We start from the raw sequence: 72089 nt of genomic DNA on the forward strand, positions 1-72089 counted from the left end.
ATCATTTAGACACATGGAAATCTTTTTGGAGGCAATATTGACTTTGTTAAAGGAAACTCTAATGTATGCCTCTTCATTATTGAGCAAGTCAAACATTTTGCTTTCATAGCTAATATCATCCATTAAAACAACCCCTCCATCCTTGTCAGGTTTCATGGTTCTAAGGTTTTTGTTTTTCTTAAAATCATATAGAATATTCTTTTCCTCAGTAGATACATTTAGGGCACATTTCCCTTAATTCTTTTCCACCACCTGTTCAAAATTTCTAAGCTGTGGGTGCAGTGGAGGGGGGGTGGGGTTGAAAGTGCTATTCTTCACTAGTCAGCGTTAATGTTATTTGTGGATGTGTGTTCCTTTTGTTGTGTTTGACCATTAAATCACTTGTGTGTTGGAACTGCTGGTCTCTGGTGCATAATTTTGGATTACTAGTTATGTTTTGGGCACTTTTATCACATCTTTGCTGTTTAAAAGTTCGGTATGAATGACTGATTAAGGCTAAGATTAGCTGAGCATTTAACACCAGTAGATGCAGCTCTCTAGGTGCAGCCTGTGCATGTTCACTCATACTGAAGTGATACTTACAGTGGAGTTGTGTTGGGGGGAAAGAGGTACGTCAAAGGGGGGCATCTTCTCCAGAGCCCCAGGATGACAATAAAACAGGGATGGTAAGAAAGGCAAATGTTAGATGTAAAGGGAGTTTTAGAGGGCAGTGAGGTCAATCTTCCTTTTCAGGGGGGCTGGCAACTGGCAATGACACTCCCTATTAAGAATGAATTTTTAGAAGTTTGCTTGTAGGATTAGCCCAATAAAAAAGTTGCAAACAAGTTGATAAGTGGGTCCCTGAGGGTGATTTCTACTAAATCATCAGTACAAGGTTTTGATCAGGTTTTTAAAACCTAAAGTCAATAAATGATACAGAGGTTATTATGCAGGTGCTGTTAGATAAAGAGGTTCAGGCAGGTAGGGTTTTTGGGCCATTGTTTTTTTCCTTCATTTTAAGAATACAGAATTTTGCCTTTAGGGTTAGTCCCTCAGAAGAAGCCATGTGAATATCAGCTGATACATCACCTCTCATTTCTGTAAGATCTCTCAGTGAATGATCATATCAACAAAGGTGAGGTAAGGGTACAGTATGCATACCTTGATGATGAGGTTAAGGTTATTTGCATCTTCCAAAATCCTTGGTTGGAAAAGTTAGATAATGAATCAAACTTTCTCTTGTTGCCTATAAAGGATGAGGATTGACCAATGTTGGGCATGTATCTGAGAAGTAGTTTTTATTTAGACAAGTCTATGCACATGATTGTTCTGTAGTTTATGCAGCCTTTGAGACGTTCAGTTTGGCTTTGCAGTGCATTTGAAAGCAGGGAGTCTCTGGTTAAAGGCAGTACATCATTTAGCTGATTCCCTCTTGGCTGGAAAGGGTAAGGAAGGAAGGAATGATTGAGGACATTTAGAGATTTTTAAAATGATATAAGGCATTGAGGAATGGTGACACTGTCAAAGAAAAAGCAAGAGGCTTATATGTGGATGTGTTGTCAGGCCTTTTGGGGGCCAGAGGACAAGTTGCAAAAATGATGTAAGAGAATTGGGGTAAAGTTGAGCAAGTTCAAAGCTAGGATAAAGGAGGTGATGACATTTCTTGGTATATTGAATTTACCATGTAGAGCAATAGAGACAGGTAGGGCCTTTGCAGATCTTTGGCAAAACTTTTGAGGGGTGACAAGAATAAGCTAGTGCAGGGTGAGGGTCTCTAAAAGAGTTAGGAAGAACTTGTTAATATGGAGTGGTTGTAATACATTTTAGTGTTGTGTACATGTGGCAAGAGGATTTGGTTTCATTGGATGATTTGCAACTCTATACTGATACAGTAGGGGTTTTAGGCATGGGGACTTTTATAAGGGTAAGTAGTTTTCCTGTCTGTGGACCTATGAGTGGTCAGATACAAGGCAAAACAATATTACCTTTTTCGGAGATTATGCCAATTAAGGCAACAATGGTAATTTGAAGGAAAAGTTGCAGAATAAGAGGGTATTTTTTCATTCAGATAATGAGGTAGTAGTAGTAGTTCAATTAATAGTAAAATGTCTGCAAATGCTAACATTGTTCATTTACTTTTGAAGACGTTGTCTTACACCCTCTTAATGTCAATGTTTATTTTTCTGCTACGTGTGTTTCAGAGAAATGAAATATCACTGCCGAAACTGCTTCCTGTTTTCAGTTCTGTAGGTTTCAGGTTTTAGCTGTGAAGGCAGAGGAACTTCCAGCAGCAGTTCTGGGGAAGGGCTGATAGAATGGAAAATTGTTATAGTGTGGTTAATTTGACAATCTTGATTGGTTTCTTCCAAAAAAATGTAAACTGCTGCATTGTTTCTTTTTCATTGTGGCAAGATGCCTATTGAAAAGGAGTTACTAACGTTTTTTTTAAGGTATACATGTAGTGTCAGCAACTGCTAAAGCGTATATGTTGTGGGCTTTTTGTTGGTTTATTTTTATCAGGGTGCCATCAAATTACCGAGCTCCTGTGGAGATTTGCAGAGTCTAACGTGTTTTACTAGATAATTCAGTTTTAGTCTGGCTGACAAACTCTAAAACAGATCAGGATGGTAGAGGTCAACAGTGGGTTTTGGAGAGGAATCGTGAGGCCTTGCTATGTCCACTCAGATGGCCTGACTCTCTAGAAAGGATAACTGTGGATTGGATGTCAGATTTTGTTTTCATTTTCTAGATGGAAGGCCTGTTCTGCTGAATTAGTTCAATGTGGTTTTGATGAGACCTTTAAGTAGCAAAAGTTTTTTTTTGTAGGGAAATATTCACCTCAATCTTTTTGCATACACAAAGCTTTGTATTTGGTTCTGAAGAATAAGTCTACTGATTTTAGTGCAAAAAAAGGAAGGTGGGCAGCTTGATGAGCAGTTTATGATTATAACTGTGTTTTCTTTCCTTTTCCCTTGTCAGTGTCACTTTAAAAATCAGTGGTGCAGGAGGTTGCACCTCCTTGGGAATTCCTGCTGTGTTGGTATGAGTCTTTAACGAGACTGTTAAGGGTGAGCAGTCTTTTGAAAATTGCTGATACATATTTTGGTGTTTTTCTGTTTATGCAATGTTTACATTTTATTTTGAAATTCAAATAAAAATTGTGATCTGTTTGTTGTGGTCTGACAAAGACACTTGTTGGTCACATGTCAATCTGTTGCGGTCAGTGTGTTTTGGGCAGGGGATCTTTGACTGTAAGAGTTTGCCAGGCAGATATTTTTGTCCATGAACACCTGCCTAGTAACTTTGTGTTAAGTACAAATGTGTAGGAAATCAGTTTTTCAGCAGAAGATTAATCAGGGCTAAGGAACAAAAGAAAACAAAGTAAGTGAAGTGGTATATGATGTCTCTTAGGTAGGGGAAGGGGATTAATATTTAAAGTCAGGACAGGAGAGTAACTTCTCTTTCACTTTGGAGGGTCTGTCTGTATGTACTCTCATGCGCTTTCTATGTTATATGTCACTGTAGTTGTGTGATAGAGGGATAGCTTATGATTATACATTTGTTTCCCAATTTTTCCCCGGTATGTATAATCCGATATTTTGTAAATAAGCAGTCTGGATGGATGTTTCTTGGGTAGTTCCTGCTGTGTCAGTTGGAAACGGAGCAATTTTAATGCAAATCTCAAGCTGCTATTTTACTGTGATGGAGAGCAGTCTTTAAAGCAACACTCAGGGTTTTAACAGTCTTTTGAATGTTGACATTACATGTTTCAGTGATTTCCTATTAATATGCTTTTTACATTTTACTTTGAAATTCAAATAAAAATCTATGACATAGTTGTTTTGGTCAAGGAAACAAACATGTAGGTCACGTGTCAGTCTGGTGCGGTTATTGTGTTTGGAGCATGGGTTTATTTATTCTCTGCTTGTCTGGGTACCAAGACAGTCTTCAGGTGTTCATTATATGAATTGAATGGCATAGCTCATTTTTTTAAAATTCAGCAGTACTGGTTATGGGCACAGTATTAATTTTCTGGGTTTGACTGTTAGTTTTGATGAATAATATAAATTTAAACTGTATATTTTCAGGAAACCTACGTTGCAAAATATGTATTTGCTCAACAAAAATTACCATCTTGGCTTTGTATAACAGAAGATAACAGAAAGCCATGATAATAATGATTTTTGCAAGGAAACTAGACTTTTGAAAAATATGTTTCTGGCTTGAGGTTATGCAGAAACTAGACTTAACAACGATTTATAAGATATAATGAATAATACATTAAGTAAATAAACATTTATTATTTCCTTTGGACAAGGTTATGTTGATATAAAAAGGAGCATGCACACCAAGTACTGACTTGAATTTTCAAACACAATTCACAACAGATTCCTTTGACATTAGGAAATTTATCAGACAGATAGAAAATATCCGAATGTAACAATGGAATTTTAAAAACTAGGTATGGATCCAATGTTTATTTATAAGAATGGTGTTAATGTAAAGTCTCTTTTAGAATACATACACACACTATCAGTAATACACATTCTAATAAACCTCAGGAGATATTGACACATGAATTTTTTCACCATTGGACGTACACACTTGGAGGACCAAATATAGCTCTGTACACTATGAAATAGGTCAAGCCAGTGAAGGTTCAGTGTAACATTAATATCATGTTCATTGTATATACAAACATGTGCTCAGGTTGTGACAGATTTTATGTGAAAGGGTTTAGGCTGACTGATTTTGCAGATGATTGCAAGCTAGGAGCAGTTATCAAATCTCTAAATGACAGCCATCCTGCAGAAAGCTTTGTTTCAAATAAATGACTGGTGCCAAAATCATGGTCTGAAACAAAGTGAAAAAAAGGCATTATTGTATCCTTTGGGAAATAATCCCCAGGGAACTACCCCATTGAAAATATTCCCCTAAGAGTTGACACAGTTGTTCAGGATTCAGAACGTCTCTAGAAAGTGACCTAACTTTTGATCAACATAAGTCTATTGTTGTAAGAAAGTCCTTCTGTATTGCACAGTATATAAAGAAACGGATTGTATCTAGATCTAAGGATGTCATTTCCCCCCTTTACTCAGCCCTCATTATGCCAATTATTGAATATAATGCTCCCTTTGTCATGTATCTGTCCAGACACACGCAACAATTGAAACGCCCACACAGATACATTACTAAACAGATACAAGGTCTAAAAAACTTGTCCTACATGGACTGACTCAAAGCCCTGTCACTATAAGCTGTATCTTACAGACTAAGAAATGGCCTGTGTCTGGCATACAAGGCATCCTCCAAAATTACTGATGGATTTACTGCACATCAGCAAGTCAAATGTCATCAGAAATTCTCAGTCTAGGGATATAAACCACATTTGCAACATCAAAAGTAAGATTTGGGGGGACAGGTATATCTCATTGAGGAGGCCACATCTCCCTATACACATAAATCAAAGTTCATCCCTGTCCATTTTCATGTACAACTAAGCTTTATGGAAGGAAAACTAAAAATTTACTCCAGGATTGTGTCCTGTACTATTAATGAACAGGGTCAGTTCCTAAATGCTTTTTCCCATGTATGTGTCCCCTGAAATGATCTATTGTATGATCCCAATTATTCTCGTTAGGTAATATATAATTACTAATCTTGTGATGGGGAAGGCCAGTCTATAACCAATGAGATAGGTTATTTTGAGGACAAAAAGAAAAACTGGCTAGGCTTAAAATGGCCCACAAGGACAGATAGCCAAGTACTTACCTATGAACCTATGAATAACGCCGCTCATAAGTCATCAAAATGTATATACAAGCATTATTATTCCAACAACAGAAAGGTGAAAACAATGCGTTGTGCAGATCCTCCAAAATATGTCTGAATGACAAATCGCTTATGTTCAGTGTAGTTGAAAATGTGATGTCTGGAAAGTAGTCATTGACACTAGTGGTAGAGAATATAATGATGTACTGGACAAGGAAGAGCTTCATTGGCATCTCGGATTATAAAAGTATCACCCACTATCTCTGAAGTCCACACTAATTTGAAGTACATTCTTAAACTGAGTTGACTCTCAGTCTTCTAATATGTGAACTTATGGGACATTTTATCTCCTTTACTAATTTGAGCATTAGAAATCTTAACCCCAGACCCTCATCAATTTTACTTTGTCAGAAAGATCCACACTCTTTAACCTAATTTATTTATTTGGAAAAAATTAACTGAAGTGGTAAGTGGAAGATTTTGCAGTACATACAGCATCCCAGAATCTGTCTGAGACCTTTGATACCATTCCCTGTGCATTTTTACTCTCTGACTTGTACATCTGAATATAGATCCTTATGTTTTATGGCGGATAACTATCTGTTGTTTAATAGAATACATGCAGTCAGAGTCACAGGTACCACTTCTGAAAGCAAATAAATTACCAGTGGTATAACACATGACTCAGTGGTGGGCCCGATCCTATTTGTATCTATTTACCAGAACTTCAGGCCACCACTCCTGGCTTATGGTTATCTAAATTTGCAAACTACAGTAAATTGGGTGTTGTTATTCAGTCTTCCACTCACTTACAATTTCTCCAACATGGGGTAAACCATGTTAGCAACTGATGCAAGGAAAATTGTCCATAAGGGCACAATCACTGATAATTCCTTATCACTTAACCATTTCATCTCCAATGAAGTTCAGAAAGCCATCTGCCTAGCTCATCTAATTTCCAAAGGTATTGCCAATGGATCAAAGAAGTCTTAGCTCCCATTTTCCTGAACACAATGCACCTTTTGTCAAGTATTTGTATAAACATATCACACAACTTGAAAGAAGCTTTGAGATTTACAACTAAAAAGATCGGTGACCATAAAAATCTTAGTTATCAGGACATATTGGCAGCCCTCTCACTGTATTCAGTCTCGTATAGAGTCCTCCATGGAGATCTGTGTCTGTTAAAGCTGGTCAACTTCTTTGAGACAGTCACCAAAGCCATAGACAAGGGGAAGATGGTGCACACCACCTACCTTGACCTGGCCAAAGCCTTCAACACTATTCCCCACTTGGGAGTAGCAGAGAAACTCCATCAACTAGGCATCAATCTAGTTGTTACCAGATGGGTAGCAAACCAGCTCACTGATAGAACCCACCTAATCAAACTAGGGGAAGCCACCTCAAGCAGTAAACCTGTAATGAGCAGCATACCTCAAGGATCAATCTTGGGGCTTCTGTTATGCGGGATATACTTCTTTGAGCTGCAGGCCAAAACAAGTGGACTATGGCTGACCAAGTTTGCATATCACAGCAAGCTGGGTGCAGTCATCAATTCTCCAAGTGATGTAGACATCCTCCAAGAGGGTCTCACCCAAACAAATGACAGGTTCCAGAAACATAGCCTCAAGCTGAATGCCAAAAAATGCATCATCATCTCCTTTGGGGAGAGTGATATCCCCACATATTATCATATTAATAACAATGTCCTAAGTACACAATCAGTAGTGTGGGATTTGGGCACCCAGGTTGATAGCAACCGGACTTTCGACCAGCATGTTGCTTCCATTGTACTGAAAGCTTTCTACACGGCCCACCTCATAAGTAAGGGCATCTCATCCAAGGGCAAAGAGGTCATACCATCCCTGTATTCCTCCCTTATAAGGCCAATTATTGAGTACAACACCCACTTCAACATGTACCTCACAAAGCACATGCAGCAGCTGGAGAGGCCACAGAGGTTCCTCACCAGGAGAATCCAGGGCCTCAAATATCTACCCTACACAGATAGGCTAAAAGCCATATTCCTCTACTCAGTTTCACACAGACTCTTTAGAGGTGACCTCTGTCTGGCATACAATGCAATCTCAGACCCCTCCTTGATGGGACTGCTGCATATCCACAAATCAAGTTGCACTCAAGTAACCCATACGCCCGATCTCAACCTGGTCTGTGTTATCAACAGGACTTGTTGGCGGGACAGATGTGTGTCCCAAAGACACCCCAATCTGTTGAATAGACTTCCTCTCCACATCAAGCAGAGTACCTCATTATCTCCTTTTTAGCACAATCTGGATAACTGGATGGGAATCAGACAGTACGTCCCTGGGATTCTGTCTGTGTCCCTGCTGGACAGGGGCTTTGGGTGCTGACTTGTCTAAACATGGGTTAAATTCTTGGCTAGGCTTATAAGGGCCTCAGGACCAATAGCCTAGTAACCTCCTATGATCCTATAATCCTATGATCCTACACATATATATATATATATATATATATATATATATATAAAAAACACTTTTATAATCTAAATTTATAAATGAAAACATCTTTTTTGTTTACCACATTTTGCTCAGCTAAGCAGATGGTCAAAAGGTGTGTGAGATCAAAAATAGCTAGGATTGGGGAATATGCCTCTACCCCATGGATTTTGTAATCTTCTAGTATGCATATATAATTAGAAGTGGATGTGGGGGCACAGTTCCCCATATGGGGTATAGAGGGACTTGGACCACTGCAAAAAACAGTAGTTTTGTTTTGCATGGTCCAAAGTTATGCCTCAGGGCATACGCATTACAGCTACTGGAGTTTAGACTAACTTCACTAGACCTATATATATATATATATATATATATATATATATATATATATATATATATATATATATATATATATATATATATATCATATGCAAACAGCTATTCTGACCTTTACCACATTGTTTTTTTTATCTGTATGTTGCACTTTGTTGTATTTTATTTTATTTCTTATACATTTCTACTTATCATCAATTTAAGGTGATTTATCATTCCTCAGGCTGTGTTTTAATTTTTCTGTCTTTAACTGTTTCACACCCTCAGCCATAGGTGTTATTTCCAAGATAAATTTTAATTCAAGTATATGAGAAATTTGGATTACCTGCTTGCTTACAAGAATTGAGCTGAGATCAATGATTTCATAAATGTTTAACTGACCTAACAATATGCTCATAAAGCATAAAGAAGAGCATATTAGCACCTTTAGAAATGGTCATTTTCATGAGGTTTTGCCCTTATCCATTCTTTTGACACTTCAAGTCCCTTCTAGGCAAATAGCTTTGGAATTGTAATTTATTGTTGATTGAATTGCTTCAGGAGTAACAATTCTTTAATTGATTTATAAATAAATTGTCACCAAAAACAGGCATTGATAATTAGTCTTTTCATTATAATAATCTGTTTAAGATGAAATACATAAACAAATGGTTAATATGTATATTTTGCACTGTTTGTGATGTTCAGAGGGCTTAAACATGTACCATCTAAAGCTTATTCTGTACTACATTAAGGAAAAAATGCAACCTTTAAGTATTTCCACATAGTCAAATATATATTTAATAATCTCCTGATTTAATACTGGCAGCAGCATATAATGCAGAGAACTGTCAGACAATAGTGAGCTGAATAGTCAAGCTCTCAGCTTTTCTGCAATTTCTGCAAAATATTTCCAGATTTTTTTTGCAAAATGTCTTCACAATTTTCTTGTGGTTGTGGTCATGAATTATCAAGGCTTAAATATTCATGTTTCTTACATCTGTCTCCATCCATCCTTTTAGGAACAGATCCATAAGGTCAGTAACCTATCACTATTCACATTGGAAAGTGTGGACATGTGCAGTCAATGTGACATGGTTCAAAGCCAAGGAAAGCACCTCGGCCATGCCAGGCTACAACACCTTCCATACAGGCAGACCACAAACTGACCGGGAAAGAACCAAAGCAGGAGGTATATCCTTCTTCATTAATGATAATTACACCTACAGACTAGTCAAATAGCATGACTCTCTTTGTTGACCTACTCCAAGTCCAATTAACCAAAGGCAAAATTTCCTACCACATCCTTGCTAGCTATAGTTCCCCACAATGAATCAGGAAAAGCATACCATGTACCTGGACTTAGAGTCACTTAACATGCAGCCCAGCACCCTACTCCTGGGTGATTTTAATTATCCTATCATCAACGGGGGAAAATACTTGACCTTAAATGTGCTCGTTGAGAGGTTCTTGGACTTTGTCAATGCAAACTCCCTGGGACAGCTACTTGAACCCATCAGGGATGCAAGTATCCTGGACATAGTGCTCACTAACATGAGGGAGCATTACACCACTCTATGTGATCTCTTATTGATGAAATCGAACCATAAAGCAGTCATCAAGATCAAAAATGCTTCAGAATTTTCCAAGACAAATTATCACCTACTAAGTAATGCCATAAGAAACAGTATGGATAACACAAACACCTATGCAGAAGAGTACATCAAAGCCCTGTATAGCCACTTAACCAGTTGTATAGAATTGACGGAATCGAACCAAACTAAAACCAGGTTTTGCCAGAAAAACAAGCCACCCTGCTGGACCCTCAGTTTAAACAGGCTATACAATAAAATAAAGAAACTAATGTCCAAACACAAGAGAGAACTGACTCAGCAGAAAGAAATCCATCACTGGTCTAAACAAACAAATTAGAGATCTGGTCAAGTCTTCCAAAGCTAACTATCAAAGAAAAATATCATATCTAGCTAAGGAAAATCATAAGGCATTTTTTAACTATGTCCAAAATCTTAAGGGGAACACTCAGCTATATGCAGAGCTGGTTGTCACTTGCACTACCCATACTCATTCTGTGGAAATAGCCAACCTCGACAAACCAAGGAAATGTAGACACACTGTAAAAGAGATGAGATGCACGAAACTCCTCCGCCCCTCGAGAACACCAAAATAAAACTCCAAGTCGCCAAAATGTAAAACGATCGAAATTTATTAGGTTTAAGCTTCTCCCAAGATTTTCGTCGGTTACAATACACCAACTTCCTCAGAAAACTCCTGGTATAGTGCTGTAGTCCTTTGTCAGAAGAAGTTCACTGGTAGTGTAGTAAACAAATATCAGTATGTCTTCATGAATAAGATGTTAGACATATAAACAGTTCTTACTCACGGCTAAATCTTTGTGCAAAGATGTTAATACTTTTAACCAAAAGTTAGGTATTGCATCTGGGCCTGGGGTTTTCCAGTTAGAGGCTTTTGTTTCAATCTCTCTGGCTGTTACTTCATCTCATTTCATATTCTGTATCTTTAAACTTCTTATTCTTTCTTTGACTTCTTCTATCCATGTAGCATCTTTGTTATGTTCCACATGATCATCATAGATACTTCTCCAAAATATATATACTTCCTCTTTTTTTGGTGGTCTTTCAGTTCCTTTTACCTTTTTTCCCAGTTCTCTATAAAATGTTTTTGGGTCATCAATAAATTGCTTATTTTGTACTTTTCCCTTATATTTATCTGTGTATCTTCTAAGTTTTTCCACCTGTGCTGCAAATTTTCTCCCATTTGTCCCTGGTGCTTATATTTAAGATAATCAAACGAGAGATGTAAGTGCTTCAGGAGATAAACCAGCCTGGTAACAAAATGTTTCAGATCTTCTCCATAAATACTGCTGTCTTTATCCTTTGTATTCATGCTAGTTGACATGTCTTTACATAAACTTATTTAGTTAGTTGAAGTTTTCCTTCCTGCAGTTTCATTATGATTTTCATGTGCCCTGCTTTGAGGTATATATATCTTTATTTTCTTTTTCTGTATTAAAGTTAAATGTAGCCTTGCATTTAGTAGTGCCATCTATCTTGTTGTTCCCTCTTACGATCTTCTGACGTTCTGTGTCATTCTTACACTATACAGTTTAGCTATAACAGATTATTATAAGTTTACTATTTAGTCTGTGTTTTTACTGGAGTCTAGTTTCAAATTAACATGACTTTTTATTCTTTTTAATATGCTTTATCTTTCTCCTTTTCAAAATTATCATAGGCATGAATTCTAATTTTAATGCAAAGGCATGAGCTGGATACTGGATAGGTTGGGACTTGAAATCATATATTAGCATGCATATGTTGAAAATAGATCTATTGCCACCTGTATCATGATGTTCTATAACAATATAATAGCAGCTATGAATGAAAAATTGTGCTGTGATGTGATTTATATAGATTTAACTTCAGAATTTGACAGGGTCATACACAAAACACTGATCAATAAATTAGTACAACTAGGTATTGATGTACTCTTGATAAGATGGATAGCTGCATGGCTTACATATAGGACATGCCAAGTATCACACACCAACTGGACAGGTGAAATCCTTTGTTACAGTCAAGGTGTCCCACAGGGCTCTGTCCTAGGCTCTTACTTGTTTAGATTATATCTTTCAGACCTTACTTTTTCAGCTGAGGTGTTCTACAGTCTATATGCTGACGACCTGAAATTGGGTAAACTGATTACAAGTGTTACAGATAAGGCATATCTGCAAAATAATTTGACTAAATTGACCATTTGGGCACAGGAGAATAGTATGTTGATAAATATGTCAAAAACTAAACATGAGATTTGGGAGACATAAACTGAAAGGTGAATATTTAATACTGCACACAGTGATTGAAACTGTAGACTCATTTAAGGACCTGGGTATATGGGTAGATTCAGCTATGAGTTTTTCTAATCATATCAACCAATTGGCTAATGATAGTTATAGAACTATAGGTTGTATAAAAAGATTTATAAAGTCTAGGAAATCAAACATAATGAAGTCATTGTTTGTTAGTTACATTAGACCCAAACTTGAGTATGGAATAACAATATGGAAACCCTATAAGAAAACAAGCATGAATAAACTGGAAAGAGTACAGCGGAAATATACCAAGGGCATCCATGGAAGTGAAAATCTAAGTTATTATGACAGACTAAAATATCTAAACTTGTAAAATGTCTCTTACAGATAGTTAAGAGGAGATCTTATTCATGTATATAGGGCATTTAGGGACAACTACCTCTGGGAATGTTTGGGGTTATCAAAAAGTACTAGAGAATCATCAGATTACCTATGTAGAAGATTCTATAGGAATGTGAAGTGTACTAATTGATTCTCTGACAGAGTAGCTGATGCTTGGAACGGACTAACAAATTACATTAAAGCAAGTACTAGTTTAGATATTTTTAAGAACAGCCTGGACATTTATTATGGGAATAAGTGTTTTGGTATATTGGCAAAATAGAAGGGCATTAATGCCCGTGCTTGAAACATTTGTATGTATGTTTGTATGTATGTATGAGCTGTGACATAAAGAGCTTGTTTTATCATTTCCCATATGCTTTTAATATGTAATGTAACATGTAAGTAACTCAAGAGGTCTATATAGCAAGCTGTGTATAACTTTGAGTAAGGTATGTTGTCCTAGCACAGCTACTGAATGCTTAGTTCAGCATATATATTTGAGAATTATGGTTTACTATCATTACTGCGAAAGGCAAAACATTCGCTCTTCGTAATAACAAAAATAAACACCAAAATTGAAGTCTTCACTCCTACACAATGTCGACCCAAATGATCGACACATTTGAGTCGACATTGTCACCGAAAACATCACGTGATTCCCATATAGGAGCTGATGTAAATCAAACTTCTATATGACATATCACATTTTTGCAGGGGGAAAAGCCCCCCACACCCCTTGCTACTAATATATTCCAACTCTGAGATCGCACTACAGTGGGGATATGGATGAATTTCTAATCCCCACGGTACCACGATCTCCATACATATAGTCCAACACACTTATGCGAATGTACTACTCCATTCACATAAGTGTCTTTGACAATCCCATACACTTTTCATTTTGTGCATGACATTCTGATTTTCAACAGCATATGTGCCAACAGAATGTAGTGCGCACAAATGATAGTAAACCGAGAATTATACAACCATGTGTGAAAGATGATGGTCAGGGGTGGTATTCATAATCCTGCCCTTTGTTGGTGGCATTACATGAATAGCAGCACTACAGGGATAAGTAAATATAGGCAGCACATCTGAACCACTGACAGAAACACTGAGGTGTCTTGGTAAACACGTCTTCTTATGCCAAAAGTGTGACATGCTTAAGGCATGCTCATGAGTGGAAGAGTTACTACAAGGACTAAGCAGGCACCTTACACATTGATGTATTACTCTGATGTATAGAGATAAAGATAACAGGACCTCAATTGCATAAAAAGCATGTAAAGGACTATAAAGTTATGTGAGTAATCTGTGTCATAACCAGTAATGAGTAGATTTATGCAGAGCTAAAATGAGGTGAAAATACTTACATTTATTGTTATTTGAGTGCCTTTGCATACATTGTCAAATTACTGAAGGGGTCGCTGGGTGGAAATGTCTCTGTTCATGTCACTGAAGTGCTTGTGCATATTGGTTAAACTATAAAAGGGGTTGTTAGGGGAAAAGTATTCACTTTGGTGTCAGTGAAGCACTTGTGCATACATGCAGAAAGTACTGAAAGGGTCACTGGGGGGAATGGTTAATTTTGGTGTCATCTGATTGCTTGTCTATACATGGACAAACTACTGCAGGCATCAGCAGGGGAAATTATTAATTTTGGTGTAACTGAAGTGCTTGTGCATACATGGACAAACTCCCGAAAGGTTCGCTGGTTGAAATTTAAGTGTCATTGAAGTGATTGTGCATACATGAACAAACTAGTGAAGGTATAATTGGGGAATTAATTTATTTTAGTGTCATTTGAGTGCCTGTGCATACATGGTCAAACTACTGAAGGGATTGTAGAGTGAAATTATTCATTGTGGTGTCACTGAAGTGCTTAAATGGACAAAGTACTGAAGGGATCATTGGGGAAAACATCTATTTTGGTGCCATTTGAGTGCTTGTGCATACATGGAAAAACTACTGAAGGGATTCGTGGGGGAAGTTATTTATTTTGGTGTCACTGAAGTGCTTGTGCATACATGGTCAATCTACTGAAGGGATTGCTGAAATAAATTATTCATTTTAGTGTCAGTGAAGAACTTATGCATAATTGGATGAACAATTGAGAGGATTGATGTGGAAATAATGTAATTTTAGTGCTTGTGTATATGTGGTTAATCTACTGGATGGATCAGTGGGGAAACTGTGCCATTTAAGTGCTTGTACATACATGATCAAACCACTAAAGTTGTCTCTGGGGAAATGTCACTGTAGTGCTTGGACATACTTTGTCAAACTACCAAAAATACCAAAAGGGAACAGTGAGAAAATGGCATAATTTAGGCACTTGTACATACATGGTTAAACTACTGAAGAGATCGATGGGGAAATGGTGCCATTTAAGTGCTTGTGCATACATGGTTAAATTACTGAAGGCATACATAGTTAAATTACTGAAGGGATTCATGGGGAACTGGTGGCATTATAGAGCTTGTGCATACATGGTTACATTACTGAAGGGAATGATAGGGAACTGATGGCATTTTACTACTTGTGCATACGTGGCTGAACTACTGAAAGGATCAATGGGGAAAATGCTGTCATATAGTACTTGTGCATGCATGGTTAAACAAATAACAAGAACACTGGGGCAATGGTGTCATTTTAGTGCTTCTGATTACTTGGACAAACTATTATCAAGGGATAACTGAGACAAGTTCATGGATTGCAAAGTAGATATCAGAGGTGAAACAATGCCTTTAACAATGGATGTGTGTAATCACAAGACTTCATTAGCATACGCTGCTTTACACAATTTCTTATTTACATTCACATCTCATTATACTTAAGGCACCTCTACAAATCTTGCCTCAGCTACGCTCATTCATAAATATTGCGGATACATCTACTGCATTTCTGCAAATGACTATAAATACTGGCCTCAAATTTAGTAAAATTAAAAATTACCAGCAATTCTACTATTGCTGGTAACATATGACTCATTTTCATAACTGGAGAGTGAAGTCAGGAATAACAACATAATTAAATAAATACTTTGCATTAAACATCATCTGTATTTAAAACATTATTGATTGATTGATTCATTGATCGGCGTTTGTTTACCAGGGTGGTCCACTGGACCAAACAGAGCCCATTTTCAGTGGAGACCAGGGGAGAAAAGCTCCAGAAAAACATGATTAGAATATAATACATACAAAGACTAAACTGATTTCAGACTTGTACAATTGGATATACGCAGCTGACATAATATGTTAGATACAAAGAAATACAATACAGTGGTCAAGTACAATAGCTGCAATTATAGCAAATATATTTCAGATATAATGGTAGGATAGATAGAGAATTCAGATGCTAGGAGCTCCAAGGTTGTAAGAGTAATGGAGATACGAAGGAACAAGTAGATCTTGTAAGAGTGAGTAAGTGATGGAATATGCAAAGAGTATAGCTGGTGCACACCTCTCAATTGTACATATTTTCACAGAATGTCCAAGTTTTGCCTCATATTTTTGGTGTGTTCTTCTTAAAATCTGTACTTTTCTGGCAAATAGATGAGGATTGAAGTCATTAAATTATGATAAATATTTGAGTTTAAGACTCCACATCCTTCAGAAAATTTATGTTAATGCAAAACATATTATTCTATCAACTTTCTAAGTTTCTAAGAGCAGTATTTAAAATCTGTCCCTATTTGCCCCCCCCCCCATCATTTTAGGTTTTATCCAGATTTTTTGCTCTAAGAGGTTGAGTGGTATGAGTTGTAGCAAAATTAGTGTAGGATTTAGTAATGAAAAAGCTAGGTTACAGGAGGAGGAGGCTGTGTATAATTGCAGGTCCTGGTAGAGTGGAGGTGATTATGAAGAGCTGTTTTGAAAGTGACAGTGCTTTGAGTGGTGCAAATATTTAGGGAAGGCTGTTCCAAGTTTTAGCTATAACCCAGGAATATAGGAGTTAGCCAGCAGGTAGCTTGGGTTTATGAACTTGTGAAAGGTGTTGGTTTTCTGATCTCAAGGGCTTGCTGGGATTGTACTGGGAAAATATGGACTTTAGAGTAGGGTACTCTTCAGATGTGGTCAGAATTTTATGTGTGACAGTGAGCTAGAGGTAGGTGACGTACTGGGGATGTTCCAGCCAGTGTAAATTTTTTTAGGGGTGTGCATTGATGTGTGGAAAGAATTCTTTGTTGCAAATTTTGCTGTTTTGTTGTAGCATATTTCTAATTTATTTCTGAGTGAGAATTGGAGGCTGATTAGCAATGGGGCACCATAGAGAAGAGAAGGTAAGAGTATGGTGGAGTCAAGTACTTGTTTAGTAGGTAAAAAAAGAAATAGTTTATGTCAGTAAAGGAGGCTTCATTTTTGTGTATTTTACTCTTGCTGTTTTGAAAGTGTAAGTCAGATTTTACGTTTTTCTCAATTATGACTCCCAACAGTTTTATATGAGAGACTACTTCAATTTTTGTTTGGTTCATGGAGAGTATATTTAATTCAGATTTGTTGATGGGGGTGTTTTTCTTTGGAATGAATATTATGAGCTTAGTTTTATTTGGGTTTAGATACAAGTGATTAGTGTAGAGCTATTTCTATATGGGAGAGAATGCTGCTTGGGTAATGTATTGAAGCTGTGTAGGGTGTTTCGCAGAGCAGATGACATTGGAGTCATCTGTGTACTGAACAAGAGACCCTTGGTTAAATGAGGCATGGAGGAAGTTAATGAAAATGTTGAGCAGTGGACATCCTAATATAGAGCCTTATGGAGCACCAGTGGGGTTGTGGATATATGGGGATGTGGAGTGTTTCCATTTAATGGCATATTGTCTGTTGGATTAAGTAAGTTTTTAACCAGTTGATGGTTGGGGTAGATAGTCCGATGTTGGATAATTGGTAGAAAAGGAGTGAGAGAGAGCTGGTTTCAAAAGCATTAGATAAATCAAGAAATAGAGTGGAGACTAATTTACCAGCATCAATGGCTTTATTGATTGTGTCCATAAAGGAGATTAGGGCAGTAGAGGTACTATGGCATGGTCTAAAACCATGTTGGGTTTGAGAAAGGATTTGATTGTTGATAAAGTATTGCAGTAGTTGGGAATATATATAAATATTTCAAGGAGTTTAGAGATGGGGGTCAGAATATCTATAGGGTGGAAGTTGAAAATGTCAGTTGAGGTACCCAATTTGTGTAGGAGAAGTATGTACACTTTATTCCAGAGGTTTGGAACACAGAATTCTTGGATAGATCTGTTGATGATAATATGACAGAGTATTCATTACTTTCAGCTGTGATTTTTAGATACTCTGCGGGCAGATCATCTGCTGCACTGGAGCTGAGTTTTAGCTTTAGGAGTAGTTTTATTATGACTGATGCAGGGATAGTCTTGAGAGCAAATTCAGGGGAGGGATTGGTAGTAGGAAAGTTAAAGTGTGTGCTGGGGGGGGGCTGAGACTGTTTTTTGGGAGATTGGTTTTACTTGGTGAGTTAGTAGTGGAGAGTGGAGATTGTGGATAAGTATGCTGAGAGAGGGTAAAGTGGCTAGAGGTGTTTGAAGAGTGGATTTGTTTTGAGAAATTGGCAGTAATATTGGCTACAGTGTCTATGAAATAAGAGTTGAAGAGACTTGCTATCTAGTCTGGAGTTTTGTCCAGGTGAAGGCAGTAGTTGCTTTTTGTACCCGGGTTTAGGAAAGTGTCAATACAGGTTCAGAATTGTTTGGGGTTGTGTTTATTTTTATTATATAGCTTTAAGTAGTGTTCTTTCTTGTCTTTAGATGCAAGTTCTTTCACCTGGTTGAGTAGGTGTTTATACTTTAATAGATCAGAGTTGCTATTATGTTTATTCCATAGATTGCAGGTTTTGTCCCTAGTTATCATCAGCTTTTTAGTTGTTTTGGTTAGCCAAGGGGCATGATTTGAGTTTAGTCTTTTTATTCTAGAGGGTGCTAGGCTGTCTAGTATTTTTAAGGAGGTAGCGTTACAATATTGTAGGGCATCATCTAGGGGTATAGTTTTTAGATTGCTTCAGTTGATGTTTTTCAGGATGTGCTTGATGTATGTGGGTTGAATTTGGATAGGTTTTTCACTTGCTTAGAGTGATGGAGTTTAGTGAGAGTGGGACAGACATGGGTAACAAAGGGAGGTGATCACTTAGTGAATTTGAGTGGTTGCCAACTGATGTTATTTTAGTTGGGTTAGAGACTAGGATCCAGTTTAAAATCGAACCTTCCTTAATTCTGCTGTTATATCTGGTGGGGGTGGAGATGATTTGGGTGAAGTTGTATAGGTTAATATTAGAGGATGGAGCTTTGGTACTAATGTTAGACTAGTTGATGTTAACATCGCAGAGTATGATTGTTTCACTGCTTATGGTATGTGAGGCTCAAGATAGTATTTCTTCAAGAACTGGTATATTATTAACTGGGGGAATGTAGAGGACGATGATGCAGAGGTTTTTAGAGTTGTTCATTTTTAGGACGACAGGGATTTCTGCATTGGAGAATTGAGGCATGTGACCAGAAAACGAGAATTTATTAAAAGTGTCAGGCAATAGGATGGCAATGCCCCCTCCTTTTTTTTTTTGGTCTATTTGCTCTTATTACTGAGTAGTCTGGGGGTAGAAATTCAGAGTTACTTATATTTGGTTTTAAACAGCTCTCTGTTATGGCAAGAATATCTGTTTGCTTTGGGCTAGCCAGGTATGCAGGTTAGCTGATTCAGTTGCAGATGCTTTGAAAGTTTATGGTAGCTAATTTTATTGATTTGTAACTATTTATAGGGTTGTTTCCTGCAAGGGGAATGATGGGGGTAGGTCCAGGATTTGGATGGATGTCACCACATTTTTTTAAAGTCAGGAAAAGTGAAGATATGTGTTGTTTGTGAGCTGGTTGCTTGCTGGTAATCATGGGTAGTAGAATGGAGTGGGTATAACTTGAGTGGAGAGTAATATAATTTGTGAGGAGTGATTTCCAGCTTTGTGATAGGGCATCCTGAAGATTTTTTTTAATGGAAAAATATCCATGAGTACTCCAAAAATCTTAAGAAATGAACTGCTCAGACTATTCAGAGCTTCTCAGTGAAAGAGTTGTATATAACTGTAGTTAATATTACTATAGCATTGTCATTGGATTATATTAATAATGACTCACGCAATGAATGGAAATGGGTCTTACTTTGACACATTGAAATAAACATATGACCACTAAGTCCCAATGAGTGAATTTTTGTTATCTTAGCCTTGAGTTAAGAGTTATTGATTTGCCAGCTAAATGCCCAGAATAAGGTGAACTCTTTTATGTATTGTTAGGTTTATCACTGGTACCTGTTCATAAGTGGCTACAGTGGAAATGGTTTGCACATTTAATGATTCCAGTTAATTCTGTGAATTCTTTTAGTGGGAAACAGCTGATAATGCAATAATTTACCATACCATAGCTAATATTTTCCAGTTCATGTTTTCATGAACTGACATGCCTGCTGCCATAGCAAAATGACTTAATTTATTGTTATCACTCTAAAGAAAAGATTCAAACAAAATATTCAAAATTTAATTTGTGAAATTCGCTTGTGAGGTAAAGTGGTACTGTAGGTGTAAACCAGTTAATATTAAACAGTTTAAAAATATACCTCTTCTCTTAAACTGCAAGTTTAAATAGGTCTAAGTAAAATACTTAATAAGCAGTTGACAAACACCATAATAAAATGTGTGAAGTGTAATCCAGTGTAATTGCTCTGACAGCATTATTATATGTTTTATTGTCTTGAAGAGTACCTGCCTTTCTTGGGAGAAATCATGCATGAAAAAAGATGTAATGTTCTAGTGCTGTGATGAAAAGGAAGTGACAAGTCTTTTATAATTCATTATAATTTTATCAAAAACTATAATCTGGTTTCATTTCTAAAATATGCCATGTAAAAATCGGCACTAAGCCTGAAAATGCAACACTTGGATACTAAAATATATAAAAGAAGACAAGCAGAGTGTTTGAAAACCATTGGGTTAAATCAGCATTAAAGATCCTATAAGTCCTATCTATTATATATTCTAACCTATGTAGAATATTCTATAGGAATGAGAAGTGTACTAATTGGTTCTCTGAGAGAGCAGCTGATGCATGCAACAGAATACCAAATTACATTAAACCAAGAACTAGTTTACTTATGTTTAAGAGCAGCCTGGACACTTATTATGAAAACAAGTGTTTTGGTATTTTGGTAGGCTGAAAGGGCATTAATGACCATGCTTGAAATATTTGTATGTGCATGTATGCATGCATACTCTACTATTAACTATCAACTGTACAAAGTGAATGCATGCATTTATATATTCCATGCACACGAACACAAGCACAGACACAGACACAGTTTGAAACACACACACACACACACGCACACACGCACACACGCACACACACACACACACACACACACACACACACACACACACACACACACACACATATGCATACATGCACACACCACACACACACACACACACACACACACACACACACACACACACACACACACACGAGACATAGACACAGTTTGAAACACATGCGCGCACACACACACACACACACACACACACACACACACACACACACACACTCACACACACACACACACGCACACACACACACACACACACACACACACACACACACACACACACACACACACACACACACACACACGCATGCATGCATGCATATATATGCTCACACAAGCACGACATGCAACCACACATATTCACACAACCTATAATACCTACAGGTGTTTTTTGTTTAATAATTATTACCTTCATTAAAACAAACATAAAAAGCCCAGTATTGACTAACTTAAACCTTGGCTGCAGGTGTCTTGCAAATTCTCTGCAGAGTGCTGAAAGTATTTTAAGAAAGAAAGTATTTTCCTTTCACACTTCTTTTGGTAGATGATTTCCTTCTGCTGTTCTGTTACTTGACAATATTTGAATTGACTTTCAGTATTGTGTGATTTGTATGTGCATCTAGAATGTATCAATCAACTTTTTCTGCTTTCTAAAGTAAATTCAATGCTTTATGGAATTACTAAATTTAGGGAGGAATTCAATAAAGCCTATACATTTTTTTTTCGTGTAGGCATCGCAGCACACAAGCATTTTTAAATTCAGTAAGCACTGCTTAGGGATGAGCACACAAATGCAAACACAGAAACTTCCATGGCATGCAAATGGCCTTGTAAGCAGGTAAATATCATGCAAATGAGGCAGGTAGAATGATTCAACATGCAGAAAGGCATCTGTTCAGACCCCGTGTCAGTGTCCACAATTTATGCGGAAAAATTCCACGTACAGAAGTCTAGACAGAAAAAAAGGGGGTGTAAAAGTGTAGAAATGTGGACATACACCCCCTGAAAATGTAAGACCACATATACATATGAGCAAAACTATTAGTCTGTATGTCAGAAAGATTAAAGGGAATAGGTTAAATTAATATTTTTTTTAATAATCTCGGCTTGTTTGCACTAAGCACTGCAGTGTGCAAACAAGCTTAACAGAAATAAAATAGGAAAAAAGAAGTTTATAGTGTGTGACAGAAATGTATTATAGGAGCTTTCTTGGGCTACTACAGTGGTCCATTGCTGCTGTTGCTAAGATGATAGGGGTATGAAGCATGTAGTTTCTAGGCTGTCAGCATGGATAAGTATGCAAATGAGGTGGGGTTACTACATAGCAGAAAGGAGTAATTGTGTTCGCATATCCCCTTCATGTAGGGTCTTACATTATGTTAATGTTACCACAAGATTTGGGTGACATCAGGGGCAGCCCATGCTATTGGACTGCTGGACTGCAGCCCCCTCAACTTTAAAATAAAAAAATAAAAAGAAATAAATAGAAAAAAAAAATTTAAAAATCGCGGACTTCGCGCATGCGCACTAGACGGACTGCTGCTGAGACAGTCTGGAGCATGCGCAGATTGTCTCAGCAGGAGTCCTGACTGAGAAACATGGAGAACAGAGCTCCCAGAAGTCTATGCAGTTTTAAACTGCATAGACTGTCCTGGGAACTCGCTGGAGAAATGCGTCGGGGTCGGACTGCAACGTCAGCAGTCAGGAATTTAGGATCTCGCGATGGGCAGGGTCTGGATTGGAGTTTGCTGCAGTCTTGTCGGGGGAAGATCTTGCGACGGGCAGGGTGGTTTACAGGCAGGATTTATTTTGCGGTGGTGTACTTTGGAGTTATGGACTACAGGTGTGTGTGTGTGTCTGTGTGTGTGTGAAAATGCCCCAGGTGCAATATACTGGTGGTTAGACTCATGGTGGTGTGGTAGGGAATACCTCAGGCTTGAACCCTGTACCTTGTATGCAGGTGTTAAAGACCTGAATTCCCTACCCACCACCATTTGTAAAAAAATTGCAGATAGTTGCCTCATATTTGATCTGATCTATTCCTCATAATATCTGTGGTTTGTAAATATTGCAATGCTTGATATTTGATGGTGCAGTGGTAGCATTGTTGCCTCACAGCTAAAGGTTCTTGGGTTTAATTCATGGCTGGGGTGCCTTCTTTGTGGGGGGTCTGTATCTTCTCCCTGTGTTTGTGTGGGTTTGCTTTTGTGTCCTCCCATGTTACAAAGACATGTCTGCATTATTTCTTCCTGGGCCTCTGCTGAAATTTTTTTTTTGTTCCAAGTCAGACTGTCCTGATTAACAAATATTAAATAAAATTGACAGGCATTTGAATTTCAGACTTCAGGTTTCTGAATGTTTACTTCCTTACATATTTGATGGTGCACTGGCAGTATTGTTGCCTCACAGCTATAGGTTTTCTGGTTTGATTCTTGGCTGGGGTGCCTTCTGTGTGGAGTCTGCATTTTATCCCTGTGTTTGTGTGGATTTGTTCTGGTGTCCTGCCATTTTACAAAGACATGTGTCTGCAGTATTTCTCTCTGGGCCTCTGCTGAAAATTGTTTTTGTTCCGTCAGAAGTAAAATTGACAGACATTTGAATTTCAGACTTCATATTCTTCAGAAAATACATAGTAAAACAACTTTTTATTCTTGCAATAAATATATAGTAACACAACCTTTTATTATAGCAATTTTTTAAGTTTATAAGATGACTATTTGAAATGTGTCCTTATTTTTGGGACTGTAATACACTGTTATTGGCTTTGTCCAGGGTTTTTGTGCTAAGGTTGACAGCTATGGCAAGAACTTAATTCACTGAATATGTTTGAGGACTGTATTCCCTCATTACTGGGTTTGTCCAGATGTTTTGTGCTAAGAGGTTGGCAGCTATGGTGAGAACTGAATTCATTAAATGATAGCCATTTAAGTTTCAGTCTTCCTCTCTTTCACAAAGCAGCTGATTTGGCGTAGTGGTATGCTGCTCTTGACTGTTTTGCGCAGGGACCTTGGCAGTAAAATGTATGGTGGTAACACAGCATTTTTCTTTCACAAAGCAGGTGATTTGGCATAGTGGTATGTTGTTCTGACTCTTTTGCATGGGGACCTTGGCAGTAAAATGTATGGTGGTAACACAGCATTTTATTCTAGCAGCTTTCCAAGATTATACAAGCAATGTTTAATGTGTCCCTGGTTTTTGCACTTTTGACCCACCCCAATAAATTTGGCTTTTTCCAGACTTCTTGTGCTGCGAAGTTGAGATGCAGTTGAGTATTGAGTAGATTTTACAAGGAGCTGAGAGCTGCAGAGGAAGAGAAGTTTAGTGCTGATTATGCTAAGTCAGCTCACATTGCTAATAGCACAACAGGTTGTGTACTTGCTTTGGATGCAGAAGGTTGTTGGTTCTACTCCCATAAGGGGTGAATGCTGCCATACTGAAAGTTAAGATACTAACTATGAGCCAATCAGTTTGCCATCCATTTCCTATTGCAATATTACTAGCTTATTTTTAATGTAATTTAGGCAATTTATTCCTCAGGGGCATCAGACACTATTTTTCAATGAAACCATGAAATATAAAGGTGATTGCTAGCAGCAACCTCTTCATTACAGATTTATTTAACGTGGAATTATTTAGATGACTTTTTTACTACTTCAGAGATTGTGCTTATTTACTGATAATGGTGGACTGTAGAATTGTGCATATTTACTGATAATAGTGGACTGTAGAAGTTTGAGTAGACTTTTATGATGGAAATGTTCTGAATTGGGCAGTTTTGTTTCATTGTTTACTGGAAAAATGTTCAAAGCAATAGGAAGGTGTATCAAAGAGCACATATATGTTTCATATGCAAGAGGCCTATGATTTGAAAACATCCCAGAATTAATTTTTATCTGCCACAGGTAAAATGTATTTTCTTTGAATGTGGGTTTTAATGTTGTTTCAATGAATGTGAGTTTCAAGGGCAGAGAAGTTTTAATGCCAAGTTTGTTTAGCAGATGTCTTAGTGTTTGTGCTGTAAAATGCAAAATAAATCTTTCAAATGAAGTTCAAATCATCATAGAATTAAATCAGTATGCACATTAGTGTTTATGGTCAATGGAGTGAAATAGCAAAGTAATGGATCATTGGAATGACTGCAGGGGGAGGCTCCATTCGACCATGGTTTTGTGAGGGGGAAGGGCGGCAAACTTAGGCAGCCCCAGCTGAACTATACCTCCCAACTGTCCAGATTTTCAAAGAATTAATAAATTTCTTGCTTATTATTTTTGGTTTGTTCCTCATAAAATTTGTGGTTTTCTGGCAAATCATTTAGGAATTAAGTCACTAAATAATGACACACTAGTTTCAGACGTCATAACCTTCAGAAAAATGCATGCTAAAGTAAGACCTGTTCTATCAATTGTCCCAGTTTATACAAGAGCAATTTTTAGTACTGTTTATATGTTCCCCCAATATATTTGGCCTTGTCCAGATTTATTGCATTAACAGGTTGAGAGGTACATGCAAATAAATTGCTTTATAGAATTAGGCATAGCCAAACCTCTCAACTGTCCCTGATTTTGGCTCAAAATGTTGCTCTTCCCCTAATGATCCCTCCGCAAAATAGCAATTTTGGAAGAAAACATAGAGGGTTTATAATTAAGAAATAACTGTAATAATCAGATTACTTTTATTTCAGAAATGCATGTAGATTATTTTATTTTGTCAGCTGCTCAAGTTAGCAGTACTAATATTAAAGTGTCCCTTCTTTGACAGGTTCCCAGCTGTATTGTGTTGATATTTTATATTTTTACATCACATCTTTGGTCCATTTTTCATAAAATTGTGTTTTTTTGGCAAATTAGTGACAAATAATTAAAGACTGAAGTTAGAAAATAATGACAGACGTTTGAGTTTCAGATTTCATAACATTCAGAAAATTCATACTAATGCAAGACCTCTATTAGCTTTCTAAGTTTATAAGAGCAATATTTTAAAAATTGTGCTTATCTTTGGGCCTTTGTCTCATTTCTTTGTATGGCTTTGTCCAGATTTCTTGCTCTGAGGTTGAGAGGTATGACAAATGTGTCAGGGCCATCACAAATCAGCCAGAGACATTTCAAACTGAGACATACTTGTTGCACCCCACTCCCCCATGTAGTGACTCTGGATGTGTCGAAGCAAGGCAAGGAGTAGTTATGCAGTGTAAATGTGCAGAGAATCCCACCCATCCAAAGTAGACACAAGTACTAGAGTGGCTTTTCATCTGTCCTTGATTTTTACAGAATGGTCTCGTTTCTGTCATATTTTTTGTACTGTTGACTTATGCTTATTACTCAAAGTGCCTGTTGCTCTGTGTTTAAGTAGCAATACTTCAATGACCATCAGGTAAGCTTGGCTGAGATTGCAAGATGCAAGTAAGCTTTAATAAGCATACTGTTAAAGAATTGCCAACATTGAAAGCCTTTCTGTTGCCATGTAGAGAATACTTAACTAGATAATGTATAAGCCTTGGGTATTGAAATGCATATGCCAGTATTTGTAATAAAGGACAGAATTACATTATTTTAAGAGTCTCATTACATTTGGAGACTTCCAGTCATCTCTGCAGGCTTTACCTGTAAACCGAATGTCAATCGTGTGGTCCATAACCTGTACAGTAATCCTTTCAAGCAATGTATCTTGAGCTTATTTCTTGTTTGATTTTCATTTTTTACTTTGATCATGTTTTCCCCATGAAACAAGTAGATGTCAGGCAGCAGGTCTTTTTTTGGATAAGGAACATTTTTAGAAGTGGGGGCATCAGAGATTTCTACTTTCAGCATGTTACTTGTTACTTTAATAAAGCTGAATATAAATTATAATTAGAACTGCAGTGCAAGAAGTGGTTTGAGTTGAGTGCTGCTTGTTTTTCTTATACTTGATTTTGACTGGCATTCCATTAATGTATTTAAAAAAAAGTAATTTATTTTTTCATGCCTCACAACCTTTTTTGTTTCCATCTAGATATTAATCTGTCATGCAGCCAATTCATAGAAATATTTTTATTCTTCTACACTTCATTTTGTCTAGATTGGACTTTCATAATGACGGTTTGGCACCCAGGGCAGTATATTTAGTTTTTGTGGTTTACTACTACTGGTGTGTGTGTGTGGGGGAGGGGAGGTAGGGAACACCTCAGGCTTGAACCCTGTACCTTTTATGCAGGTGTTAAAGAACTAAATTCCCTACCCACCACCATTTGTAAAATAAAACTGCAGATTTTTGCCTCATATTTGATCTGATCTGTTCCTCATAATATCTGTGGTTTGTAAATGCTGCAATGCTTGATATTTGATGGTGTAGTGGTAGCATTGTTGCCTCACAACTGCAGATTCTCAGGTTTGATTGTTGGCTGGGTTGCCTTCTTTGTGGGGTCTGTATCTTCTCCCTGTGTTTGTGTGGGTTTGCTTTTGTGTCCTCCCATGTTACAAAGACATGTCTGCATTATTTCTTCCTGGGCCTCTGATGAAAATTTTTTTTTGTTCCAAGTCAGACTGTCCTGATTAACAAATGTTAAATAAAATTGACAGGGATTTGAATTTCAGACTTCAGGTTTCTGAATGTTTAATTCCTTGCATATTTGATGGTGCAGTGGTAGTATTGTTGCCTCACAGCTATAGGTTTTTTGGTTATTCTTGGCTGGGGTGCCTTCTGTGTGGAGTCTGCATCTCCTCCCAGTGTTTGTGTGGATTTGCTCTGGTGCCCTGTCATTTTACAAAGATGTGTCTGCAGTATTTCTCCCTGGATCTCTGCTGAAAATTGTTTTTGTTCTATCAGCAGTAAAATTGACAGGCATTTGAATTTCAGACTTCATGTTCTTCAGAAAAATACATAGTAACACAACCGTAACACATCCTTTTATTCTAGCAATTTTCTAAGTTTATAAGATGAATATTTGAAATTTGTCCCTATTTTTGGGACTGTATTCCCCCATTATTGGCTTCGTCCAGGTTTTTTGTGCTAAGGTTGACAGCTATGGCAAGAACTGAATTCACTGAATATGTTTGAGGGCTGTAGTCCCTCATTACTTGGTTTGTCCAGGTATTTTGTACTAAGAGGTTGACTGCTATGGTGAGAACTGAATTCACTAAATGATAGCCATTTAAGTTTCAGTCTTCCTCTCTTTTACAAAGCAGCTGATTTGGCGTAGTGGTATGTTGCTCTGACTGTTTTGCACAGGGATCTTGGCAGTAAAATGTATGGTGGTAACACAGCATTTTATTCTAGCAACTTTCCAAGATTATACAAGCAATGTTTAATGTGTCCCTGGTTTTTGAGCTTTTGACCCCCCCCCACCCCCAATACATGTTGGCTTTTTCCAGTTTTCTTGTGCTGCGAAGTTGAGATGCAGTTGAGTATTGAGTAGATTTTACAAGGATCTGAGAGCTGCAGGGGAACAGAAGTTTAGTGTTGCTTAAGTGAAGCTGGTTTACCTTCATAATAGCACAACAGGTCGTGTACTTGTTTTTGATGCAGAAGGCTGTGGGTTCTACTCCCACAAGGGGTGGATGCTGCCGTACTGAGAATGTTCTCCTTGGTGAAGATACTAACTATGAGTCTGTTATCAGTTTGCCATCCATTTCCTCTTGCAATATTGCTAGCTTATTTTTTTTAATGTAATATAGGCAATTTATTCCTGAGGGGCAACAGACACTATTTTTTGATGAAACCATGAAATATAAAGGTGTTTGCTAGCAGCAACCTCTTCTTTATTTACAGATTTCTTTAATCTGGAATTATTTAGATGACTTTTACTTCTTCAGAGATTGTGCATATTTACTGATAATGGACTGTAGAATTGTGCATATTTACTGATAATGGACTGTAGAATTGTGCATATTTACTGATAATGGTGGACTGTGGAAGTCTGAGTAGACTTTTTATGATAAATTTTCTGAACTGGGCAGTTTTGCCATTATGGGTGCATGTGTTTTGCTTCGTTGCTTACTGGAAAAATGTTCAAAACAAATTTAAAACGCCCTCTAACAACTGTACTGTATTGTACAAGGAATATAATTTAGTACAATGAGGAAGGTGTATCAAAGAGCACATGTATGTTTCATATGCAAGGGGCCTATGATTTGAAAACAGCCCAAAATTATTCTTTATCTGCCACTGGCAAAATGTATTTTCTTTGAATGTGGGTTTCAATGCTGTTTCAATGAATGTGAGTTTCAAGGGCAGAGAAGTTTTAATGCTAAGTTGTCATTGTGAGACTGCATTGCTTTGTTTAGCAGATGACTTAGTGTTTGTGCTGTAAAATACAAAATAAAACTTTCAAATGAAGTCCAACTCATCATAGAAGTAAAGCAGTATGCACATTAGTGTTTATGGTAAATGGAGTGAAACAGCCACGTAATGGTTCATTGGAATGGCTGCAGTGGCTCCATTCAACCATGATTTTGTCAGGGGGGGAGGGCAGCAAACTCAGACAGGCCCAGCTGAACTATACCTCCCAACTGTCCAGATTTTCAAAGAATGAATAGATTTTTGCTTCTTATTTTTGGTTTGTTCTTCATAAAATTTGTAGTTTTCTGGCAAATCATTTAGAAATTAAGTCACTAAATAATGATACACTGAGTTTCAGACTTCATAACCTTCAGAAAATGCATGCTAAAGTAAGAACTGTTATTCTATCAACTGTCTCAATTTATACAAGAGCAATTTTTAGTACTGTTTATATGTTCCCCCAATATATTTGGCCTTGTTCAGATTTACTGCATTAACAGGTTGAGAGGTACATGCAAATAAATTGCTTTACAGAATTAGGCATAGCCAACCTCTCAACTGTCCCAGATTTTGGCTCAAAATGTTGCTCTTCCCCCTAATAATCCCTCTGCAAAATAGCAATTTTGGAAGAAAACATGGAGGGTTTACAATTAAGAAATAACTGTAATAATCAAAGTTTTACATTACTTGAAATGCATGTAGATTCTTTTATTTTGTCAGCTGCTCAAGTTAGCAGTACTAATATTAAAGTGTGCCTTCTTTGACAGGTTCCCAGCTGTATTGTGTGGCTATTTTATATTTTTGCTTCACATTTTTGGTCCATTTTTCATGAAACTGTGTTTTTGGCAAATTAGTGACAAATCACTAAAGACTGAAGTTAGAAAATAATGACAGGCATTTGAGTTTCCGATTTTATACCCTTCAGAAAATTCATACTAATGCCAACACCTATTCTATTATCTTTCTAAGTTTATTAGAGCAATATTTAAAAATTGTCCTTATTTTTGGGCCTTTGTCCCACTTCTGTGTATGGCTTTGTCCAGATTTCTTGCTCTGAGGTTGAGAGGTATGACAAATGTGTCAGGGCCATCACAGTCAGCCAGAGACATTTCAAATTGTAACATACTTGTTGCACCCCACTCCCCCATGTAGTGACTCTGGATGTTTGCAAGCAAGGCAAGGAGTAGTTATGCAGTGTAAATGTGCAGTGTGTCCCCCCCATCCAAGGTAGACACAAGTACTACAGTGGCTTTTCATCTGTCATTGATTTTGCAGAATGGTCTGGTTTCTGTCATATTTTTGTACTGTTGATTTATGCTCATTACTCAGATTTATGCTTATTACTCAGAAAGTGCCTGTTGCTCTGTGTTTAAGTAGCAATGCTTTAATGACCATAAGGTAAGCTTGTCTGAGATCGTAAGATGCAAGTAAGTTTTAATAAGCATACTGTTAAAGAATTGCCAACATTGAAAGACTTTCTGTTGTTGCCATGCAGAGAATACTTGACTAGATAATGTATAAGCCTTGGGTATTAAAGGACAGGATTCCATTATTTTAAAAAGCTCATTACACTTGTTGGAGACTTCCAGTCATCTCTACAGACTTTACCCGTAAACTAAACAGAATGCCAATCGTGTGGTCCATAACCTGTACAGTAATCCTTTAAGCAATGTATCTTGAGCTTGTTTCTTGTTTGCTTTTCATTTTTTACTTTGATCATGTTTTCCCCATGAAACAAGTAGATAGTTGATAAGAAACATTTTTACAAGTGGGGGCATCACAGAGATTTCTACTTTCAGCATGTTACTTGGTACTTTAATAAAGCTGAATATAAATTATAATTAGAACTGCAGTGTAAGGAGAAGTGGTTTGAGTTGAGTGCTTCTTGTTTTTCTTATACTTGATTTTGACTGGCATTCCAGTAATGTATTTAAAAAGTAATTTATTTTTTCATGCCTCACAACCTTTTGTTTCCATCTAGATATTAAGTAAGCTGTCATGCAGCCAATGCATTGAAATATTTTTATTCTTTGACACTTATTTTTGTCTTGATTGGACTCTCATAATGATGGTTTGGTCACCCAGGGCAGCATATTTAATTAAAGTTAGTTTTTGTGGTTTTGAGCATAGCTCCTCCCCTTTCTAGTTGGCCACACCCACCCCCTTGACCCCACCCATTCAGCTGTCTCCTGCAGCCCCCCTTTGATTTGAAGTCACCAGCTGCCACTGGGTGACATCAGGGGTGTGTGTCCCCTTTCTTCAAAGCTCTTTTAAGCTTAGGTGCGCGTTTGCGTGGCATGCCTGGATGTATTCAATTAGACATTTTGACCTTTGTATAAGCTATGTTGCATGGCACTACACTGAAATAGGGCCATTAAATGATGTTAATTATATTGTAGGCAGGTGTAATGCATCATAATTAGCCAATCACACAGTCTGCACCTAGAGCAGTACTGTATGAAGTATGCATACACCCTTCTTTCTGATTTTCTTCTAACATTCTGGACCATTGGAGTACAGACTTGGGAATTTTAACTGAGATACTGCTAGGGGCTGTTGCAGGTCTGCTACAGCTGAATGTGCTAGATGCTGAAGTCAGTGCTGCTGACAATAGGCCTAGACAGAGAAGGAGAAGAGTGTTCAGGCCCAGGGTAACCTACCAGGAGCTACATGAGCTAGAGAGTGTAAAGCACTACAGGGTGGACAGGGACATACTACATGAACTCACTGAGGTCTGCCGGCCTCAATGAAAACCCATAGCCAACAGAGTGGAATGCATCCCAGTGGAAAAAAAGATATTTGTAGCTGTTAGGATACTAGTTACAGGTATAGCTACAGGTACTTTCCAAAGACCACCTGGGGACATGATGGGGGTCTCGCATGCATCTCCATCCAGGATACTCCGGCAGTTCCTGGATGCCATGCTACCACATGCCAGTGAACAGATATTTTTCTCCTCACTGCTGAGGTGAGGACCAGCAATATGCAACATTTGTACCATGTAGCACACTAACCTGAAGTACTGGGTGCCATAGATTGCACGAATGAAACATCAAGGCACCACATGATGAAGAGGGTAGAGTCTACGTCAATCACAAGGGGTACCACCCCATCAACTGCTAGGCCATGTGCAATGCCTGGGGGATTATCCTGAATGTGTATGCTGGCAGACCTGGGACTTATCATGGCTCCCATATCTGGCACAAATCACAGCTGTACCAGATGTTTGCTAAGGGGGCATCCCACTTGGCCATTTACTGGGGAATGCTGGCTATGCCCGGGAACTGTGGATGATGACATCCATCAGAAGTGCACACACACCCATGGAAGAATGCCATAATGAGGCACATGCACAAACTAGGAACATCATAGAGTGTGTGCTTGGGCTTCTGAAGTCACAGTTCTGGTGCCTAGATATATCTGGTGGAGCACTGAAGTACTCTCCAGCCACATGTGTGCATATATTCACAGTATATGCTATACTACACCATCTGATTGTGCGGAAACAGCTGCAGCAGGATCAGCAAAGGGAAGGGATACACAGCTCCTCACCAGTGCTTAGGTCACCACACCCACAGTCACAGGAGGACTCAGAGGACGAAAACCCTGCTGATGTTCCTGTAAGCAGACATAGGCGTGCTCAGTATGCCCTGGCTTTGGCAAAGAGACAATGCATAACACATTCACTGACAACCTAGGGACTTAAGAACTGACACTGTACTCCTACTCACATACATATATCAAACTTGTTGCCAGGCAACCAGCACAACCAGCACCTATCCATGTATTGGCTGTGTACTGCTTGCATCAGACAGAGTCAGCCCTGAACTACAGTTCTGACAACTGCTGCATTTGCAAGGCAAGTCTATAACCTACACAGTACTTGTAAAGATTAGTATGATATGGTATGGTATGGTATGTATGGATCTGCTACATTTATGCAAGTAAATATAATGGGCTAATTGGACAAAAGTAAAATCCACGTGGGACTACAGATACCCAGTTCAGTATCATGTGCCCTTTAATAGTCACTAGGCCTCGTGCATAGTATATTCACTACATCAGTTAAGGGAGATGTTAAACAGAGGGGATACATGACATTTGAATTACTGTGTATCTCAACAGAACATTTGGTGCTGTTCCCTCACCCCCAACACAACAGTATTCCCATATAACTGCTGTAACAGTAACTCATCAATGGTAAATCAGCACTCCAGGCAATTTCAGGGCAGTAACATAGAAACTGAGCATACAATGCATGTCTCATTTAACACAGGAATAACTACATACATACTGATGCTGTTGATTGTGTGATGCATGACAGATCTCTGTCTGGCAGCTTGTGTGGCTCAGTGGACTAGGGAAGTTAATATGCATGATGGTGTTCATGGTTCTACTCTGGAAGTAGCCACATCTTTTGGATGTGAGGTAGTATTATGTTTTTTTTTTTTTACAGATAGTCTGTCTGTGTGTGGTGTAACATTACTAACTTCTGTCACATATTAATTACATCAGACAGCTGAAGAATGCCATGGAGAATTTCAGTGAAGTGCAGTACTGCAGACATAGGGCAGATGTCATCGTCTGTAACACACAAAATCCCGGACTGGAGTACAGGTAGGTGTGGCCTGGAGTCAGTTTATAATTACTGACAATCCTTCTGGGCCTTAGTTACACAGAAAGGAATTATGTTGCCCCTTGCCCAAATGACCTCTCATGTATAGATGTGTCTATACATACATACATATATGTATACATATATGTCTGTCACTATCTCTTTCTATTCCATAGATGGTATGTCTATCTCTATGAATATACAAACAGAGGTATTCCTATATATACCTATATATACCAAATATAGCTATATATAAAACATACATGTATATATTGTGCATGCACACAACCACATTTATATATATATATATATATATATATATATATATATATATATATATATATATATATATATATATATATATATCCCTGTTATATACATAAATATGTGTGAGGATGTCTGTATTAACCAACATACTCTGATAATGGTAAGTAATGCTCCACTATCACCGATCTATAAAGTTGCTCTAAGGATGCAAAGTAAGGGCTCAGCAGTACATAATGCACTTACCTACAGATGTCTGTACCTGCTGCATGTCACCATACATACAGCAACAGGTGAGCATGTGGTGTAATGTATAATATTGTCCATGCATGCATGGGAAGGGCATATTGTTCATGCCCAAATGCATGCCCATCCAAATGCAAACAGCCACATATGGCCAAACTGGTAACTGTAGCCATATAGCTAGGATAAATAACACACATATCACTGCAAGGCTACTAGATGCAGATAACAGTATGAAGCAATTTAACTCTGCATGCCACAGATGCTGTTCCACACAAGCCTAGTTTGTGTAGTAGTTTGCCTATAATTATGTCTAAAACAGACCTCAGCTGTTGCATGTGTGATAAGTACTTTTATCTATAGTGTGTAAGAGTAGTTAGGTAGGGGTTCTAATCTCACTGCAGGCAACTTGGTGTGTGTGTGTGTGTGTGTGTGTGTGTGTGTGTGTGTGTGTGTGTGTGTGTGTGTGTGTGTGTGTGTGTGTGTGTGTGTTGTTTGCACACACATGTATCCCCTTGCAAAACAGCTGAGAATCCCTCAGTGACTATGACACTGCAATAGTTCTGCACTTTTTGGCCCTGTAAGTTACTGACGGTGTCCAAACTGCCCTCTTTTACAAGGCCTGCTGATGTCATCGGCCTTAAGACTACCAGCTGCAATTGCAATGTCAGACTTAAGCTGTGGCACATGGGATAAGTGCTGGTATCTATAGTGTGTAAGAGTAGTTAAGTAGGGCTTCTAGTCTCACTGAGGGCCACTTGGTGTGTGTGTGTTACCATGTGGCATGCATATGAATACCTCAGTAACTTAGAAAGAGATAGGGTTTTGTAGTATTTTGGTCATAGCAGGTGATGTTGGCCTCCAAATGCCTAACCACAACTAGGCACCTGCTGATGTCATCAAGCATGAGATGTCCTAAAGAGATAGTGATAGCATAATTGAAGTGTAGGGCATGTGTCACATACTGTGATCTGTAGCTGGTACCATTAGATAGGTATGTGTTCTAATCGATATGCAGCCAACTTGCAGAGTGTGTGTGTGTGTGTGTGTGTGTGTGTGTGTGTGTGTGTGTGTGTGTGTGTGTGTGTGTGTGTGTGTGTGTGTGTGTGTGTGTGTGTGTGTATGTCTGTGTGTGTATGTCTGTGTGTGTGCTGTGCTGTGTCCTGTAAATAGTAAGTGGATGTAGTGCTATCCTTAATGTAACAGCGAATATATGAGCACTGTTATGCCATAAGTAAGAAAGATACCAACAACGCATTGGCTAAACATATATTGGAATGTCCTGGGCATGGTTTTAAATTTGCCATCCTCCAACAAAGGCATAATGATATAAAAGGGGGACCCTGGCAAATATTATTAGAGACTGACGAATTGACGTTGCAAATTAAAACAGGTGCTCACATCTTTCTAGGCCTTAATGAACACTTATCTATTAAAAGCATTTTGAGACTCCTAGCTTTGAGGAGATAACTTATATCTGTATGCATTTAATATAGTTGTTCAATTATTCAAATTATATTTTTTAGTATTTTCCTGCACTTATGTACTAACTAATTGTTTTGTTTTATTTATGAGAGTGTAGAAGTTTGATGTTTATTTGATAATAACACATATTTTTTGTATTTTAGACATGTTTATACATAGAAATATGAGACTGCACAATCTTGTCACATACAAATGCATTTACAAATGCGTATTTTTATTTTTTATTTTTTTATTTATTTTTACTGGATGGCTTTAGGCTGACTGCTCATCATGTTGGGCATATACAGTTGTCCGTAATGCATGTTTTTTATTGATTTATTGATTTAATGTGTATTTTTTATTTATTATTGTAATGTCTTAAAAGAATACACATATGTGTCTATACACATACTTTTGGAGCAGGTTTTATAACTATTTTTACTTTTGTGGTTCTTTGGGAATTTCGTTGTTATTTCCCTTTAATTTATAATTGAGTAACTAATTAATTGACTTGTTTTTAATGCATTATAAAAAGATTCTTAATTGGACTTTCTTTTGTCTGAAGAAGGTGAGGCACAGTCCACACCGAAAGTGCTTATTAAACGTTATTTTTGGATTATTTGCTGGCTCTTATTGTGTTTCTGCACTCCTACTCTTTCATCAGTTGGTTTGTCTTTTGTGGTTTTGTCTTTTGCTATCCTTAATGTAGCCAGGGGTGTGTGCTTGTCACTGTTACAGCATTTTACACCAGCTTATGGAATCATAGGATCTTTGAACTTTAGTAGCATAATGGCCCTACAGCCCTCACAGTCCTAGTCAAGTTTATACCCGTATTTACATGATCAGCCTTTATTGTCCCTATCCACGAGGGACACAGGCAAAAGCCCTGTGGTGAAATGATGGTCACCCAGCCAATCATACAGATGGGATTTAATGGGTTCCTATTACATACTCGAAGACGCAATCTTTTGAATGCATCTTGATCAAACTTGAAATCACGAAACAGCAAAATAGCAGAACGGCATATAAGCGATTTCTTTCCTTGGGAAAGAAATCGCTTGACCGCCTCCGTTACTTTGCCATTTTCATCACTGTAGTGCAATCTCAGAGTTGGTATATTTAAGTAGAGGGGGTGTGGGGGGGTTGAAGCCCCCCACTTTATGTAATGCTTTGAAGTTTTTATTTTTATTTATTTATTTTTTTTGTGGAACAGCGATTTTTTTCCCTGGGAAAAAAATCGCTGTTCCAAGTGTTCAGGATTGTAATTTTTAACTTACATGGGGTTGATACATCAGCGTTCACTTTTTTAAGCATTTGCTGATTTAATATAGACTCCATTTGATGAGGTATACTGAGGTGCTCTGTTTGCTATTAGGCAGGATTCTGTTCCAAAGGTGTGTTAAAGTCTGCTAGACAGATCTCTCCCACCAGCATGTATTACTAATGTCACATACCAGATTAATATCCTTACAGTGAGTGATCCATGTACCATGTCACTTACAGATATGCAGCATATCCAGTCAAGCAGGGTCACACATTGTCCTGTATGCAAGGCAGAGATCACCTCTGATTAGTCTATATGCAGTCTATATGCTGCAATGACCACTGATGTCAGATGAAACCTATTGGACAGATACTGAAGACATGAATTTCCCTTGTGGGAGACCATTGTGTTGTGTGCAATTGCCAGTAGTACTTGGAAAGTACAGTACCAAATGGCCATTGCATTCACATATTGGCATGCTGAGGGAAGAGTACATGGTTGTTATGAGTCTGTTAATTTTGGGTGACTGCGCCCTCAGTTATGACATATGATTCCCACCTTACCACTGGGGAGACATGGTGATCTCAGGTACATTAGTTGTAAACCTGTGTGGCAAGGCCTGTGTGCCCAGGTCTATCACACCTGAGTATGTATATCACATGTTGCGACTGATGTGCTACTTACCAGGAGTATAGGTGTTACCAAGGGAAATGATACTACATATATATTTGCATGGAGTTTAGGACCAGTAGTATGTCAACAGGCATTTGTTCATCAATAACCTGTGGTAGAATATTAACATAACTCAGTCTAAGACCACTCACAGTTTACATGCATCAGCCAACATTGTCAGCCACAGACAGTCAGTATTCACTTGTATCATGGTGAAATGGATCTCAAGTAGTACAGGACCAGGGACTGAACCCTCTTGCTATTGCAGGTGGATTCCCCTATTTTGAGTATGTGTGTCATCAATAAGGCACTTAGTGACCCCTATAATGATATTACATTAAATGCCTATGTGGCACTTTTGTCAATGATGCATGAGTGGTGGACAGAGACACATGGCTTGGCTACATCCAAGGGGTTATATGCCTTGATGTCCCCTCACCCAGGTCCTTGGTGACTGCCTCGGACATGTCTACCATGTTTAACAGCCCTGTCAGATATCCAAACTGTGTCCAGTCAACTGTTTGTAAATCACATATATGTTTGCTGATCAGCTCCATGATGATTTGCACCATGGGTGTACAGACATGGCTACTCTGATAAATAGGTCTATAGTTTCAGTGGTTGGTGGAAGCACCACCTCTGTGCAGGGGGATAACAGTTCATATGGTCAAGTCAGCTGGTATGCAGCCAGTGGTTACAGTATGATTGCAAGGAGTTCCCAATAGTGTCAATAATCCTTGGTGGATCCCATGTAGGACATAGCCTGGGATGTTAGTATGTCCAATAGATGCTGTGTATACCCCATAGAGAGGACAGTTATGACCTGCTCTGAAGATATGGAAGGTAAGGAACAGGTTGTATGAATGTTATGTGGCACATGCAGTGGGGACAGGGGAGTGAAGTTGATGCAGAACCTGTGGCATAACAGGTTAACTATGAGTAGAGACCCAGTATATGTGGTATCATTATATATGAGTTCACTGATGATCTGGGCCTGTTCTCTGAGATTACACATGTAACTACACTGTGCATTATGGTTCTGCTTTGTGGGGGAGGCTGATTTTGTCACATACTGCTTCTACACAATGTCACACAAACATTATGTGCTTGTTTTAGCTGAGGAGGTTGTGCCTCCATCTTAGGAGGCACGCTCACCTCAACTGTCACTCAGCAATGTCCATCTCTTATTGCACAGCCTCCTAATGGCAGCTGTCCAGCATGCAGGTTTGCTGTGCCATGAGGAGTTCAATTTCCTCCTCTCAGGTAAAGTCGAGTCCATTCAGTTGTACTGCTGCTTACATAATGCATGGGTGTAGGGCTCTGCATGCTTGCCCATCCAATCTGAGGAGGGAGGTGCAGTCACACTATATAAACCATCCCATGGGGGTAATACATTGCTTTGTTATAGTATATTTCTGTATTGTCTGCTAGGGAGGGTTAGGTCTGATAGTTTTAATAAGACTGATCTCTGCTCAAATCTCACCAGGGTGGACCTTACAGTGGTGGGCTGCAGTCGTCACCCATATTAGGATATACATGAATCAGTACAGCATCTCCCCTTGTGGGGATGTCACACCACTGATCCAGGGCATTGTAGTTAAAGATGTGGAGAAACCTTTGGGCAAGTGAGCTTCAGCATGACCAACCAGCACAGTTGTTGGCTACTTAATGTCACCCCAAATCATGATGTACTGTTATATCTCGATAGACACATGTATATGCAAATAAACAGGTGTCTAGATTCATGGAGCTGCTACTGTAGCTGGCAATGACTTGATTACATGCCCTTCCCGCAATGAATGGTACCTGTGGTGTCTCTAGGAAAGCATAGTGTTTCACTAAAACAGGATGTGTATCTACCCTTAATTAATTTGTATATACCACCTGCATTATCTTGCACACTGTCAGTTTGAGGTCTGAACATGTGGAAGGATGTGCAGTCTGTTATGGCTGTGGTGCTGTCCACAGCCATGTACCAGGTGTCTTTTTCTGCACAAATGTCTGCATATTCCCAGGTGGGGACACCTTTCACAGAGTGGTATTTAGTGTTTCCATTCCAAGGGTGTAGCAGCATAACAAAGATGTTGTATGAGGATGGCGTTCTCATTGGAAAGTTTTCCCTCTAGATAGTGCCTATAAGATGCACTGTGGATGTGTCAGCAGCCTTGACCAGTACTCATAATCCCAGGGGTAAGAGATGAAGGCCATCTCTTTCAAAGCATTGATGTCTGTTGAGCAAGTCATCCCAAGCAGACATGTAGTGGATCCCCTTACAATGACATCACACACTAAGGCAATTATTGAATCTTCTTCTTCTTTCAGCTTTTTCCCGGTTAGGGTTGCCACAGTGGATCACCTGTCTGCTCATGATTGGCAGTGGATTTTTATGGTGTTGAGTTGCCAGCCTGACACCTAACCTTCCACAGAAGACACACACGCACACACTCACAACTAGGGTCCATTTAGAGTGTCCAATCCACCTACAGCATGTCTTTGGGATGTGGGAGGAAACTGGAGCACCCGGAGGAAACCCACACGACCACAGGGAGGACATGCAGACTTCACACAGAAGGCACCCCAGCCAAGAATCGAACTGGAGCACCTCTTACTGTGAGGTGGCAATGCTAACCACTGCACCACCATGGCTGCCCCACACTAAGGCAATTATTGAATACACTAAGGAAATTATTGAAGTCCCTCATGTTCTGTATGTATTAAGACATTATCTTAGGTGAGGGTCAAATGCAGCTACAACCTATGGACATACCCATGAGAGACACGGAGTGTATAAGCTCAGTCATGTATCTGCATACAGTCCAGTGATATATGTCCCGAGTCATACTCATCTGCAGGAAATATGATGCCATCATTATGTCAACTGATATTGCTTCAGTTGTGGCAATGTGTAATATGGCGTATCGTGTCAACCAATACAAAGCTAACTATTTATCACCTCATATGTAGCTTGGTGACACGGACATCAATGTGTCTCAAGATTTACTCATCTATGAATAATAGGTCTGCATTTGTGATGTGTCTCAGGTGTGTGACTGGTGAGACCAGTGTTACATGCACAATTATGTGTACTGTGCTCTCCAGAGATAGGTTTTCTTATGTATCTGTTGTTTGGAAATGTGTCTGGTAAGGAGCTGCAGACATGCAGGTGTGTGTGTTGTGGGTGTGGGTGGTGCATGAGGTGAGCTGTGCATGTTGGCGAAATGCTCATTGCCATATGTACTGACTGCTGTGCGAGATACCATGCAATCAAGGTTTGAAGTACAGTCACATCTGTCACACGTTGTGGTTGTGTGGCATAAGAGAAGAGGGATGGGTACACATTCCACATGTCATCAGCAGCCCTTGATAGTGCCATTAGCAGTACAACCAGGCATGTGTGTACATCACAACATGACATCTTTAGGCAGTGTCATGACAAATGGTGAAATATACCATGTCACCTGTATGTAGGTCTCCCTAAAGTAACGCTGCTCCCGTCAGAGGGCCATACAATGCTTTGCCAGCAATGTGGACCTTGGATTGACCAAAATCCTGTCATTAGGCATGCTCACAATACCATACTTACAAATGTGACACTCGGCAAGTCCTGCAAAGCTAGGGTCATGCTGCCACACCCTTGGCATTGACAGTCTGAAACATACTCCGGGATTCATGAAGCTTGCATCAGGTGCAGGTGTAGCTTTGGCGTTCCAACACCAAATATGGCCGGCGAGTGATCCAGGTACGAGCTGTTTCCATGTGCACTACCTGCGTATGCTACACCCACACAGCTCCCAGCCCCTGTATGCTAATTACACCAGTTGCAGCAATGTAGCATGCAAATGAAGGTATTTAGTGATCCAGGATGTGGTGCAGGTGTAGTGTAAGCATGCAAAAATGTAAACCGTAAAAAAACGGTTTACATTTTTGCAAACATAAAATCGTAGCCATGACAGCCAGCCAAGCACATGTATTATACCATTAATATATGCCAATGGCTAAATATATAGCCATTGGCATAAAAAAATGTACAAAATATAAAAAGAACATTTAATTTAATTTTTCGCACTATCTCAAAGTTTAAGCGCAGGGCAGAGGAGCGCAAACCTGATCGCAAGAAAAATAGAAAAATATAGAATAAAACTGCAATGTAACACATATCATGATTTTCCCATAATAGTGAATGGCAGGCATGTTACACCACACCATGGTGTAAGGGTTACTAAGGGGCTGTGACAGTGTTTTGCATGGTAGCTAGAATTAGTAGGCAATGCCATGCAAATGAGAGGAGTAATAGTGAATCACAGATTCCCCGCTGGTGTAAGGATGCACCTCACAGCGTAGCATTATAACACCGAGGTGTACCCTTGAGACAGAAATGACATCAAGAGAGGGATGTGTCACCTTTGCTGTAAGCAGATTGGAGCATTGCTAATCCAGTGTCCTGTAGCTAAGCAAAGCTGCAGGAAATGGGTGTGTTGAACTGGTTATAGCTTTGCTTAGCTGAGAGCACACAAGATAACCGAGTATGCATGTGAACTGATATTAAAACGCAAAACCCAGCAGGTAGATCCAACAGGAAATCCAATGGTAGAAAAGCAAACAACCGACTCCACGGCAATATAAACCACAAATAGTTTATTATTTCGACATCAGGTTCAATCCCTTTTTCTGCTATTTGTAACCTGATGTCGAAATAATAAACTATTTGTGGTTTATATTGCCGTGGAGTCGGTTGTTTGCTTTTCCATCATTCGATTTCCTGTTGGATCTACCTGCTGGGTTTTGCATTTCGTAGTCCTTTGGATTATTTTTTGATATTAAAACGCACTTAAACTCGGTGAACGGGTTTGTGCGGCGTGCACCGGAGCTGAAACAGGAAGGATATAGGAAAAGAATTAGGAAATGCTGAAGCAGGGCAATTGGAGTACAAATAACTAATTAACACCTAGGAACCTACAGTGGGACATTGACAACAGCTAACAAGGCTGCAAGCAGCTACCTGCAGAACAGGAGAGGGGAGGGGCTGCACTGCAAAGAAAACAGTAAAGTGTCACAGCAGAATAAAGCAGATTTGTATTATATCAGCTACAAGACACATTTTGCAACACATGACTGGGTAGGGAAAGTACAAAACAAGAAGATGGCAGGTGGAGGCATACCAATAATGGGAGGGGATCCTGGTATAAAAGTGAATTAAAGGGCAACAGATTAATCAAGGCAGGCAAGCATAACTCCACACTAGAGGCCCCACAATTGCAGTACTCACTGTAAAACCCATAATGAAGATATCCTGCAGCTGGAATTGCTGATACACACCCAATGACATCAGCAGCATCCATAACAAAATAGTATAAAGTGTGAAAGCACCTCACACACACTTGTGTATTCCCATACACTCTGCACCATTGGTGTATACAGAAGGGAACTTTTAGTATGTACATGTTAGGGGCTGCCATAGCTTTGATCCACCAGCATGTGTTAGAGACTGAAGGTGGTTTGGAGGATGATGCACCCAACCACCTCAGGCACCAGAGGAGGAGAAGAGTGTTGAGACCTAGGGTAACCTACCAGGGGCTACATGATCTGGAGATAGTAGAGCATTACAGGAATGACAGGGACACCCTACAGCAACTTGTGGAGCTGTGCCGGCCATGCCTCAGTGCTAGAACGAACAGAAGGGAACCCATCCCAGTCAATACGAAGGTATGTGTAAGCCTGAGAATACTAACTAGGTACCTTTCAAAGGCCAACTGTGGATATCATGGGGATCTCATAGGCGTCAGCATCCAGGGTACTTCACCAATTTCTGGATGCCATGTTACCACATGCCAATGAGCACATATACATCCCCTGAATGCAGGAGGAGTTGGCCAGCAATATGCATCTCTTCCACCATGTGGCAGAATACCCGGAGGTACTGGGTGTAATAGACTGCACGCACATACACATCAAGTCACCACATAAACCGCAAGGGATATCCCTCCATCAACTGCCAGATCATGTGCAATGCCCAGGGCATTATCATGGATGTGTGTGCTGGCAGCCCTGGAAGCGTTCACGACTCCCACATCTGGCATGCCTCACAGCTGTATCATGTGTTTGCCAGGGGGGACATCCCATATAGCCACCTGGTGGGGATGCTGGCTATGCAATAGAACCGTGGATAATGACTCCCATCAGAAATGCACACACACCCATGCAGGAATGCCATAATGAGGCACACGCACAAACTAGAATCATCATAGAGCATGTGTTTGGGATGCTTAAGTCATGGTTCTGTTGTTTGGACATATCTGTTGGAGTCTTGCAGTACTCTCCAGGCACATGTGCCCACATCTTCATAGTATGTACCATGCTACTCAATATGATCTTGTGGAAACAGCTGCAGCAGGGACAGAATGGTGAAGACCCTCACAGCCCACCACTATTGCCAAGGTCCCCTCAGGCACAGAGGTACTCAGACCATGAACACCCTGAGCCAGCCTCAGTAGGCAGACGGAGGCGTGCCAGTATGCCCATGCCTTGGCAAGGAGAGAACGTATAGCACGCACACTGACAGTGTAGGCACCTAATGTCTGACACCTTTCTCCACCTGCACACACAGTAAAAATGGATGGCACATACACAAGACTACCTGTAACTTGTCATGTATAGGCAATCTACTGTTTGCATTCAACATAGGTAGCCCTCAACTATTGCACACACAACTGCTATTGGCACAAGGTAAGTCAACACCTGAACAGTAAATGAAGCTATCAGCATATGCTGATACTGTAGGTATAGGTTCATAGGTCCATAGGGAGGTACTTGGCTAACTGCCTGAGAGCATTCATAAGCCTAGCCAAAATGTGTCAGCTTTTGCCACCCCATTGATTCATTAACTGTCCTTCTGTGGAGCAGAGACAATGGCAGGATCCCTGGGGTGTACCTACTGTTCCCCGTCCACTCTTCAAGGTTTCTCTTGAAGAGTGTTAGTGAGGGGCTCTGTATAATGTAATTAGGGATGTTGTTCCAAAGTATGGGGAGTTTCGGTGACAGGATTCCATCCCTCCAGCATCTTCCAGTTATTGTTGTGGCAAAGTTCAGCTCACTACAGTGTGTGGCTCACTGTGACATGGATTCCCATAGGTGGAGCATATCCATTAAGCCTGAGTTCTACATGGCTTTGTTGGCCAGCAGAGATCATCTCTGAGTAAACGAGATGCCACTGAGTAAAGTAGGATTTTATTCAGTCTGGCTGCATAGGACATATGTTTGAGGCTAGTAATCTTCTTGGCGAGGTACATTTGTGGACCTTCCAGCTGTTGGATGTGTCTTCTGAGGTATATCCCAAATGGGTTATTATACTCTATGATGGGACTGATGAGTGATTAGTAAAGGGGCACTATAACCTCAGTATGTCTAGATGTGAACCCTTTAGTAATCAAATGGCCTACATAGAAGGATGTCCTAACTACATTGGAGATATGATTGTCAAAGGAGAGATCACTATCTACCTTAGTCCCCAGATACCCTATTACCTTGTCTGTATTAAAGTGGCTGCCACTTATGTGTTAATATGTGGGTGCTTAATATTCCACAATGAATGATCATGCAGTTTGTGGCACTTAGCTGGAGACCATGACTTTGACACCTTGTGTTGGTCTCTGTGAGGCCCCTTGAAGGATGTCTGTGTCAGCTGGACTGTCGAGTATGGCTCCCAGTTTGCAGTCATTGCCAAACATGGTCTGCCGTAGTCCACCTGTGTTTGCCTGTACTTCTGAGAAGTATATGCCAAACAGTAGGGGTCCCAGGACTGAGTCCTAAGGGACACCAGTCATGACTGGTTATGAGTTGGATCTGGAGATCGCTAGTCGTACCATGTGGGTTCTGTGTGTTAGCCCATTGGCAACCCATCCTGTGATGTATGGGTGTATGTATAGGCTGGTGAGTTTATCAATAATACCTGAGTGGGGAATGGTGTCAAAAGCCTTGGCAAGGTCCAAGTAGTATGTGTGAACCACCTCTCCCCTCATCTAACATCTTGGTGACGGTCTGTAAGACGTCAAACAGGTTCAGTAGGCATGAACTGCATGCAACCAAGCTAAACTGGGTTTGGTCAAGTGTTTGGAGGTTACCAATGTCTTTGTTAATGAGTGCCATGAGGATGCACTCCATAGCTTTGCAGAATAGGCTAGTCAGGCTTATGGGGTGGTAGTTACTATGGTCAGTTGTGTTTCCACCTTGGAGGAGTGGAATAACCATTGCCATGCACCATTGTATGGGCATGTAGCCTGTGGAGAGGCTGAGGTTGAAAAGCTTAATTAGGTGGGGGGGTCAGTTTGTCTTGTAGTGTTTGCAAGATGCAGTCTGGGACACCATCTGCCTCCATTGACGCTGTATATTGCTGTTAGAGAGGGCCATTTGCACCTGTGTGTCCCTGATGTCTGAGATACTGTACTTTTTGGGTATTGTTGTGGGATCTTTAGGGGGTGATGTTTGCAATGCATGTATCTGCAAGGATGTTGGCGATATCAGTAGGGTCAGTATATTTTGTGCTATATTGCACCGGCACAGTGCAAATCTGTGTGTTACCACTTAGATCCTTGACATAGCCAAAGAAGGCTTTGTGGTTATCTTTCAAATCCTTGCCTATTTTCCTGTTGATGTTAGCCTTAGATGATTTCATGAGGGATCTACATTTCTTACTAATACTGGTCAAGGATGCCTGCCCTTCTTGTGATTTGCTGTTTTTCGGCACTACTGTCCTACTTCTGTTGTATAGCCTGTTTATTGCAGGGGTCCACCAGACTGATGTCCTTATCTAGGAGGAGTGAGTCTTCATTTACCAGTGATAGCATGATGCATACATCCTTGTAGGTGCTTATAGAGTGCGGTTGTAAATCTGTCTTTATCTTGAGCAGTGTTTTCCCTTAGCATGGGGGCTGAGATACTGTACTTTTTGGGTATTGTTGTGGGATCTTTAGGGGGTGATGTTTGCAATGAATGTATCTGCAAGGATGTTGGCGATATCAGTAGGGTCAGTATATTTTGTGCTATATTGCACTGGCAAAGTGCAAATATGTGTGTTACCACTTAGATCCTTGACATAGCCAAAGAAGGCTTTATGGTTATCTTTCAAATCCTTGCCTATTTTCCTGTTGATGTTAGCCTTAGATGATTTCATGAGGGATCTACATTTCTTACTAATACTGGTCAAGGATGCCTACCCTTCTTGTGATTTGCTGTTTTTCTGGACTACTATCCTACTTCTGTTGTATAGCCTATTTATTGCAGTGGTCTACCAGACTGGTGTCCTTATCTAGGAGGAGTGAATCTTCATTTACCAGTGATAGCATGATGCATACATCCTTGTAGGTGCTTATAGAGTGCATTTGTAAATCTGTCTGTATCTTGAGCAGTGTTTTCCCTTAGCATGGGGGCTGTGAAACCCCCCACCCCTGTCTCTAGTAGTGTGAATTTAGCTGTAGGAAAGGTATATATTGTGGTTTCCATGGGTGGGGGAGATGGTTGGGGGTGGAAACAGTGAATAGTTCTTGGTCATATCTAACCAGTGACTGGTTTACCTCTGCTGTGGTGCACCTGTTGCCCATGTTGGTGATTACCACTTCTAGTATGTTTCCACCCCTCATTAGGGAGTTTACCATCTGATACAGGGCATATGAGGTGATAAATTCCAGGAAGTGCTGGGCCTGGAGGTGAGTACTTGAGTAAGTTTCCCAGTTAATGGTAGGGTAGTTGACATCGACCAACACCAGGGTGTGTGGTAGGACTGTCATGTTTTCCACTGTCTCCAGGTAGGTGGAGTGGTGGTCCTGGGTCATGGAGGGTGATCTATAGCAGGCCACAGTTTGCATTGCAGTTGTGGCTGATGTTAGCTGCACATGGATGATCTCAGAGGTATCATGCTGCCCCACTAACCTGGAGGTGTAGGTATCCCTGATGAATTTGGATACAGCCCCCCCATGTCTGTGTCAGTCCATGTTCGGTGGCTGAAATGTGTGGTATGGGTTGTAGTCTGGTAGTGCTGGTGTGCTCTCAGGAGCCTTAAAACAGGTCTCAGTTACTGCACAGATGTTGATGCTGTCCATACTGAGGAGTGCTGGGAGTGCGTGCATGTTGTGATCACAACCCCTGGTGTTGAGTAGCATAACCCTCATTGATTCTGCTATTATGTTGTTTACGGAGGTGGGATTCACCTTTGAGACTTTCCTAAAAAGGCACCATGGGGGCGCCAATAGCCTTGGCCAGTATTCCAAAGCCTAAGGCTGACACATAAGCCAATATGGCAGTGTTGCATGCATGCTTCCCATCTGTGCTTGTTTCTCATCTTTCCTGTAGGTAATCTACTGGTAAGCAATAGAAAGCCTTAAACTTATACAAGTCCTCCGGCTTCCAAGATAGGCTTTTGGAGTGATTAAGTATCAGTGTTTTGTATATTCTTGCTGTACTTAACTGTTTTCTGACTACATGGTGATTTTTCACTGTATATTGTGATTTGAAAGCTCTGTCTATTCACATATTATGGCTGTGATGGCCTGCACTTTAGGGGTTCACAGATAGGTAGTAGGCTATCTGCCCAAGGGCAGTAAGAAGCATAGTTACAGTCTGTTGGCTATCTCCACACCATTGATGAAGTAGCTGAGCCTCTGTCTAGCATAGCCAATGAAGTTATTCCATGCAGAGTTGCTGGAAGCTGTTGAAGACTGGGGTGATGGAGGGTGATAGAGGCACTTATTGATCTAAAGAGGGCATGTTAATGAGAAAAATCAACACCATTCAATTTCCCTAACAGGTCTTGCAGCTATAAAACTGGAGGGGCTCCCCCACCCCCTGGCTGTATGGTTCTGGGACACATGATCCCAGGGGTGTATATTCTGTTACCCATTCACACATCAAGGTTTCCCTTGAAGTGTGTCAGTGAGGGGCTATGCCTAATGTAGTTAGGAATGTAATTTATAGTCTCTCATTTCATTTGTTATATATTTTTATTTCAAGAGTAAGTGAACCTCAGTGGGTTTGGGTGCCTCCGCCCTTTGCTTAGCCTACCTTACACATAGAAATCATCTAAATAGGAAATAGGCAAAATCAACGTTAATGTCAATAGTGTAATGGTTACAGCATTTGCATAGTACCTCTGCATTCGAGGTTCAAATCCCAATAAAGGCAGGGATGTTTATCATGCTAAAAAGTATACCTTAACAACAGCTTGCATATATAGGTAGTATTCGTCAGTATAATAAACATTTGAAACACCCATATAAACCCATGTGTTCTGGAGAGTAAAGTCAACAGAGAATGTAATGTTATATAAGCACACAGTGAGATGTTACTTCACTGAAATATATATATCCTGAGTAGTTAGCAGATGTGGCCATGTTTGCGCACGCAGGTTATACGTTTTAAAGTTTGTTTAACTGCTGCTTTAATCTCACACAAACACTTTAAACATGCTTACAACTGCTTAAATGAGCCTTATTCTGGAGTAAAAAACATTTTTAAAATATTGCGGATGTTGAACCCTGGACCATGCACACTATAGTCATGGGACTTATTATTAAGCCATCTGAGCTGTTTACATGTTTCATGGTCTTTAGACTACACCTTATACTATAGGCATTCCACAGTACTGACCGCAAATGGGACAGTCACTTTGTGTACATATGTACAGTACATTGTAATGTACTGTAGTTTGTGAATCAACATATACAAGTCTAGATATGTATAACTGTTACAAATTAATACTAAATGTGTGTATATATATATATATATATATATATATATATATATATATATATATATATATATATATATATATATTTATATATACATATATATATATATATATATATAAATATATATATATATATATATATATATATATATATATATATATATATATACACAGTTACATCTATAGCCATATATATAAACATCTATGAACACACTTCGCGACACAGAAGCAATCCAAAGTAATTGATGTGTGCACAAAACACATGCAGCTCTGGTATTATAACTATTAATATTAACCAAATTCACCATAGAAGGGATGGCTGTTGTGTATGTGGAGATTGTGGTGGGGGAGGAATGATGGGTAATGAAATCATGCATGAAGTAGAGCCTGGGTTGGATGTTCAATAAGTGAACTGGAGGGGTATACATGGAGTATGGGGACAATATAAAATGGACTCAAAACAAGAACCATTCTCATCCATAATACACCCTGTCATGTCACATTGCAACACCTAATTCCACAAACATATGAACATTAACATGTATCATACATATGTACACCAACTGACTGTCACATTTGTTTTCAGTAGTGAGGAAAGCCTGCAGTAAAATGTATATTCTAAACATCGTAACATTTGTTCATATCAAAGATGCCTTAGTGGTAAAGTCAGTGACTGTAGTGTTCATAGTCCCGGGTTCAAGGGCTGTTAATTCCTTTTGAGGGCTAGAATAAGGGCTGTTGGATGCAGGTGGATTAAAGCACTTTTAAGCAGCTGTAAGTGGGTTTGCATGATGGTAAGTGGTGCTTAAACACAGTTAAATGGATAAGCGCTTCACAGGTTTAACCTTTGCTTAATGTCGCACAGTCCACAGGCAAACCTGCTCACAACTGCTTAAATGTGCATTATTCAAACTTTTCCTACCAGTGACTACTCTGAGAGGTAAAATAATAACCCCTTCCAGGATTAGAACCTGACACTATGTACACCATCCTCAGAGCAAACTTACCACTAAGCTACCTGAGATGTACTGATACTAGCTGTGTCTTCAGACAGGTTAAAACACAAAAGGGAGGATTGTGTGGAAATAGGACAAACTGCCATGTACCCAATGAAAGGTGTATGCTATATATATATATATATATATATATATATATATATATATATATATATATATATATATATATATATATATATATATATATACATATATATATATATATATATATATATATATATATATATAGAGAGAGAGAGAGATACAGGGTTGGGAGGGGATGGTTAAAGGTGTTTGCCTTTACAACACAAGGTGCAGGGTTTGAGCCAAGGGATGGTGGCTAGCTAAAAAATGGCTCGCAAGGGCAGCTAGCTTAGTACTAATCTATGAACCTATGAACCTATGTTGATATATAGAGATATACATATATATGTAGATATATAAATAGGTTAAAAACATCTACACATATATGGAAGTACAGATAAATATATATATATATATATATATATATATATATATATATATATATATATATATATATATATATATATATACACATACATACATACATGCATACATGCATGTGTGTATACAGCATCTGAAGTGTTCATATCTGAGTATAACATGGACCATAGCAATCACACATTCTGCCCCCCCCCCCAAACAATATGAACATAACATATGAAGAGTATATGCCAATACACTATTACAAATATGTTCTATGGACACAGTCACCAACACAACTACAATGACTGCAAATATCCATGACAGAAATACACAGACAGCTTTCATTTAGCAAAACTTTATTACATTCTGATGTATTGCCAAAAGGATTAAAGGACTAACAGTACCTGCATGCTATACAGGAAGCATTTAAAAGTGCCTTAATGAATCAGCCTGCAATTACCGTAGTATTAGTTCACTAAGTGTTAGGTGTTTACATAGGGAAAAGACCTCCCACACATATATAGAAGATGTATAAAAGCGGTTCCTACACACCTGCATCTGCTATGTACATCCACCAACATCTCCCCCACACCCAAACTATTTACAACAATACATACTGTCATACAATAACCAATTATTCACCCACTGTACATCTGCTGAAACCTTAACATACCTAGACACAGACACACTAACATGGCCCTATGAGTAATAGTTGCTGTTATACAATGGAACAGCTGCTGATGTTACAGGGTTTGTTTGAACTAATCCCATTTCAGAGGGTTGAAAAGTAATTACACCAGGAAGTGTTACCAATTACTGATTATCAGCACAGTATGATACACATTAACACCAAACTAAATATGTCAGTTAAGCACACTGTAAACCCCCTAACATTATATGCATAGCAATGCAGCCTTCAGCTGGTCAAACATCCTGGCCAGACTGAAACATATGCAGAAGTAGTAGGTATAGACAAACCCTGCACAAGTAGCAATGTTCAGAAATATAACAGCAGTACTCACATTTAGACCAACTCCTCTAGGCATTACACACAATATATTAGTGTTTGTCTCCATAAAGCTGTTGCAGTAGATTTCAAACAACACTTCCAGGCTGTCTTCCTTACAAGTAAGGCAAAGGGACAATGCCCAAGTGCAGTACTCAATTGTAATCCAGTGTTGCCATGGTATTGGCTAAGGCAGTTGTAGCTGAATAGCTGATATGCATGTAATTAGCTACTTAGGAACACCAGTTGGTTATCAGGATAGCACATGTTACTGATCCCTAACTATAAAAGGATGCCTTTGTCACATATTCACACCATCTGTATCTACCTGTAGAACAGTACAAAATACTGAAACAAAAAACGAAAACGAGTAATATACCAGTCAATAACACCTCCAATTACCAATAAGGTATGTAAAACATTTAGTATGTCTGTGTATGTAGTACCTGTTCTGTAAGAATTACAGCGTAATCAATGCATATAGTGGAAATAGCTATCTTGTAGTGATGTATTGTTGAGCAGTAGCAATGCTTGTAGGATTCTATGTGTGTACTGCTGTAGGTCACAAGGCAAACTCCTCATACACCACAAGGGATGATATATATGGGCTTGGAACTCACCAATTCTCTTCCAGCCACTGTCAGTGTCAGGGTTGGTTCAACAAGTATGTGCTATACAGGGGATAGTATATGTCGATATATTGTAACAGCAGACATATGCATGGGTGTATAAGTAAGATGAACATGTCAAAGGTGGGCTTACTGTGCAAATATGGTTTGCATTGTGGGATATTTTGCCAATAACTGTGTAATGTACAGTATTTTAGGCAGATCTGTATTCCATTTTACATAGCATTTCTGTTATTTTATGCAAACATTAGTTATGTCTATTGGCAATTACAATACTCAATAACAGGATACATATGACTTGTATTCATCTGACAGTTTAGCAGCATGATAGCAAAGATAATTGGAAGAGCTAGGTAACTATCCATGCACATAACACATGTAATATCCACCTCTCTAGTATCATTTGCAAGCAATAACAGCTGTGCATGTGTACATGTTATGCAAATGTGTAGTGACCATTGTTACAGGGCTGGGCCAAATGGCTATGTGCACACCTACATAGAGTGAATATTGAGAGTAGAATAACACTGGTTGAACTTTCAGGTTTGTGTAGCCTAACCTCTCATTGCCATCCTAACAGCTGCTTGCAAATACTGTATGTAAGGTAGTGCACAGTACTGGTAATGAAACAGGTTGCATATCATCTTTAACTCCAGTGTAACATCTGCAGTAGGAGTGTAAGATGTAGGAGACTGCTGACCATGTGGAATAGCTGCTTCATAGGTGATGGCTTACACTATCTGATTATATCCTGATCATGTTGATAGTGGCAGCAGAGTCTATTGATACATGACTCTGTTTGGGGAGTGGGTGTCTGTGTCAAACCGAGCTCATGGTTCTGGTGGATATGTGAGTATATACCCAGAAAAGGAAACAGACCTGTAGACACTTGCATCATCTGTAATCAACTATCAGGATGTGATGTGCTCCTCAGAGGAGGATTGCTGCTAAAGGTAGCTACTATGTTTCTGTAATAGCCAGTGTTGTCACATCCATAACACAAATAATTACTTGTGAGCATCACTGTCTAAAACATCTTCATAAGCAATAAGTACACTAAATGCAGTACTTGGTACTTGTAGCACTGAATGCTCATACAGGCATGTCCACTAGTCAGCTACTGGTGTTTACTAATGTCAGCTTTGTGTATGTGGCCATACTGGGGGAATGTAATCTCTATGCCATGTACACTGCCAAACCCACCTAACACCACACCCCACACATTGTCTGGGATGCAGCTACAGGGGTAAGCTGGAAGACAGTCCAGTCTACAACCATGACTGGACTGGACAGCCATGAGGTGTAGGTTAACACATGCATCTCATCATCACAACCAACACATACCCTTACCAGAACACAGTAAGGACACCCACACATACTACCAGAAATCACACACATTCACAGAGGCTTCTAAGTATCTGGCCAAGCAAGTGACCTCCCAAGCTAGAATAAACAGACAACAAAATACACAAACTGTATGACATAGTTTGCAGAATTGTTCCACACCTCAGAACAACTGGCTGGAAACATGCCCAACAGTACTCTAGCACTATGTTACACACCAAGCTATACGAGGGCAAACATACTGTCAGCTGCCTGTCTGCCATGATTAGCCACATACCCATACACTCAGACCACCTTTTGAGCTATACACATGGCCCTGGCATATTCCATGTTGTTGTTCAGGACCTGTGATGCAGTAGCCTGGACTGCATGGAAACATACATGTAGGAACTGTCAGGTCTTGTAGCCCATGCAGGTATATCCCAAGGCCTGAGTAGCATTCTGCCATTGGCCAGAATGATACTGCAGTACAGGGAAAAAAGGATTGTATTCCACAATTGTCTAATGTATTGGTGCAATTCAAAGGGTATCCAGTATCTCTCTGCCTGGGATAACATGGTTGACAGGCCATGATGCTTTGCCAGACAGGGCCTGCACCTGTCACCCTTAGGAATCTGGATATTGGCTAGGGCTCATGCTTCCCCTATAGTACCTTCATTATGCAAAGTTCGAGTGAAAGTCCACTGCTGTAACAGGGACAGCCAAGCAATAAACTGCAGGTCTCGCTACTCAATGATACATTTCAGAAACTCAATATGGACTCACTTATGTCAATCCTTAACACGGAGAACATATCTGTGCAGTGACTGAGATATTGTTCAACACTCCAGAGAGCACACCTGCATGACCATGTTATAACACATACCTCACTTCTTGCCCATTATCCTATATTGGAACACACGGGCCACAGGCGTGTCCATATTCTTGAAGGATTTGCACACCCTCACACTAGTTGCACTTGCATAACTTCAGATGCATTATGTTGAGCAACTACCTTTGTGCCAAAGTGGAATCCAAATTGCACCTTATGACAGATCACTCACCATGCCTCCGAATTCCCAACTGTCATATTTTGCTGTAATGGGGAATATTAGGTTTGAGACAGAAAACCATAATAATGGCTACTCTCAACTATTCCATTATGAACTGGGAAGACTCCTCATGTACCAACACATGCTCTCAATGCATGTTGGATTTCACCAACCCCAATGATCCGGATCACCATAGTCACAAAAACAGGGCTAACAGTATGCCTCACATAGTCAGTCTCCAAAGCCAATGTTATGCTTCCCAAGAGCAAAGTGGTGACTGTCATAGCACCCATGTAGATGGACAATGCATGTGCAAATGCTGAATCCTATACAAATGAACTTTAAGCACTCACATAAGTGCAGTGATTGTGCCATTGAAACATAACCAAGATTCAACCAAACACAAACAAGAAGGCAAACTAGTGGTAATTTGCCTTAAACTGTACCACAGAAGGTAGTAACTGTTGCAAGAGTGAACACACATGAGTGGAGGTGATCCCTGGTCAGCTTCAGTAAGATGCAGATACACCATATAAAACCACACAAAGCTACTGTGAAACTAATCAGCCACATATTATGAAGCCAACCACAGAGCATTCTATGACTGTGTCGTGAATCGTAATGGCAACAACAAGACCTACCATGCATCACAGCACTATGGCATGGGAAGTACTGCAGCTACAGAAATAGCACATGTTCATCCAGATAGGGTCTTGGAGAACCTAAACCCACTCACACCTCCCCCCCCAACAGGTACACATATTTATATATCCATGTACACTACAGAGCCCTTATAATAACAACTATGCAGGTACACGCTGCACTCTCTAAAGTCATACATACAGCTTTCATGGGACCTGTCAACATCACAGGGTGTATCCTACAGAAATGTCAGAACAATTTGCTCTCCACATACACATTATGTTCAATCATAGCTTCATGTCAGACTGTGTACACACTGAATGGTGCACAGCAATAGCTATCACACCCTACAAAGGGGGAGACACCACTGATAATGGGAAATAGTGCACTATTATCCTGCTGAGTCTGTTCTGTAAGGCCATGAACTGTGATCAACTTATATGATGTAGTCAGTACAGATGTAGATGACAGTAAGGTTGATTCACACAGCATATCATGACCTTGCCAAGTCTTAGGACACCATCATCCATACTGTGTTCCAGCTACACTCTGTAAACTAGGTGTATATTCCTATGTCACAGGAGTGGTTGGCAGCTGAACTGCTGGCAGAACCAACACTACAGAGGGTGTCTGACTAATACATGCACATCAAACCAGTGCCAACTACAGTAATACTGGGTTAATGCCTGGTACTCCCCCTTTTTGTTATCTATACCACACAGACTAACACAGAAGGCATCTGCCTATTGATGTTTGCAAATGACTATGAACTAGACGGAAGGGCCTTTGTGGCTCAATGTGTGGTTTGTGATGTATGGCCACAATCTGACAGCTAAGTATTGCATTGTCATCCCCTATGTTAAAAACCCTGTACCCATGAACTACCACCTAGGCAGTGGTCAACATAATGGAAACTGTGTGTATGGCATGCAGCTAGACAGTAGTCTTTCCTTTGATAGTTTCTTCACCACACCAGTCAGGTAGTCATACATGGCACCCCTAATCATGACAGGGTGCCATCCATGAATATAGAGATCATTGTTCAGCCATACTCAACACTCAAGTGATCCATAATAGATCACATATCTCCTTTAAGGGTTATTGGTCATGTTCAGATGGCTTACACTGGCCTTCCCAATCCCTAGCTCCACTATGTAGCACAATGCCTACCCTGAATAAAGCCATGTCCAACCCAAAGATGTTGGACATGCTACACTTACACATCCTGATTTCAAATAAACACATACTTCATGGACATCCACCTTTCTAGTACAAGGATCACAACATGCCTGACAGATCTCTTTCCCATACACTTTACATCTTCTGCCATACTATGCATCCCTGTCCAGCGAAGCTGCACATTGCCCCTCTTTATGACATGGTGTGATGACTGCATGACAAGTATATCAGTAACCCTGTGGATCATTTGCGTGGCACTGCTTGAACTAGCCACTTAAACTTACCTGTCTGTTGGCTACAGCTTAATAACCTTTCAGCCTAGGCTCATAATTGGTCCAGGGTATGTAGCCTACTAGTTCACTATGACCATACATGATATGTTTGATATCCAACCCTGCAAATAAAATCAGGCTAGCCATTGTCCCATGTGTTTCACATGTGCAACATGGGTAATACAAGGCAGGTTGCTAAACAGCTGTACAGTGTCATGTAGATGTATATGGCAAAACACATACATGTAAAACTTTCTGTAAGCAAGTCTGCAGGGTCACAGGTCACCTCCCTTAAGGCAGTGTATGACTATATATGTGACATATACACAGCATTAAGGTCTATTGCAGTAATGTGAACACATCCAGGCATGTGCTGATAGGTAAAGACACCAGTACATGCAAACAGACATGCCCACATCAAGACATCCACATAGAGTATGAGCAATGTCATCACTTGACACACACATATATGGTGATAACATCAAATCACCAGTAAGTGTCAAATGTGTGTGAGTTAAACATGTCAGTGGTGTTAGTGTCATATAGATTTGCAAAGACATATTTTTAATCTTAATAAATGTGATACACATGTATGTTCATCTGTACTTCTGTACTTCTCTGTGAGTTACTGTGACCTGTCTCCATCATTATGTCTTCCAGGTATGCCGCGTGCCAGGCTGCCACCATAAACCTGCTTAGAGGATGAGGTCCTCATCCCATACCTCCTCGACAACCATGTAACACTCTTCAGCCATGTGCCACAGGATGCACAGCAGTGGGATGCCAGTGGAAGGAACTCTGCAGGAGTGTAAATGATGTTGGCAGACACAATCACACCTATCAGCAGGTGCGCCGACACTGCACGGACCTCATAAGATAGGCAAAACAGTGTGCTAATGCAATCGCCAGGAAACAAGGTGCAACAGGTGGGGGGGCTGTCACCCAGCTCCCACTCACATGGTCTGAGGAGCTACTGGCCAACACGGGGACACCTCCAAACCTCCATCCACAAGCTTTAGCTGGTATTGTGAAGGTGGGTGTCTCTCAACCACCGAGCCTGGAGTTGCCTGGTAAGTCACTACTGCACATAAAACACAACTATATTTCATATAGTTATGTGTTACTGTACAATATGTAATGTAACATCATATGCAAGGCATGTATGCACACATGCCACATACTATAGTCTGCTACTCTATGTATGCACAGATGTGCATACTCCATAGTATAGTCTATTGTACTGGCTTATGTGCTAGCATGGACATTGCCCCCTGTAGCTGTCACACAGGTGAGAATAATGATCTTACTGCTGTGACACTCCTATTTAGGTACCTTTGGCATTTCGCAGTGGCACCAGTCTGTTGCAGATGAGATTGTTATTTACCAGGCTTGATAATGCACAGATCATATTAATTGCATGCTGTCTGCCATGTGGCCATTTAACACACGTACACATAATGTATGGTGGTCCTGTTAACATACACTGGTCAGACCTGCAATGCATCACAGTGGTTACCTATGTGGAATGATTAAAGACTATAAGAAACATCTACACCAAACCTTACAAACTGTCATTGCCAGATGTGTGGACAGCTGTGAATACAATGGTGGAGGTGTGGTTCACTGTAGGGACGGGTACTATAGATCAGCATTATACATGTGGGGAATACAAACAGTACTATACAGAGAGCATATGTGTGCACACACTCTAAATGTTTTGGAGCTGGAGTATGACCAGCCCACAGGATTCACCCTTGTGGATTATACCCTTGCTATGAATGTCACACAATGTCATGTGCTATCTGACATGTCCATGACATGTAGTGGGCTGACTGCAACACTGCTCAACTATCCTGCAAAACATCCCAAACATACCACCCTTTGTCTGCATAACCCTGTCCTCAGTGGAGCATATGACATCTATGGGTGTATATCATATGGGATAACACTGACATGTGATATAGATGCCCATCACAACCATTGGACAAAAAAGGTGTACACATGGCCATGGAGGATGGCCAGAGACATGAAGCAACACATACAGTAGAAGTGATGTATATGTGTGTACACCCTGTTGTACATTGGCTAGACACAATACAACTATGGCCTTTGTGTAATAGTGATATTGCAGATGTGAAACACTAAACATCATACAGGCCAGTGCACAGCTTGTGTAGGCATGACATCAAAACCACCACATAACATGTCTTGAACACCTTGAGTGTGTCATGACATGAAAGCATTCACCTATACAGTATCCAAATACATACATGTGTTGCACAACATACACATACAACCACAGCAGGCCACAGATACAGTATATTTACCTTGCTGGTGTCAGACATCACTGTCATGCTTGCTCCTCATGTGTGTGAGGTACACAGGTGGCATGTGGGACATGGAGTACTGCTACGTTAGCCATGTCTGGGCATAGTTGCCAGGCATCAGTTATATGGTTACAGATGTGCAGGATTGTCATCGGTATACCCTACAGTGACCTGTATCACGCATTCCACATTAGGTTTAGTGTGTATACTCCTCAGTGACGTGAGTCACATTCCACATTAGATATGTATTGTATCTGAACATAGTCATGGCTATGAACTGTGTCTGTAACTCACACTGTATAGCAATAGTGAAGCCACATGATGCCCTGCAATGGCTATGCACATCAGCTCAATGTGCAGTATGTCACTGCATATTTGTAGGGTGGACTGACAACATTGCATCAGCTGAAGATCCGTGTTAGTATAACACGTCCCTGCATTGGGACACCATTACCTTACTGTATATTTGAAAGGACACCATTGTGTTACACATGTATGCATGTCATTCAACATGTCAGCAGAAGACATGTCATATTACATGTGATTGGCAAGGTCATATGCCATACATCAGGCTGGTGTACTGTTAACCTGTGCTGGTCTGTGGCATCATTGCAGAGTAGGAACAGCCATGTCAAACATGTGTGTGTAGCCACACACACATTGTCTGTAGACTCAACACAGGGGTAGGCAGAATAATGTTGAACAGACATGCACTGCTTTGGGGGGAGATATGCAAGCTACGGCTCAGGCAAACATAGTATTCACTCCACAAACCCTTCTGCACATGTCCTCCTCACACATAGGGGCAGTGGCCAACACAAAGCATCAGTGGCAGATGTACAAAAGTCAGTGATGGTCAGTTAACATGTGGGGTATGTTGCACAAAACATGGCAGTGTGGTGCAACAGTGTGCATGCACTGTGTTGCAGGTATGGGGCATAAGCTACTAGCACAAATAGTGCAACACAGGGATGTATGCTAACTACTACTATAAATGTGTAAGGTGAATGCCTTCTTCTATAACATATGCATGCTGTTGTGTGCAACTCAGGAATGCATGATAACTACCACTATAATTGTCTAAGTTGAATGCCATCTACCATATCATATGCATGTTGCATGCCATTGGGTGCCATAGCATGTGCCTGTCTGTGTGTCTGCCCATGTGTCTGTCTGTGTGTGTGCTGTGCTGTATAACTTGTAATGTACAGTTCTTGTCTGCCCCTCACAGGTGTTGATGTAGGTGCGTTGCCCTCCTGTGGTCCACCTGATTTTAGTGTCCCCACAGACTCTAGCAGTGATGATGAAAGTATGATTGAAGCACAGGCAGGGTTGTCAGTGGCTGAATCTGTGCCATTGGTTGCCACTCCACCTGTATCTCCCTCATCCCCGCACACAGTTCTCCTGCCTACACATACTCCATCACCAGTGGGCATAGAGGAAGGAAGTTGGTGGATGGTGGCATGGAACAGGGAAGTGTGTAGACTATGGAAGGTGTGCCTGCACACCATGATCCCTGCCAACTGACTGGTGATGTCCCACACAGGCATGTGCCCAGTGCTGCTCATAGGAGGCCACTGGCCAACATGCCCCTGCAAGACAAAGCACATCGGCTGGTGTCACCAGACGCATGTTTCAGGCTGTAATGGAGGCACAGGCATGTGCTGAATAGCACAACAGAGAAGGTCTGAGGCTTCAGAGGGCTGCTGCCCATTCTTTAACTGACAACATCCAGGCAATTGCAAATGCTCACCATCATCTTGCAGATGTCTTGGTAGACGATTGGGTGACATGGTGGGAGTCCTTGACCGTGACATGTCAATCCACGAGCGTTGAATGTCTGTGCTGGAACATCTGGTGGGAGTGAGGCATTGGGCTCATGGACGTAGGCCAGCTACATCACCTGTTGAAGGTCTACGTGAACATGCTACTTCACATGCCTGCTCCCATAGTGGCGGTAGCAGCAGCAGTGCAGCTGTTGCTGTGCTGTCCACACCAGGACACAGCAGGCCACGTGCACTTTTATCCTGGATGATCTAAACAGGGACATGGTTCCAGTGGACATGTGTCATCAGACAGTACATAATCTGGACCTCTGCCTAGTAGTGCCTGTGCAACCCCTGGCAGGCGTAGGTCACATGGCCATGGCACAACACCGTGAACTGTGAAACCTGCCCTGTACAGTCTGCAGCTATCAATAATACCCCAGTGTAGGCCATCCACATGCCAGACTGGTGTGCATACATACATACACACACCAGAAACAAATGTAGGGCACCTCACCACATACACGCAGAACATCCACACATGCCCAATGATATCAAAGGCCCTAACCCATACACATGATGTCATCCAATGGTGCAGCCTAGGCCTCTGGCAAACATTATCACCCTGTGCATATGATGATGCCTGTGCCGCATCCCTGTCATCCACATTATTGGTGCAGGGACATGTTCATATGGTCTGATGCACAGGGTGAACATACTAGGAAGACAATTGTAGATTAATATTGTTGAGTAGTGTTTGACAGGCAACAGGCATACCATGTATTACAGTTTTAAAATGCATTTGGTACGTTTGACAGTATGTATCATGTGTAACAGTAACTGCATGTTGATCTTGATGTTCTACCTTCCTCTTTCAGGTGTAATTGCATGTGCCGGGGATGTCAGTGTTTGTGGTTAGTGTCCCATATGTAAATGTTGACTACTCCCAGGTCTGTATGACAATACTGCATGCAATTTGTAGCTTCCACATTGCAGTTTTAATCTCCCAAGTTTCAATTATGTTTACTGATCTAATGATCCAAGGGCATGACAGCTGTGTAGCAAGCTAATGTGTTTAGAGCCATCACATCCATAGTGGTTGACATCACAGGTATAGTTACCTGGAATGGGGAGGAGGTAAAATAGTGGTATAGCAGATGACGAGGGTAAAGCCCAGTGGAAAAAGTGGCTTCTCATTGGGAAGCAGTAATACCCACTCACATGACAAGATGCAAGCACAGACACAACCACATACTCAGGGATTCATAGACACAGTAACACACTCAGGGATTCATAGACAGTAACAAACACTCTGACATACACACAGTTGCCAGTGCTGGGATAAGAACCCCTGTCTATGTGCAAATCATCATTATAGTACTATGCAATTACAAGATGTGCCACAGAGATTACACATGTACAGGTAGTCAGAATGGCCTAAGATTGAGGACATCAACAGGGATACTAGATTGCAGTGAGTGAATGTGAGCTGGGGGTTCATCAGTCGGTTATGTAACAACAAGCATCACCCCAGGGTGTACATGTTTGCAGGCAGTTAGAATGCCCTTCTAAGATTGATGACATCAACAGGGATACTAGATTGCATTGAGTGGATGGGGGGAGGGGGCCTTAACATTTCACTATGGTAAAATACAGCCTCACACCAGGGACTGGACAGCCATACATATATACATACACACACACACACACACACACACACACACACACACACACACACACACACACACACACACACTGTGGCATTCACAAAGATATACAACTATGTCACACACAAACAGACACTTGGCATGTGTGAGATTCAACCACCTGCCTATGCCTTTCTTTCTACACTTCACTCTGTACTGATGTCTATCACAGTGTTCAGGAGAGTGAAAAACATTTGGGATGTATTTCCCACCATACGTGACATATATGGACACAGACACACACCCACATTTGTCAGTACTGTGAATCAAACACCTGCCTATCTCATGATCATTATTACAGAGTTACAGCACTATTGCATGTGCTACAAAGCATGCTGACTCTTTCCTTTGCCACCTGTGCTGACATATGTACAATATAAGCACAGAGGAGATGTTACTGTTACAGGCATCAAGAGGTTTGCCTTCAGTGTCACCCTTACTGCATTCTACATTGTGTGTCTTCCACTTCAATTAACAGAACCATAGCTTAGCAGTTACACCGGTTATTGTAGGAATGGTTGTAACACACCTGTGAGCTGTCCTCAGTAATCATTCATCTGCAAAGTAGCCCCAACACTTAATATTCATGTCCAAACATCTGTCCATACCTAAAGTACAACTTACTGTACTTTGAGCATATCACCATATACAGCTGGCAATGTTGAGGCTGCATTGCAACATCATGATGTACTAAGACAACAGTCACCTTCAAACAGCAGACACTGCACACGCATGGAATCTAAACACACATCAATACATGTACACATATGCAGTCTCCATCAGTAAGTGGACTAGCAGGTAAGGAGGATACATTCCACACCTTCCCCACACCATGTGTGAAACCTAGCCGAGCATTACACCATAATGGATGTTGTATTCATGTACTGGTAGGATACACAGCCACCTTCACTGAGTAGCCAAGTGTACATTCATGCCAACAGCACATATCAGCAAGACACACACACAAAGCAATATTCCATGTCATGATCCCACAAACTTTTACTTGACAGTTCCACGGTGAAGCCAGGGCATGTAATACTCAACAGTGAGCATTTCATATATGCCACACACAGCGCATGATTATTGGAAGAGTGCAAGCAATGTGCTCTGTTTGAGCTAGGCATTACACTCATTCAAGCATGTGTGAGGTCTGTGGCTTGTAAACATCTCATCCCATCATGTTCTGGCTATTGTGGCAATAAGGTTAATGTCCAGACAGCACACAGCATGCATGGCTTGCAATTGTTGACATGGGGTATATGTAGGAGCTGTGGGCACACATGGCTGCTCATGTCATGGACATATCACCTGTAACTACTCAGGAACATACAGAGCATAGCTGTATTTCTCTGAGTCTGTCAATACAGGCCATCTGTATAGGTCCTATGATCCTGTTATTTGGGTATGTTTGTAGACATTGCATTAGGTGGACATGTCTAATGACATACATGCCACATGGGTTGTTGTATCATATGATAGGTGTCATGGGTGACCAGTAGAGAGGGAATATTATCTCTGTCAACATAGATATCAAACCTTATGTACTGTTATCATTCAGCAGCCATGGACCTATCTGCCATGTGAATACATATAATGAATGTAGCCACCTGTATGTAGAAAGGACAACAACAGCTATGGTATTTTCATTTATGTTGTATGAGTATGGGATGTACATATCCAGGGCAGGCACATTTAGGCCATATCCAACCATGAGGGTGTTGTTTACTGGTGTACAGCAACAGTCGACTGTATTAATGCTGACAACATCCAAGGGACCCTGGTATGTCTACAAATGACCTGGTTACAAACAGTGGTATAATTGGCAGCACATGGGTACTTTACACAGTTGATGTAGGACTAGGTACAGTCCACCAATCAAAGGTTATTTGGTGTTCTACCATACAATGTCATACCACATGTATGGATGTGTGTTGGCAGTCTGAGGACATGGTGGTGGATGTATGAGGATACACTCTAGGATGCAGCTTTTGCCATGGTCACCTATACCTGACTCATCTGTGATGACTTATGTCACTGAAGTGGTCTTTACTTGTGAGTAGCCTTTATGAATATGTGGACACCACCACCTGGAATGGTCCATACCAGTGTTATGGCCCACATGTCTGGATCTCAGTTATATGGTGGTGGTGCAATTGTTCATAACAGAGCCTTCAGCCAGGTATTCCTCACTGCACAGGTGTCAGTAGTCCCCATTGTAGGTTCTACATTTAGCAAATGGATTATGAAAGCCACACATCTAGCACTGGTTAGGATAAGCATCCAATGCAATTGTCTTGTAGGTGTCAGGGTATTACTTCTGTGTTTAGGACTTTTGACTTGGAATGCCACTATATGGGTAAATGCGACCTAGGTATTATCCACACTCCCTTGAATCATGGATGCATGTGCTCTGTGACAAAGGCTTGTCTTTCAGTCATGACATCCCAGAATGACAGACACTGGGCAACCTCATATTTACAGCAGGACATTGGCTCATTGTTTTGGTCAAGCAGTTGCCACTCGTACTATGACATCACTGCAAGTGGCAGTAATGTGGTTGGTATCAAATGCTACATCTAAGGTGACGGACACTAGCAGACATTGTGTATATGACCAATGCCAGATATACATAGTGTAGCAGTCCTGCTAATAATGACAACTACTAACGCAGCCAGGAGAGGTCATCTTGACAACTGCACCTCAGTACCATTAGACAATGGGGCTCACATATTATGCTTGCACATGCCACTGTTCCAAGTATAATGCCACTGTCCACAACCTGATATCAATATATGCCTTTCAGGGCAGCAATGTGTGTGACACTTTCTGTAGTTAGCATCCACCTGTGTGTCCTAGTTAACCTATTGTCTGTCACTTTCACACATGCATGAGTGTGTATACTTCACATATATATGTCAGTACTTCATGTACATGTATGCATGTGTATCACACAGCACAGACACAGATATATAATTTACGGGCCACATACAGGTATCTGGTAGTAAACCTGTATGATGTGCATATATACTGACAGTTAAGATGTACATAGCTGTAAACCTGTGCATTTACGATAGGGATCCATTACAACATGTTCTGTACATGTAAGTGTATGAGCATGCACACTGTGGCCTTCTGTGGTTAGAATCGGAGTGCATCCCAAACAGCCCTGTGCTACTGAGTGTATGAGTGTACCCGCTGCCACCTTGTTTAATTTGAGTCAGTGCAGCCGAACAAGCCCTTTGTTTCTAAGTGTATGAGCATGCCCAGTATAACCTTGTGTAGTTGTAGTCATAGTGCATCCCAAATGGCCCTGTGCTACTAAGTGTATGAGCATGCCCACTGCCACCTTGTGTAATTGGAGTCAATGCATCCAAACAAGTCCTGTGATTCTATATGTACGAGCATGACTACTGTAACCCTGTATAGTGATAGTAGCTGTCCATTCCACAGATGGGCAAACTCCCGTTCAGGGCTTGTTGTGCCATAACTGTACCCCTCAGGCCTACCTATGTCTTACCTGCAGATGATGTGTAATGTTTGTGCATATAGGTTGTAATGGACTACTTTAAACACACAGGTTTACAGCTATGTACAGCTTAACTGTCAGTATCCCTGTTGTTGACCTCACTCTTAGAAGGGCATTCTGACTGCATTGAACTGTGTAATCTCTGTGGCACATCTCTTAACTGTGTAGTACTATAATAGTGACCTGTAGATAGGCAGGAGTTCTGATCCCACCACAGGCAAGTGTGTGTGTGTGTGTGTGTGTGTGTGTGTGTGTGTGTGTGTGTGTGTGTGTGTGTGTGTGTGTGTGTGTGTGTGTGTGTGTGTGTCAGCAAATGTCTGAGAGTGGTTGTGTATTTGTGTCTGCATCCTGTCATGACTGTGGGTTTTGCTGCTTTCCAAAGAGAAATCACCTTTTGCACTGGCCTTTTTCCTTGTCATCTGCTAAACCACTCTTTTCCCCCCACCCCACTGCAAGTAATCAGTCCAGTGATGTCATCCAGCTCAGAAGCAGAATCAGAGTAAGTGCAATTGTATGGTGTCTGTGGCACATACCCCAACTGAATACCACTCTACTAGTTACCTTTACATAGTCAAGATGTGTATGCACAATACTGGCAAGTGTGTGTGTGTGTGTGTGTGTGTGTGTGTGTGTGTGTGTGTGTGTGTGTGTGTGTGTGTGTGTGTATGACTACCCTGCAGCCAGGCATACACATGAGTTATGTCTTTTAACATACTGTACATCATGGTAGTCACCTGTGGTGAGTAGAGTCTACAAATTATTACATAGTTAGGAATATAAAAGAACAGACAGTCAAGAATGACTACAGTTGGGTATGTTGTTTTCCTGTGCCACTGTCAAGCAGTGACACAGAAGTGGTCACCGGGGTGTATGCCCATACCCATTATTCCCCCACCCAAACTCCACAATCCCCGGGGTATATTTCCTTAGCCATCATTCCCCACCCCAAACTCCACATGCACAACAACCATCCCTTCTCTGGTGAACTGATTACGATTTAAATGTTATAAAACAAGAGATGCCTCTGTTTTGTGTACATGTCAGTTCCTTTGGATACCTTCTGTGTCACAAATTGTGTTCATACATGTGTGTGTATATATATATATATATATATATATATATATATATATATATATATATATATATATATATATATATATATATATATATATATATATATATATATATATATATATATATATGTGTGTGTGTGTGTGTGTGTGTGTGTGTGTATACACATCCCGTAGGTGCATATATGTATTTAGTTATGAAAGATGTACAACTGTAGACTTTTCTATGTTGTTTCACAGACTACAGTACATTCAAGGGTACTGTACACGTGTACACAAAGTGACTGTTCCATTTGTTTTCAGTACTGTGGAATACCTGTAGTAAGATGTGTATTATAAAAACCATGAAACATGTATACAACCCAGATGGCTTAGTGGTAAGTCCAGTGACCTTGGTGTGCATGGTCCAGGATTCAAGACCTGCAAGGCTTGTTGATAATGTCATTTAGGACTGAGTAAGACACTTTTATGCAGTTGTAAGAGGATGTAAATGTGTTTTCATGACAGTAAGCAGTGGGTACAAACAGGTACAAGACATGTACAACTCGCAGTACACTTGAAATGCCCTTCTTTGGCAATCCTGCTGTCACCCACCTAGAAATACACCTCTGGGAGTGCTGTAACTCTGTAAACTCTGTAGCGTGCCCTGGAACTGTGTAATTCTGTAGTGTGATAAAGTAGTTTGGTAGGTGTTCTAATCCCAGACATGCTAACTGTGTGTGTGTGTGTGTATCTGCCTAAGAAGGGAACAATGCTTTTTAGATTACGCACACTCCTTACGATTCACATACTCAATATTGGCAATCCTGCTGTCACCCACCTAGGAATACACCTTTGTGACTATTGTAACCCAGTAATCACTGTAGCACGTCCTGTAACTGCATAATGCTGTAGTGTGATAAACACGTCTGGTAGGTGTTTTAATCCCAGACATGCCAACAATGTGTATGTGTGTGTCTTCCTGAGAAGGGAACAATGATTTTTAGAGTATGCACACTCCTTATGATTCACATACTCAATATTGGCAATCCTGCTGATGTCACCCACCTAGGAATACACCTTTGTGACTATTGTAACCCAGTAATCTCTGTAGCACGTCCTGTAACTGCATAATGCTGTAGTGTGATAAACACATCTGGTAGGTGTTTTAATTCCAGACATGCCAACAATGTGTATGTGTGTGTCTGCCTGAGAAGGGAACAATGCTTTTCAGAGTACGCACACTCCTTATGATTCACATACTCACCTTTTGCAAGCTTGCTAATGTCACCCACTTAGAAATACACCTCTGGACTGCTGTAACCCAGTAGTCTGTGTAGCACATTCTGTAACTGTGTACTGCTGGAATGGGATTTAGAACTGTGGTAGGGATCCATGCACAACCATGGCAGTTATGTATATTTTCTGTGTGTTTCTATGTCTGTGTAGGAAATAATTCATTATACCCTACTCACTTGCAGGACATTTACAATGCCCTACTTTGGTACTCCTGCTGATGTCATACATTGTAAAATACACCTCTGGGGAATGAGTCCCCTAGTAATCCTCGTGGTGCGTCCTATAACATCTCCATGCAGTTGTGTGATATAGATCTTGGACATGGGTTCTATACCCATGCATGTCAGTTGTGGACATGTTGTGTGTGTCTCACTGTCTGTTTTGTGAGCAATGCATTTTGGGCTACTCACTTGCAGAAAATCTGAAATGCCATACTTTGGTAAACCTGCTGACTTCATTCCTTGTTAAATACACCGTTGGGGATAGAGTAGCCCAGTAATCTCCATAGCATGCTCTATAACCGTGTAATGCTTTAGTGTGATAAACTAGTTACATAGGAGTTCTATTCCAAGACGTGGCAGGTGTGTGTGTTTGACAGTCAGAGCCTGTGTGGAGGTGGCTGTAAATGTCTAACCACTGGACATGTTGAGTTGCGGGTTTTGTAGTTTTCCTATGTGGTGGCCATATTATATGTCACAATGTCCATCTCACGTGGTTTACAGATTTCAATCAGTCAAGAGACTAGGTTGGCAAGACATACCCCTACATCTGGAAAATGGCCTGGTGAACACAGTAAGCAACCCTACTATTACTCAGAATACGGTCTGAATCCATTTGTCATACACAAACACACTTGCCTAGAATATCCTTCTATGTTGCTAGTACCCTGCACATTGTTGACAGATAGTAGGCATGCTGTGATTGCAGAGGCTATGGCACCCTGTCCAACTGTACAATAGGCACATAATTGCGGACAATGCACCTTCACTATGTTCCCCACTGGACACCTGCAACATATGTGGTGCCATCAAATGTGATCCACAAAGGACATACAATGCCTTACACACATGCCCTGTATGGACAGATGCCACTGACACCAGGGAATACCTGTAACATGCTATCATTGCAGGTGCAGGGTCAACCTGGTGTCTATTAGCAGGTCCTGCCAGACCAGGCCAGTATTGGCACATCTGATAACAGTCAGTGTACACAACATGTACCAGGCAAACCAGGTACACTTAAACATGTCACTGTACATTGTTGTGGGACATGCACATCCCAGGCATCATCCATGTCAAGGACTATCAAACACAGACATGGCATGCATTGCAAAGCAATGGCCACACACAATGGTAACCAGGATGACAGGACAGGTCATACAATACCCATCTGTGTGGGATATTGCAGACCCTACACCCCTGAACCACACTGCAGACCATTGTCAGGTGGCCTGATGCCAAGGATTACCCCTCACCCAGCCTTGTACAGCCATCTTGCACAGCCAACCAATACACACCCATGAAGCAATGCACACATGCATGTCAGTACTGGCACCTTGTGTCTGTGTGTGGGGTATGATGTTCCCAACAACAGTAACACCCATTATAACTCCCATTGGCATACTGACTGATGTCAGACACATTCACATGCCCTAGCCCATAGAACCTCAGGATATCCCATGTGATGCATGTAATAACTGTGCATTACTGCAGTGTTGTAAACTTAGTAGTTAGGAAGTGTATTTGTGAGCCTGCCAAAGTGTGCCAATGTGTCTGAGTCCCTTAGAGAGTGTGGTTGTGTTGACAATGACATCTGTTCATGTGGACAGCCATGTGTGCTACACCTAATGTATGTCTACTATATCTCTGTTGCAGATTTCACTCACCAGCACACATATATGTTCTTACAGCACACCAACATGTCAGCTATGTGGCACATGGACTAATTGTATGCACTTGTAATAGTAATGGCTAGTCAGTCAGGGGTTTGAACCCCTGTACTGGTAGGTGTGTGACAGACGATGCTTAGGTTTTAGTCTCCCAGCCCTTCTCTGATGTAATTTGCCTCGGTCTGTCCCTCCCACACACTCTCTGGTGGATGTGGAGTTGTACACCTGCTCACCAGCAGCTCGTGCTTTGTAAGTGATGGTCATGATCAGGTGATGCTCTCTGCACCTATTGCAGTCCTGCTGTGGAACAGCTGTGGTGACATTCCCATAGCCAATTGCATGGAAACACAGTACAATATCTAGGAACATCATGTCAGTGTTTGTCCATGACAGTCGCTGTGAGTGGAACCTGGATCTGGTGTTTGGTAAACAGCATCACATATGATATCTGGATATTCCTCAAACAACATACACAGTGGAAAATGACCTAAAGACAGGAGGGTGATGTGCTAGACATGACTACAGCATGTAAGTGTAAGTAAGTGTATGCTTCATTGAGACTACTGCCAGTTTAACAGGTTGTGGGTGGTAATGGCTAATCTGCATGTTTTAATAACTGACAAGACCGTGCTCTGTTTGTGAGGGAAAACCCCATCTGTAGGGTCATCTGTGGACTGGTCAGTGTGTGGAACATTTGTTTCTTGTGTAACTCACAGAACACACATCTGTGAACTGCAGAAGCATAGTGTGAGGATTGCAATCAGTACATGGTGATAGTGATGAGAGTTACTGCCATCACATCCCTGATTGGGCATACATCACATGAAACAGTGGTATGATAGTCACTGTCTGAGGTTATCACAGTGACATGCCAATAATGGGCCACTGTTCATAGCTGCCGTCACAAGTCATCTACGCTTTGTACAGATGTCATGCAGTATATATGCATGTGTTGTGCTCCCTCTGCAAATGTTTGACATATGTTGTGTTGTGGTGATGGTCATATCTATGCATGCTGTTATAAGTAATCCTGAATGCTGTTGACTATTACTAAGCCATATCTGTGTTAAAACTGCAATACCATAGGCTGTATGGGATTGGAGGTCTCGGCAGAACCACCTGTCCCACTTCAACTGGCCATGGCACCGGGTGCCAGCACATCTGGGGCCCAGCCTTGGACCTCCACCTTTGTTGGCTCTGCAGCACCTTTTGGTAGAACCGCCACTGAGGATGGGGCTTGTCTCCCCTGGGAGCAGGTCCAGACAGGAACTTGTCAGCCATCGTACAGTCCAGGACGTGGTGTGTAGGGGGCT

This window comes from Protopterus annectens, chromosome 1.part1 (assembly GCF_019279795.1).
Source record: "Protopterus annectens isolate FY-2018-M chromosome 1.part1, PAN1.0, whole genome shotgun sequence".
Lineage (NCBI taxonomy): Eukaryota > Metazoa > Chordata > Ceratodontiformes > Protopteridae > Protopterus > Protopterus annectens.